At 35.7% G+C, this 64,468-nt stretch overlaps 3 protein-coding genes, 1 non-coding gene and 1 pseudogene across 8 annotated transcripts; 4 read left to right on the top strand and 1 right to left on the bottom strand.

Annotated features, from left to right (window-relative positions):
- The first annotated feature begins 7,140 nt into the window (after positions 1–7,140).
- LOC124914110 lies at positions 7,141–11,317 on the top strand. Of its 3 annotated transcripts, XM_047454591.1 has the most exons (17): positions 7,144–7,366; positions 7,435–7,552; positions 7,635–7,825; positions 7,913–8,020; positions 8,319–8,383; positions 8,650–8,755; positions 8,924–9,007; positions 9,437–9,583; positions 9,659–9,855; positions 9,937–9,970; positions 10,053–10,137; positions 10,205–10,272; positions 10,348–10,461; positions 10,574–10,609; positions 10,695–10,781; positions 10,879–10,970; positions 11,072–11,317. In XM_047454591.1, the coding sequence occupies exons 1-17, from the start codon at positions 7,232–7,234 to the stop codon at positions 11,181–11,183; spliced, it is 1,779 nt and encodes a 592-aa protein (XP_047310547.1). In that variant the 5' UTR covers positions 7,144–7,231; the 3' UTR covers positions 11,184–11,317. The 3 variants fall into 3 exon arrangements, 2 of the variants coding, with proteins under 2 accessions (XP_047310548.1, XP_047310547.1); XM_047454592.1 differs by lacking the exon at positions 8,924–9,007 and having other exon boundaries at positions 7,142–7,366; XR_007096801.1 differs by lacking the exons at positions 10,574–10,609; positions 10,695–10,781; positions 10,879–10,970; positions 11,072–11,317 and having other exon boundaries at positions 7,141–7,366; positions 10,042–10,137.
- A 6,109-nt stretch (positions 11,318–17,426) lies between these two features.
- On the bottom strand, positions 17,427–17,498 carry TRNAW-CCA. The gene has a single exon. It is a non-coding gene; the product is annotated as a tRNA-Trp (tRNA).
- Positions 17,499–40,213: 22,715 nt separating this feature from the next.
- On the top strand, positions 40,214–43,629 carry LOC124915027 (annotated as a pseudogene).
- Positions 43,630–45,436: 1,807 nt separating this feature from the next.
- Positions 45,437–46,928, top strand: LOC124915101 (ribonuclease 3-like protein 3). Of its 3 annotated transcripts, none has more exons than XM_047455758.1 (4): positions 45,437–45,576; positions 45,751–46,139; positions 46,225–46,371; positions 46,559–46,928. In XM_047455758.1, the coding sequence occupies exons 1-4, from the start codon at positions 45,474–45,476 to the stop codon at positions 46,814–46,816; spliced, it is 897 nt and encodes a 298-aa protein (XP_047311714.1). In that variant the 5' UTR covers positions 45,437–45,473; the 3' UTR covers positions 46,817–46,928. The 3 variants fall into 3 exon arrangements, with proteins under 3 accessions (XP_047311714.1, XP_047311713.1, XP_047311715.1); XM_047455757.1 differs by having other exon boundaries at positions 45,706–46,139; XM_047455759.1 differs by having other exon boundaries at positions 45,446–45,576; positions 45,722–46,139.
- Positions 46,929–48,337: 1,409 nt separating this feature from the next.
- On the top strand, positions 48,338–49,493 carry LOC124915210 (40S ribosomal protein S24-1). Its single transcript, XM_047455887.1, has 5 exons — positions 48,338–48,475; positions 48,780–48,821; positions 48,900–49,070; positions 49,141–49,227; positions 49,308–49,493. The coding sequence occupies exons 1-5, from the start codon at positions 48,404–48,406 to the stop codon at positions 49,347–49,349; spliced, it is 414 nt and encodes a 137-aa protein (XP_047311843.1). The 5' UTR covers positions 48,338–48,403; the 3' UTR covers positions 49,350–49,493.
- Positions 49,494–64,468: the final 14,975 nt, after the last annotated feature.

Here is a 64,468-nt window from a genome sequence, read left to right as displayed (position 1 = left end):
GCACATTGGTTAATACTTTAAACAAGATAGGAGATGCCTTAAAATGATTGCAGACAAACTTTAGGCTAAAATTGGTTTTATAAAATTAGTTGCATGTCCTTTCTTAAAATGTTTTTCATTTTCACTTTCATGTATATGACTTAAACCTTAATTTAAAATGTTTCTTAAATATTAGTTATGTTAAATGAACATGGGAGTCATAAATTAATTATAAAAAAATATTTAAGTTTACCTTTAGAAGATATTGCTCACTCCCACTCCTCTTTTAGCATTCGTAATTGTCACTATTTTCCTTGTTACACCACTTTATATTGGTCTCCTACTGTTTGTTTCTCAATTTAAAAGAAAAAAATATCGTTAAAATGACTTCAAATTTTTTGATCAATTTTATAAATAATATGACTAAATACAAAGAAAAGTTCACACGTTAAAATAAGAAAAATAAAAGGGAAAAATAAAAATTATTTAAACAACCTTAGCCTGTGTGGCCAGTCATTTTTAGTGATTTATATGAGTTCTTTCATACCATTAATAATCAGTATAATGTGTGCAAAATCACAAGTAGAATGAAAAAAAGGATAACCATAATTAATTTTACTTTCAAACAAGCTAAATATTTACATTATTATAAAAATATAGGTAATTATTTTTTCAGGAAGATAAAATTGAGTGAATCGATGAAGAAAAGAGGAGGATAAATCATTCTGGAATATGACAGCCAAAGAGTGAAAGTTGATTAAATTGCCGTTATTTTTATATAAGGAAGTTTATGATGTATTAGATGAAAATACATGGTGGTCTTTACACATCCTTTAAATCAAGTTGCAACCAATGATTAATCAAATAAACTACCAAGTATGTGTTTTCTTACAAAAAGTTTATCATTTTCTCATATATTTTTTTTTCTTCCATAAATAAGTTGATTCTTAATAAATTCGACGAAAAAAATAAATAAATAAATAAACTAATTTGTTAATGATACAATCAACTATTGAATTATGAAGTAATTAGTAAATTGATAAAAATTCATCTAATCGTATTAACTAAGAATTTGAAAAGGAGTCTGAAGATTGATTTATTGAATTGACATAACTACTTCAAGATCTAATAATTTATGTTAAAGAACTTTATTTTTGTTATACTGAACAATTGTGACAAATATTCTTCATGAAAAAACATAATGGATGAAGATTTAGAGAGTCCTTAACTATTTTAATTTTGAAATATCCGAGAACCACTTTGATAAATGAAAAGAGAAATGAAAAATACAATGACAAACAAAGTAGAAAGATAAATAGAAAGAAAGAAATCTAAATCTATTTGTTTCCTAGTTGTGTTTATTTTTTGGATAGCATTACTTTAATAAATGAAAAAGGTATTAAAAAATGCAACAATGACTAGCAAAATATACAGTTATGCAATTGACTGAATAAAACAAATGGAAATCAAGAAATCTTAACCTATTTGAAACAGAAAACAAGTTAATGAAACCAAAATAAAGTTAGGCAAGTCATTCTTACCAATTTTCTCAATCAACACTTGAGTTTAAATATGAGACTTTTAGCCTAGAATTAACTTGATTCTATGTGTATATATAGAAGCTTTAATTTTAATTATTGGAGCACTTCACAATCAAGTTTTTATTCATATTCATTTTTTATGCTTTATCAAACACTTATATATATTTTCGGTCCAAATCTCATAAGAAATGCAACAAAAGAGAATATGAGAATGCTTAAGAAAAGACTCTTTCATTTAGTTTCCACAATGTTTATTAAACTTTGTATATTGTATAATGTTGCAAAATTGTTATTTTGGTAATTAAGATGCATATATCAACTAAAATAATTGAAAGTTAACAAAAGAAGAAACATTCTAACAAGTCTATAATAAAATATCTTATTTTTGTTTTTCCAGATTTAGGTATGAAAAAGAATAAACTAGTATATTGTTCAAAAGAAACAACATTTCAGGAGGCATGAAAAAAATAAGGTTATTTGAGAATGAAGGAACTCAACATGGAGTCTGAGAGTATCAATGGTCTTGGTCAAATAAAGACACTGAAATCACATTTTGAAGCAAAACAATGAAAAAATCAATGAACAGGGTAACAATTTGGTTGGTACTTTAAACAAAATAGGAGATGCCCTTAGAAGGATTGCAGACAAACTAATGACTTGGTTGCAACCAAGATTTTATCATTTTCATTAATTTTTTTTTAAAGAGATTGTTTGCTTCAAAATGTGATTTCAGTGAGTGTGTTCTGACTTTGACAAAGACCATTGATCAACTCAGACATCATGCTGAATTATTCACTCACATTCTCAAATAAATCAAATTTGGTGTTGAATTTAAAATATAAAGTCTTTGTAGCCTAGTTGGTTAAAGAGTTGTACTTGTTTTGATAGATTGCAAGTTCGAAACATACCTCTAGCATTTTTAATTTTATTTTTAACCGTTTTAAATTTAAAAACGGGTCAATCCACAATCCGACCCAAGTATCCAAATTAACCACAACTCTCGACCCGGCAATCCAGACACTTTAAAAATTAAGCATCATTATATATATATATAGATATGTAAGACCAAACTCCAAACAAGGTAAAAGTCTCACTAAAGTGAAAAAGAAATCATTTGAACTTAATATAAACAACATGTTTTGGAAAGATAACAATGAAAAATGCTCTAAACAATGTGAAAAGAGACAATGCATATCATTCAAATACATTCCAAATAACTTACAAGTAATTAAGAAGGCAATGTGGAATTTGTTTTGAAATGGATGGGTGGTAACGATAGCACGAGAAAGAGCCAAATCCACAAGGGAATGAAACTTTGGTCATCCAATTCCCCAAAAGCCACGTTCAAGTTCTTAGTCCTAGTAGCTCTGACCACTGCCCCATAATATTTTATTGGGATAAAAAGGAAAGAACCAAACGTCCCTTCAAGTTCTTCAATTTCTGGATGAAAAGTAACGATTTCAATGACATTTTCAAAAACGTTTGGACCGAACAAATTCTGGATACAAAATATACCAAGTCAGCCAAAAGTTGCCCATCTCAAAACCAAACTCCAAAAACTTGACAGGAAACGGTATAGTAACATCTCTTGCCGAGTCATTGAAGCCAAGTCAAAGATGGAAGCCATCAAGAACAGCCACCTTTGCCACAACGGCGCGAGACAAGGGTACGATGACGAAAAAGAGGCCCTCATAGAATTCCGCAATCTCAGCTTCTACGAGAAAATCTTCGCTTGCCAGAATCAAGGCAAAATTGGCTCTCGCTCGACGACAAGAACTTCAACCTAATCATGTTAAAGAGATAGTTGAGGACTCTCAATCAAATCAAGTTGAAGTGATTGCTGATTAAATAGAGAGGAAGATACTCAAGTTAATCAAGAGGAAGAAGAGATTTCAATGTTGATATAGAGGAATCCAAAGTTGCTGAGAATTCTAAAGTTGAAGAAAATAAGGACAATGATCTCGAAATTCAAGTTGAGAACAACAAGGTGAAGAATAATTCTTTCTATCAAATCAGAACGGGTTCATATAAAGGAAAAAATCAAAATAAAAATAGGCATTATTCATCAAACTCTCTAGTTAAGGACAAGGGAAGAGGAAGGACAATGGAAGAGGAAGGACAAGGGAAGAGAAAGACAACATATTGAAACATCAAGTTGGTATGGAAATAAAACTCCTAATTGGGATAATTATATTTTGATACAATTTGTAATCTTTGTTTGTAATCTCTGTTTTCGTATGTTTGATTACTACTAATCAGGTTCTTTAGGGTCGTTTAATTGTTATCTCTTAAAGAATATTTAATTTGACCTATAACCTAGAGTCCAAGACGCCTCATTGTCTTTTTTTCTCTAAATATTAAAACTTCATTAATAAACAAGATTGACCAACAAACTTGAAAAAGAAAGACTAAACACTATAAAGATTTGAGGATATGAGCAACAGACGACCAACCAAAGATTTAGAGTATTATTCGGATTAATAAAGTTCTATATGACAAATCCGATCCAACTAAATAGATTTTTCATTTCACAAATTAACCATTAATGTTTTTAATAGTTTAAAATTGTGTCTAACGGGATTTGAATCATGGTCTCTATTATATAGTATTAACACTTCAACTATTAGACCACTTAAAATTTTATATTTATTATTTTGTGTATGCATATATAATTTATATGACTAACAATTAAAAATAATACTTTTATATATATATATATATATATATATATATATATAATATTTGTATTTTAAAAATATTTATTAAATATTTATTACTTTAATATATTTAAATTAAATTTTTATTTTTAAAATTTATTAGTTTTTTCACTAAGGCTTTTATATATATATATATATATATATATATATATATATATATATATATATATATATATATATTTCTCGGAAAACCAATCACCAATTTCAATCACAGTTTCACACGCTTCATATCATTTAGCAAATCAACCACTAATCTCAATTGACCTCTAATCTCATGACATCACGATCTTTTGTAACCGATTTTTTATCTCTCGACAAACCACATCTCAATCACACTTTAACACGTCTATTATCCCTAAGAAAACAAACCACCAATCTCAATTGACATTTAGCATTGTGACCTCACACTTTAGTCAATCAAATATTTGATTCATATTTTTTAATCACTTTCAATTGTTATCGGCCTAATATCCCTCGGCAAACCACATCTCAATCACACTTGGTAAAAGAGTTGTATTTGTTTTGTTAGGTTGCAAGTTCGAAACATATATATAACATTTTTATTTTATTTTTAACTCTTTTAAGTTTATGGGCGGGTCAACCCACAATCCGACTTAATCATCCATTTACTTTCACACATATATCCAAATTAATCACAACTCTCGACTTGGAAATCCGGACACTTTAAAGTTAAGCATTATTATATATATATATATATATATATATATATATATATATTATTTAGTTAAAAAGTTTAACTTATATCGTTTAGAATGTCTCACGTTCATCAAATTTGGTGTTAAATTTAAAATATAAAATCTTATTAGTCAAGTTATTTAAATGGTTTAACTTGTTTTTGTTAGGTTGCAAGTTCAAAACATACATATAGTATTTTTAATTTTATTTTTAACTGTTTTTTTATGGCGGATTAACCCACAATCCGACACAAATATATATTTACTCTCACATATATATCCAAATTAACCAAAACTCTCGACCTGACAATCCAGATACTTCTTTGAAATTAAGCATTATTATATATATAGATAAGGAGATACATATATAACATTAATTTACAAATAAAATAAATAACATCTAAAAAATTAAATCTAGATGTTACATAAAATAAATTTGCAAATATTAAGATTCTGATGAAACTAATCCTCACTCACGATTTCCTTAGGGTAACTTCAAGGACGAATTCATTTGAATTCAATAACAATGAGTGATGAAAGAGAACATGTTAAAAAAACTAATTAAGCGGTGTCAGAAAAATTTCTACCCAAAATTCTGAGCGGTAGTAAAATTTATCTTTGCCCGATGGTTGGTAACCAACGTAAAAAAAGTTATGCTAAATTATAACTGATCATATATAAATATGGTTAAACTAGCGAGAAATCCATTAAAATGATTGCAAGATACATATTAAAAGGACATTCAAATTAAAAATTAATTCCAAAAATTCCTTAAAAGAAAAATAAAAAAGAACTCTAGTTTCGACAACATCTTCTTCTTTGCTGTAAAGAATGTGATGAATATAGAATCGAGAAATGATCACAAATACGATTGGAGGATATGAGCAACAGACGACCAACCAAAGATTTAGAGTATTATTCAGATTAATAAAGTTCTATATGACACATCCGATCCAACTAAATAGATTGTTGTACTGAATAAAACACAATATCAACTCAAATATGAATAACAAAACACTCTCCGATGCTAAAATGGCCACCAAAAAAGTCACGAGTGTTTTTAAAATTGGCAACAAATTAAGTATGTAGCCCCGCAAACACACTTAATCATTTAACCAGGCGCTGAACTTGTTGTCTGACGGGTTCGAACCCAAGACCTTAGGGTTAGTATTCACCTCTTATTAAAAATGGGACAACGAATTAAGTATGTAGTCCGCAAACACACTTAACCATTTAACTAGGCGTACAACTTGCCGCCTGACGGACTCGAACCTAGGAACTTAGGGTTAGTATTCACCTCTTATTGTCGCTAGGCTAGAAGTAAAACTACTAAAGATATTTGGGGAGATATAACTTCAGATGAAAATGCACTCATTCAATTCTGGAGAGGAATAGAAGGGAATAAAGAAAATAGAAAATTATGTCAGATATGGGATATTTCGTTTGAGAAAATCACAAGTAGAATCAAAGTAAAAACGCCATATGCGCTAATTGATTGTTGTTGTTGTCTATAATTCAATTATTGTTTCATTATTAAATCTAGAAATTGTCTAGATCTGATCTTAAACTTTCGTATTTTTTTTTCCTCTTTTGGCTTATTTTAATGAAATGGTACTAAACTATCTTTCTAATAAAAAGGAAGGAGAAGAAGTCACTAGTAGTAAGATGACTTTTCAACTTATAAAAAAAATAGAAAAAGAAAATTATAATCCCAACTAACTATTTGTCTTTTAAGTTCTTAATTTATTTGTTTAGAAATTTATTTAAAAGAATGTTTAATTAGTTTCATTATTTAGGTTATTTATTATATATGGTACATTTTTTAAAATGACACCAACAAGATTGAGAGAAATTTTCGGTAAAAAATATGATTGAATCTAACAGCTTAAAATTTCTGAATAAAAAATTATATTTGTACAGTAGAGTAATGATAAATATCGAAAATTTGATGTCATAAATAATGTCGGAAATGATGAATCAACACGTGATTAAACTGAAAAATAAAATTTCTAAACTCTTATTAGATTTAAGTTTAATCACGTTATAACATCATTATCACATGATTTGTGCTGATATCCTTATTTTCTATAATAAAAATGCATATATTTACTATTATAATAAAAATATTGCTAATTTTAGAGATAGTAATTGAATATGATATCCATTCCACTAACTTCCTAATTCAAGATTTTTCTATTCTTTGTTCTTATTCCCACCAAAATCTGTCTCGTCATCAGATAAGAGTTCGTATCTCTGGGCGTTAACGTGTTCAATTCTCAGAGTCTTTCTAGTTCTAAAGATGCTGCTCCATCCGCGTATCTACACCACCAATGGCGCCATCCAAATCCAGTACCACCCATGTAAGATTCCAACGTTTAGTCGACGACGCCGGAAACTGTTTGTGGAAGCACAATCCTCTCCATCAAGAACCCAGGTAATGGATTTCTCCCATTTCCCCTCCCTATCTCTCTTTCTCTGATACTCAAAAATGGAGTCTTGCAGAGGATAATGGAAAGCATTTCCTCGACTGGGGAGGCTGGTGGTGCTGGGGGATCATACTCCTATAATGCATTGAAAAGATTGGATCAGTTATGGTCTAGTATTTACTCTGATCAACGCGGTAGGTAAATTATAGCAGTGATTATGTGATGATAATGACGATGTTATGTATAGATGATAAGTATAGTACCTTAAATATGCAGTTGAGAAAGAAGCTACCAAAGAAATTGTTTCAACTGTTCCTGGTTTATTTACTGAATCTGATCTGGCTGATAAAGTATCTGAAACATTTGATGTGATTGTTTGTGGTGGTACTTTGGGAATCTTTGTGGCTACTGCTCTCAGTTGCAAAGGCCTTCGTGTTTGTATTGTCGAAAGGAATATACTAAAGGGGGTATACTGTATACACCATTGATCTCTGTAATGGTTTCATCATTGATTTTTAGCTCACAACACTTAATTTGGATTATAATTTGATCAGAGGGAGCAAGAATGGAACATTTCTAGGAAAGAACTGCAGGAACTAGTTGAAGTTGGCATTTTAGATGAAGATGATATAGAACTCGCTATTGCTTCCAAATTTAATCCTGTAAGTTTCTTCCATTGAATTGCAACAACCATACTTTTTTGTTTTTATACTCAAAGGTCTTGTATCTGTTCTTTCAAAATAAATTGACAGTTTCTGAAATTGACTGACGATGAACTGAATATCATAGTTGGGCTTACATTTTTTTGGGTTTTCACTAGTTTTTTCTACTTTAAACCTTTTAGAAGGGGATGGGGATGGAGTTGAACTAATCTTCTATTGGAGTGTAAATATAGCCAGTAGTCGTTAAAGAGACATAATCTTTTAGGTTGTTGAAATCACTTGATTTGTTTCTTTGCAGAACAGATGTGGGTTTGATGGAAAGGGTGAGATTTGGGTTGAAGATATCCTTAATCTTGGTGTATCGTGAGTACCATTTTTTTCTTCTTAATCTTCAAAAACACATTCTTGATTCCCTTATCATCGTGTGACCATAGGTAGCTTTGCTTGGGCGAGGTTTCTTATTCTTTCATAAACATTTCGACAATGTTTTGTTTTTTGAAATGATAAAGTTATTTTTCGTTCATTCATAACTAACGTGAATGTCGCATGAATCATGGTGAAACATCTAGATAAAACATATGACCAGAGTGAATAGTTTTTGATTGAATGGTTTTATGTTGGTATTCTAGGCCTGTGAAGCTCATTGAAATTGTCAAAAAGCGTTTTAGTTTACTTGGAGGAGTTGTTATAGAGGATTGCAGTGTATCGAGCTTATGCATATACAAGGACTCAGCGGTAAGAATACTAACATCTCTAGCAGTGGAAATGTACATAAGTTTTTTAGTTAAAACACTTCAACATATGGGTTTTGTGTGAATATGGTTAAGTCTTTTATTGAAGTGAATCAATTACTTTACGCTTCAGGTCTGTTCTGATTTAACCACAAAAAAATGAAAATGATAGGTGTTGAAACTAGCTGATGGGAAGATTTTGTCATCACGTCTCATCATTGATGCAATGGGAAATTTCTCTCCGATAGTAAAACAGGTAAAATTATGGTTATAATCAGAGTTTATTTTTAAAAAAACTCAGTTCAAATTATAAAATACAAACTATACATCACAAACTTCATCAGTTTAATGTAAAAGTATCAGAACTAACCTAATCAGCTACATTGCTACATGTGTCGTGGATAACATTTGATCCGATCCAATCCCCATTCTTGTCTTTGCGAAGTGTCTAGAAATTAGTTCCAAACATATTACGTAGATCATTGCTCAAAAAGTGTATCTGTAAATCTTCGAGTAAAGTCTCTTCTCTCGTTTGTCTTTCTAATGACCTAATTTTGTAGGTCATGAAATCTCTTAGGACTCTTGTTCTCCATACAATTATTGAATTTTCTCGGAATGACATAACTGTATGAACAATCACAAAATAGCATTATGTAATGTTGGTTTGTTGTTAACTAATTAACAGATTAGAAATGGAAGAAAGCCAGATGGTGTTTGCCTTGTCGTTGGTTCGTGTTCTAGAGGATTCCAAGACAACTCTACTAGTGACGTCATATTCAGTAGTCCTTCAGCTAAAAATGTCGCCCAATCCAAAGTACATTACTTCTGGGAGGTAACTGCCATTTTTTGTTGTTTTTTTGTGGATTAAGATGTCAATATTTTGAATTTCTTTTGGGTTAATTCGCAGGCGTTTCCTTCTGGTTCGGGTCCTTTGGATCGAACTACTTATATGTTCACTTATGTTGATCCACAACCTGGATCCCCTAAACTAGAAGATTTATTAGAAGATTATTGGGATCTCATGCCTAATTATCAAGGAGTCCCTTTTGAGAATATGGAGATTTTGAGAGTTATTTTCGGCATTTTCCCTACTTATCGTGACAGGTGATTTCCTTTTCTTTTGAGAATATCGTTGTTTTCTCGTGTTTTTGGATCTGACACATTTTTTTTGTGTTGAATTGACAGTCCATTGCCAGCAGCTTTTGACCGTGTTCTTCAGGTTCTTATTGCAGTAGAACATTACACAAGTTCGTAGGAATTCATAAGTCATTTATCACATGGCATATATAGTCTTTTTGCAGTTTGGTGATGCTAGTGGCATTCAATCTCCCGTTTCGTTTGGTGGTTTCGGGAGCCTTACAAGGCATCTTGGAAGATTATCAACCGGTATGAACTAATTTCGCTCAACACTCTTTAATTTATTTTTTCTCATTAATATGATGTTTTAATGAAGGCATATATGAAGCAATGAAGGATGATTTACTGGATTCTCAAAGCTTGTCATTGCTGAACCCGTACATGGTTGGTTTTCTATGAATATGATAGTATTATCCATTTATAGGAACTTTCAGTTAACCAAAAATGGTAATTTGTCAGCCCAATTTAAGTGCGTCGTGGTTATTTCAAAGGGCAATGTCAGCAAAAAAGAACGTTAATGTTTCTCCAGACTTCATCAATGAACTTCTTTATGCCAATTTTCAGAGCATGGAGGTTCGAGAAACCCATAAAGCCCTTGAACGATTATTAAAGTTTTGATATTTGCCCACAAACTCTAATTTTCATATATTTTTGTTTTGTCATTCTTCATTGATTGAATCATTAGAGGTTGGGAGATGCTGTTCTAAGGCCATTTCTTCAGGTTAATCTAGTAATTATATCCGTCTTTGATCTGTGGTTTATACTACGATTTGTTGGTTAGTTAAATACAGTTAAAAATCATGCAGGATGTTATACAGTTTGGGCCACTTGTGAAGACCTTAGGCCTTGTGATGATAACTAAACCTCAAATAATTCCATCAATCTTCAAGCAGGTTATATAATATAAACATTCTACGAAAAGAAGTGAAAAACTATCGTTGTGGATTCGTGTTATATATCATTGGCCTCGGTTCCCTTGTTGTTTTTAAGGTTGGAATTCCGGTGCTTGTTGATTGGTCTGGACATTTCTTCATGTTGGGTTACTATACTTTTCTTTCTACGTTCCTTGATCCGACTATAAGGTACAAATAATATTCCTCATTATTGAAAAAGATTCATATTTCATTTGATTTTTGCAGTATTGATGAGATTTTGAAAAACTATATATATACTTTTGAAATAGGCCACTGGTTGATACATTTCCTGCTAGAATGAAGTTTAAATGGAAGCGAAAACTTGAAGCTTGGAAATATGGATCTGGTTTAGACTACAGTTTGAGTCAAAACGACAAGTGAAGTTATCCGACCAATTTATAGATATTGGAGTTTGATTCTATTACAAAGTTTGGAGTGAGTTGGATTTATTTAAATTAAGTTATAGTATATATATATATATAAAGTGATGCTTAATTTTAGATTCACTCGATTATAATTCGAATCTTTTTTGTAATACAATATGAATCGGGTTCTAATATAAATCAACCTCACTTAAGAATATGGGTATAAGTTATTATCAAAAGATCATTTATTTAATTATTTTTATTATTTAATAAAAATATATTTAAAAAGTTTTTGAATACTTATTAACTATGAATGTAAAAAAAAAATTATTTTTAATTATATTTTATATTTTTTTAATAAATAATTATATATATATATTAATTATTTTATTTGTATTAATTATTTTATATTTTTTGATATATTTAAATAAAAATATATTATTTTATTTGTATTAACTATTTTATAATATTCATCTCATTTTTTTATTTAGGTTAAAATATTCTCTTACTTATTTTCTTAATTTAACATTTTTAAATCTTAAACTTTTTCTTCAGTTAATTATTTTATATATACATTAATAATTATATTTGTATTAACTATTTTATAATATATAATTATATATGGAAGGGATATGTCATGAAAAATAAAAAAATAAAAAATAAAAAATTGTTTTTACAGAGGTAAGAGGTCCATATGGCATTGAGCTGTCTAAGGGGGTGAGTATGGGCTCTTCCCAAAGTCGGTCATCATGAAATGGTTGAGTGCAAAATTTATTAAGGATACATAGAGTACAAAGTTGTATAATAATGATCATGGGATGGGATGAAATGGTTGGTTGATTGATTGATTGATTGAAGTTGCCAATAATAATGAGATGATTTTGTTAATATTAGATGAGTGTTAATTTTTAATTGTTAGTGATATTAATTACATATTAATATATAAAATTATATAAAAAAAATTAAATTGTGTAATGATTAATGGTTCCTAATGCAAAGATCGAGGATTCGGATCTCAACAATGGATAAATACGTGAATAAAGATTATTGATTAACCAAAATTTGGGTAAAATGTTTGATTGAGAAAAAAATAGTTATGTTGTTGGCTGAAGTGAGATTGTAAGAGTAATTATATATTCATATATAAAATTATAAGAATAAATCAGTAATCTTAAATAGTGTAATTGTTAATGGTTTATAATGCATAATAAAGATCTAGATTTAAATCTTCGTTAGGTGCAAATTTATAATAATTATAAAATTTAATATAAAAGAGTAACGATAGATAAATATGTGAAAGAAGATTGTTGGTTGACCGAAATATAGATAAAAATGAGATAAAGAATATGTTGTTTAGTGAGATGGTAAGATGTTGATAAATTCCCCCTATTTGGAAATATTAGTAAACGTGTTCTCAAAGAAATGAGGAGATGTTGTGTGATAATGATAATTAAATATATGAATAAGATTAATTGTTAACTGAATTGAAGAGTCACGAATAAGTGGTTAAAAGATAATGAGATTAAAAGGCCATGAGATGGTTAAGTGTGATATGTTGGTTGGTCGAAATGAGATGATAAGAGGTCGGTTAACTATGATTTCCCGATGTGGCGTTACAGTTGGTATCAGAGTCGACTCGGTGGTAAGAACAAAGTGTCACATGAGAGCATCCCTTGAATCCCCGCGGGAACAAAGTGTCATATGGGTCACTTCTAATGTCATAACTATGCAGAGCCGAACCCGAGGTTTGGGTTGCCCTAGCTTCGATAGAAAAAGTTCGATATACTTTTTGTTGTCCTAAGTCTAGTTTTAAAAATTGATAAAAAAAAAAAAACAATTCATTTTTTATGAAATTTGAACCCATAACCACATTGAAACTTTAAATACATATCTTGAACCACCAAGCTACAACTATTTATGTTTAAATTTACAATAAATATAAATAAATATTTTGATATTTTTAACAAATGGGCTGCCCTGAGAAGTGGGCTGCCCTAGCCCGAGGGCTTGCCGGGCTTACCCCAGGGCCGACCCTGTAACTATGAGAGTCTAGGACTCCGAATGAGAACGGCGAGTGACTAATACGAGAACAACATGTGACTAAGAGTGAGGCTAATAAAGTATAAATACTTTCATATGTACTTTTGAGTTTGAATTGTGGTGGTCCAATGGTTTGTGTGATGGTAATTGTAATCTATTTTCTTATAGGTAACGGTACCCGAATTTGGGGCGTTACAAGAGAAGATTATTAGGTGATAATTGATAGTTATTGAATAAGATTGTTAGTGGACAGAAATGAGGAGTCACAGAATTAGTAATGAAAAATCGATTAAAAATAAAATAAATAAAAATAGTTAAATATGTGAATAAGATTGTTAGTTTTCTGAAGTGAGTCACGAGATTAGTAAATGAAACATATTGAGAATAAAGAGACAATAAAGTTAGGAGAGGTGATCACTAATATGAATGCTCAAAATAAGATATTAATTAGTAACCTAGAATGTAAAAGTGAGGATTGTACCATGATTGTATATGATATTTTGTGTGTATCTTTATTATAGCATTTAAATATAAGAACTTATGTATATTATTTTTTACACATTCTAGGTTACACATGAATTGTTTCAAGTAAATGTTTGTAAAATAGTTCGGTTAAGTGTTATATATTCGATTTTCGTAAAAAAAAATGTTTAAATGAATTTTCACTCCAAAACATTTAAATTGAAGTTTGGTTGAAGAAATAAAGATCCTGAAAACATTTTAAATATGTTTTTAATATATATATCATATTTACATTTATAGAAAAACATGATCTATTTACTTTTCCATGATAGTAATAAAAAAAAAGTAATCATTTGAATTCCACGACAACACATCATCATTGTTCAACTCATTAAACCTTGATAATAAGTTGGTCCATTTACCTCCAATATCTCCACCTTGGAAAACGATGTCGTTTAAACTAGTGAGTGTTATTCAAAAAATCCCCCATTCAATGAAGAAATATTTTGTCAACACTACCATCTCCATTAATTACTTGTCTTTTCAAAATTCAATGGATTTCCTGTTTGTTAAGAGATAAATTAAATATAACCCTTTAAAGATTTTTTTTTTTTTAAATTGATATTTTTCCAAAACTCAACTCCCAACTCCGTAAATATGATTAACCATCTTGCAAGATTTTGAATTTTGTCGATAAAATATGTTTCTTTTGCTCTGATTTGTGAGTTGTAATGAATACATATTAAATGAGATAAAATATTATTGTTGACTAAAGAACCCATAATTTGCTCAACATACTCCAATTATTATATATTAGTTTAGAGGGAGGATAGGGAGCACGACTTTGAGGAGCGACTCGTACAGCGAAAGTGACCTCGCTGTTATACAAAAGAGACCTCGTTCCTTATGTATAACAACGAGGTCTCTTTTGTATAACATCGAGGTCACTTTCGTATAACTGCGAGGTCACTTTCGTTGTACGAGTCGCTCCTCCAAAGTCGTGCTCCCAATCATTTTTCATTAGTTTATCCAAGAAAGAAAACAAATGATTTATTTATTAATTGAAAAGAGTTGTAACAAACATAAGGTATTAAAAACACCAATTTTATATTTAAGGCAAATGGGTCCTTTGCTAATGTAGTAATGCAAATGGTGGTTGTGTAAACTAATGAGTATTCACTGTGCCCATTTAAAACATTGGGTCCATGGTAGTGAAACCTGCTAAATTTAATTATTTTATATTAAAAAAATGGTTTTTGGTTATATTTTTTTTTATTAAACAAGTATAATTTTGAATAGCCAAAAACAAAATGTAACCAACATGCAATATCATCCCAAAAATCTCAAATGATAGATTAAAAACAAGAAAACTGCTTGGATTCAACACATGCAGAAGTTTGTCAAACTAGCATATATGAAGAACCTTCTCTATACAAATTACATTATAACTATATGTTACTTATAATAATGTGAAACTAATACATTTATATTACATAAAACTTTACCATATATTGAATGATAGAAAGTGAAAATCATCTCTTGTTATGAAGTGGGTTAGATCCAGATGGAACTTTACGCATCTCTGAACTTAAACCCTCTTCAAGCGGCGGAGTGTGGAACTCATGTGGACGGAATGGTGACGTATGTTCATCTCCGGCGCCGGCGCCGGCGAGAGGGAAGTCTCTTGTTCTAATGGAGTGAACAGAGAGTAGGAGGAAGAAGAAGAAAAGAAGAAATAAATGGTGGAAACGGGTGGTCATACTGTGTGTGACAGAGAGCTAGGAGAAGAATGGAATAATTATAATATGGTGAGGCATTTCAATACTTTATATTATAACTTGCAGATTCAATTGAGTCATTATTATTATTATTATGTTGTATCTCACTCATCATCAATTCACCATTATTATTATTGTTGGATGTTATTACTAATATTGAAGAAAGACATAACAAAAATAGGGATGGATCATTAATTCTTTATTATTGTTTTTTATATAACCTTCTAAATAATATTATTAGAAGAAATACAAGTTTTGTACAATAGATATTAGTAAAGAAATCTGGGTTTCTTAACAAGTTCTACATAGTTGCAATTGTGGAAAGTAATTCATAAAAACTTGTAAAATGTGAAAAAAAATTGGTCTCATATTTGAGGATGTTTTCAATAAAAATAAATGTTGCTAAATTTATAGGGATGTATAAGTAAATGTAAAGTGGGGGATTTCTCTAATATAAATACGATAGTCTCAAAATTAAATGATGTTTTTTAACTATAAGTAAATGTCGCTAAATTTGTAGGGAGGTATTAGTTAAGAAAAATATGTTACAATCTTTTATTGATATAGAAGCAATGTTTCTATAAAAAAAAATTTGTTAGCAAAACTTGTAGAACATGTGGTTAACAACTATGAACGTTTAGATGCTAAAGCTATATATTTAACTAATGAATTAATTAAAATATCATCTACACGAATATACTATTAAAAATTTGTTCATTTAGCTTTTCACAATTGACAGGTATATTAGTGTTTTTTTGGTTGTAAATTTGGTTAGTTTTTTTTAGGATATACGGGTCAAATTTGTTCCATGTAGCTTATTACTTAACACCAAAATTGTTAATATAAATGTATCAAAATAGTTAAGGAAAATGAATAAAAGATAAGTTAGTGATAAATATCAATTTTCTGTTCTCCCTGTATTTTTTCACATAAAGGAATGATACACCCTATCTATGTTATGTCAACATTTTAAAATTTCTAAATTTGGAAAAAGTCCATAAAGATTTCAACTTTAAAAGGGGTTTCAAAGAAGATTGTCTATTATCAATTCATTGGAGCTTAAATGAAAAAAACATATTTAAAATAAAAGGTTATGTTCAATATTTCCAAAAATTTATGGTAGCACAATGATTTACTAACCTTCTAAAATTGGATCTGAGTAATCATTTGTTTTTTTAATAAATTTAAATTCGGTACTATTATATCTATTTAAAAAATAATAATTATCTATAAATAGTCAAAAATGGGATTTAGGCAAAAACACTATAAAAAAACAAGTTAGATTAAGGCCCCAAAAGAACATCCTCAATATGACTGCTATGGTTGATATGTCTTAGCATAATGACTTGTTGAATTTACTAATATTTTTGTTTGATATTTAATAATTTATATTTAACATTTTTGTAAATTAATTTTAATTAATTTTATTATTAATCAACTAAACTAGTTACAAAATATTACAATAATATTAATAATTTCCAACAATTATTTTATTAATTAAATACTGAAAGATCGAGTTCATAAGATTATCATGTTACCGGTGTTTCGTCCATTATGGTGTACAGTCAATCCTATAGCAAATCACATCCTTATATACTATGTAATTATATTTTTTATTTGGAATGTACAAAATGGAAATGAGAATTTTTTTTATAAAACTTTGATTTGGAGTAATTTAAATAACATCTTATATATTTTAAAAATTATTTAAATAAATACTGAAGTTGAAGTCTCGTTGAAAATAAAACTTGAGAAAAACGATTAACTTCTATAACCACTCTACTTATTTTTTTGAATTTTTTTATAGGAAGAATCATAATAATAACATTATAATTGATATTTTATCAGTTTTTCGAAACAAATTTTAAAAATCGTCATAATAATAACATTATGAGTTTCATAATGAATCGGAGAAATCGAATACGTCAAACACGCTACCATTGCGCCACAAATCCCATTTAAATAAAATATTAAAAATATGAACCTGACGTGAATCGAACACGCAACCTTCTGATCTGGAGTCAGACGCGCTACCATTGCGTCACAGATCCAATTGTTTTTAATTAGTATTATCCACTTAAATATAGAACTGTTTAAGAGGATCAAATTGGATTTTAACTTGAAAAGAAATATTGACATGACATTTTTTTTTTCATACAAATTGATACCAAAATTATAGGCTATATTTGAAGGATTGGAAATGAAATTACAATTATAATTATAATTGGAATTAAAATGGCAATTCTAATTCCACGAGAATTGACATTTTACAATTCAAGTCTTATGTGAAATTGACATTTTGCGATATCAAAGAGAATGAGAGGAGGAGAGAGGGGAGCCCAAGGGTCGCAGGCGGGGAAGGTAGTTGAAAAGTCACGACCTACTATGCAATGGAGTCGGGTGGATGAACGTTTCTCTAAAGGATCAAATGATGATGGGGAAGGCTGGTTCCTCGTTGGTAGAGGAGGTCGAGTGGTTCGGCTGGTCGATGGTCGCCCGTAGGTGTCGGTGGGAGTCTATTCAACGCTAGATGATGGCAGGTAGGTGGGGGGAGACAACGGGTCTCGTCGGCGATCAGTCTTCAAGATGATCTCCATGTATCCGCTAAGGTTGAATCGTGATGCCAAGCTCGGGAAATCACGTTTAACAGGCGCTTATACAGTCGGAAGCAAGTAGCGAGTGGAAATCAATAGGCATTCAGTTTCTCTATCCAAGGGCAGCAACAGAAGTGGTCCGTCGGTCTGGGGGAGTGACAAACGTAGGTCGTCGATGGGGGATGCACCAGTCATAGGGGGAAATCAGCCAATCAGGAGGTCGGTTCTCCTTCTTATGCAGACAAGGTGAAAAACGTAAGACGTGTGTGTTGGTCGGATTGGTCCAAGATGATGATTACATGTACAAAATATTTCAAGTTTGTTACGTTGATGGATAAATTGAATGTGGTGGCAATCTTTGAGATCAAAAATTCTAAGCGGAGGAGGATCGAGGTGGGATTGGGTCACTTAAAAGTTTTAAGGTATTATTTGTCATTGTCGTCATGGACGAGGAAGTGCCTGGATCTGGCCCATTAGGCGGAAAATTTTGGTCCGAGTTTAACTCACGGGGGAAGGTATATTGCTTTATGGATTGATTGTCGAACGGTGTTTATTATGCCTCATACTAAGAATTTAATTCCATTGGTTGAAGAAGGAATTTGAAGACTTGAAAATGGTATTAATAATGATAGTATTAGAAACACTACGTTTAATTACTTGGCTGATCAAGAACCTAAAGTTGAGCTTGAGCGGGATCACTCAAAAAGGCTAACCATGCAAAATGAAAGATCAAATGGCACTTGGATTCAGTTATCTGGGTTACCCTCGGTCTGTTGGAGCACTGAGTGTCTGATAAATGTTGGTGAAGTGCTAGGTGGTTATAGGGAGATGGATGAAAATACTAAACTAAAATGCGAGGTCGAATGTGAAAGAATTTGTGTTAGTCCAACGGAACGGATGTCGAGTTCTATTACCCTTAAACATGGTATGGTGGTGTATAAGGTTGCGGTGTGGCCCGAATGACCTCTAATTATGTCAACAATGTCGACTTCCATCTTATACACGGACCATGTGGAGCAAGAAGTGCCTTCCCTGAATCCTCCTTCTAGGGGCTATGAAGAGAACAATATTTTGGGCTCACCAGTACAACCAATTAGTGTGTGTTAGGATCTAGGTCGCCGCTGGTGGACCGGGGGTTGGACCGGTTAGCGGTTCTCACTCGTAGGGTGGTGGTTAATCCGGTTAGAGATTAATACCGGGGTTTCAATACTACACAACCTGTCACAAACCCTTGAACTAGGTTCAAGCGCGGAAGAGGTTTGCTTTCAGGTTGAAGCGGTACACTTGTATGATAGGCACGGTCGGTTTCGGATGATGAAGATTTGGAGATGGTGGGTCGGTTTCGGTAATCTGGATATTCGGTGTGGTTAAGTTAGTCGGTTATGTAGTGAAGCCAGCAGAAAGTAAATAACACAACAGATTTTATGGATGTTCGGAGATAAAACTCCTACGTCACCACTTCCTCTCGAAACCGCGAGAAGGATATTCACTAAGGAATACAAATACAAGCCGATCGAGACTTATTCTCTGCTCGATAACACTCTTACAATTTACACCGAAATTGTAGAACACACTTTAACTTTCAACACTTAGGCTTTCTAGAATATCACACTGTTATCACTTGTAGTAAATGCTCTTAGCTCTTGTTATCCCAATGTATGTCCCACGTTTACTCTTCTGCAACTGCCTCCTTTTATAGGTGAAATATGCCAACGGTCATATTTCAAAGCCTTGAATCTGATTGGCTGATCAGAGATGCAGTGATTCAGTGTCTCAGAGTTTCAGACCTGCGGTCGTCTCAGACCTGCCGGTCTGTTCTTCCGGTTTGCAAGACAGACCTGCTGGGTTTGTCTTTTACTCAATGTAGGCACTGTCTGTTTGGACAGTTGTCTGTACTTGGAAGATTTCCTTTCTGGCTTATCCCGAAGTAGAAGGATTCGGTAGTACTGTTTTCTGCAGCCTACAGTCTTTCCTCAGACTTGCATGGATATGGAAGTATTCAGTCTGTTTCTTTGGTATCATTCTCAACAGATACCCGAAATGTCTTCTTGTACTGGTCGGCCTCTTGACTTGGCCGAGTGTCTTTTGGTAGTGAGGTAACCGGTTATTCTTGTCTTGTGGATAATCGGCTGTTTGATGGATCCGGTTTAGAGCTTTGGCCAATTCTTCCTTTGTGCGGTCATGTTCCGAATACTCTTGATTGGTTTGGTAACTTGACCGGTTCGGTTTCTTCAGTTGGTTCTCTTGTTCATCCGGTCCGGTTCTTTGTTCCTGCATGGGAAGTTTGTTTAAGTTAGGTTTATTCGAACCGGTCTGAATTTATCTAACAATTTCTCCCTTTTTGATTATTTTATTTAAAATTATCAAAACTATGTAAGTTTGCAACCGTAGGCCGGTTGTTTTATTTGGCCGGTTTTTGAAAAAGACTTAGACAGTTTTCGAAAAATTTTTAGAGAGAAGTTTTGGAAGAGTCTTTATCTTTTATCTAACAATTTCTCCCTTTTTGATTATTTTATTTAAAATTATCAAAACTAAGTAGAAATGCAAAATAAGGCCGGATTCAAAAATAACTTTATATATATTTATAGAAGACCGGAAAAGACAAAGCATAATACTAAGGCAAATAAGAAAAGGAAGGATAGTCCCTATTCAGAATCTGTGAAATCATAGGCACTCTTCTTTTTCGTCGGTTGCGGTTGCCTGGTCTGTTGGGAGGATCGTTGTCTTTTCGATCGGGACCGCAGCTGTTCTTCGACTTCGTCCTCGACTTGGTCGTCTTGCTGCGAAGTACCCGTAGAGACCGGTACGGAGATTTTATTGAGCATCTCGGCTATCCGAACTTTCTTAGGAGCCACCCTCTTTCTTTTTGTCGGTGCTGAAGCTGAGGCGGCCGCCTTCTTCTTCTTCTCGTTTGCCTTTGCAAATTCGGCCAGGTTCCGTTTTTGCTCTTCCAATCGTGCGGCATCCTCCGCAGCCTAACTGGCCACTTTCTCGGCATACCCTGGGTATAAGGCCTCGGCTCTTCTTATTCTTTCGGCTTCCAAATCTGCTTCGGTCAGTTGAGACGATCGCGGCGCCCCTTTATTCTTGCTAGCTTCGGCGTCCAGCGCATCCTGGACCCTTTTAGCCACTAGAGCATCAGCCTCTATAGCCGCGGCATCTGCGTTCTCCTTAGCCTTTAGAATTTCGGCCATTTGTTCGGTAAGGGCCTTTACTTCGGTCACGATATCTTCGTTTTTCTTTTCCAGTACCGAGACCCGGTCGATTGTCTGGTCGACCCGATCGAAATCCTTCTTTAAGTCTGAGGTCATAGCCTCCAGAGCTGCGGTTCGTTGAACACAATTTTCGCGCTCACCGGCCTCTTCCCACAGCCCGGTGCTGAGTTCTGCTAGGCGTGCTTGATGTTGATCCAGAAGATGTTTTGTCACATCGGTGAACTGCAGGGCCGAATCAAATATGTTATTGCATCTATCCTTGAGCGGTTGAAACTTGGACACTTCGTGTACTTGTACGCGGTCATCGATCCGCTCTGAAATGAATGTTTCAAGCTGCTGAAGTCGGTCCTCAACCCGCTCCGAAACTGCTGCTTCAAACTTTTGAAGTCGGTCATCAATCCATTCTTGAGGAGGGACTGAAGCAGTGACTTCCGGTGGTGGAGGAGGCGTTGATTGCTCGGTGGGGTCAGGATCGGCTCTTTCATCGAGATTTAACTGTGCATCCTCTTCATTTGGAGGTTCTAGTTGTGCCGCATCCTCTGAGTTTGGCACCTCAATTTCCAGGTTTGGAACCGCATCTTCTAAGTTTGGAACCTCAACTTCCAATGTCGGTATCGATTCCTCAACTTTCCTTGAAGGTGTTTGACTGTTAACTGGAAATTCTTCGATTACCGGAGCAGTATAGACCGGTACTTGCTTTTGGTTGCATATTGCTTCCAGCCGCTCTATTTCTTGACGTATTTCCAGTTTGCCCTTTTCAAGCTTTGATAAAACTTTCGGCGCTACGGTACACACCGATCCCCCCTCGGCATACTCTTCCTTAATTTTCCGGATGCGCCTTTTTAGTTTCCGAAGATGGCTTCTCGGTATCAGGAGTCAAGTTCGGCATTGTACCTCCTGAATTGTGTTGGATTTTGTGAGGCGTAAGATCATGTCCTCTACCTCCTCCAATCTGTTGATGCAATCCTGTTGCGGGAAGGCCGGTAGGATGTCTTTATATTTTGTGTTGAAGCGGTATTCATGCCACTCCAAATATAGGTCTATAACGTCCTCGTCTCGCTTGTTTATGCCCTGAAAGATTTTCTAGGCTAATCTTTCGGCCTCGGCCTCGTCGGCCTCTTCCTTGTTGTGGCCTTCATCATTGTCTCCTTCATCAACCCCGTCTTCACCCTCGGTGGTTTCAGGATTAGCGCTTTGTTCGGCATCGTTCTGACTCCGAGCCGAATGATCTTCGTCATTGACCGTTCTATCATCGGTCCTCTCCGTTTCGGTTTCCTCAGGGGCCCACTCCTCATCTTCTGTTTGTTGTGGTGGGTCCATGAAGGTTATCTTTTCTTTCCTCTTACCTCCGGTCTTTGTTTTTGCCGAGGCATCTTTCTTTGCGGCCTTCTTCTTTCGGCCATCTGTGGAACTGGAGGCCGGCTGCGTTCTTGGAAGAAATTGTCTCGATCGAATGAGGCAACGGTTTGCTAACGCAACACCGGGACCGACGTTGAGTTTTAAGTGGATGAATATCTTACCGAGGGGCACGGCATATCCCCATGACCGAGTTGAATCCGGTTTCACCATGTCCATGAGGTTGCCGAACACTGATCTTGCCCAGTTAACCTCTTTTCCTTCCAACAGACCGATTATCATCTTGATTTTGTCTTTGGTGAGGTTGCTGAAGTTTCCTCCCCTTGCCAGTATCGCCCTGGCGAAAACGTCACATGCCGGGATGTATTCCGGCTTCAGCATATTTTTACTTCCGGATGTTGTGATCGGCTCAGTGGTTGCCGATAAAAAGTGGCACGCTGTCTCAAAGGTGTCATTGTCTATTTCTGTCTTTGCATCCTGGCCAGTTGTTGGGAGACGCAAGCTTTCGGCCACCAATGCTTCGGTGATCTCGATTTGGGAACCGCACACCGTCGCGATGATCTTGTCGTAGGCGATGGTTGCGGTGTTGAAGAACTCTTCGACCGCCTCTTTGTAGAGGACGTGGGGACCACCTAGGAAATATCCCAGACCGGTTTTAATCAGTCGGTCAATAACATCCTTTGCTTCGGTCGTCCCATTCTGCCGGATCTCCTCGAAATCCACTTGAGAGTATAGTTTGAACTATGCCGAATCACGACCCATGTTGAAAGAGTTTGAGAATGATAAAGAGCCGCTTCAAAGAGTTTAGAAAACTTAGAGAGATAAAGTGAATTCGCGTGAGAATGAAAGAAATGACCGAAGGCCCCCTTTTATAGTCACGGTTTGGAAGCCCAACCGTCCCATCATGAAAGGGCGGGAATTTTTTCCTCCAAGATGAAAGCGCGCCAAACTATGGGCGGTTAAGTGTGAAAAGGTGGGCGGCAACTTTGGGCGGGAGATTTCCCTCCAAAACCCTTAGCCTATGTCATGGATGACGCATTCTTTCCTTTGAGACCGAATGAATGATCGGTTTCTAAGTCTAATCAGACATTTTGATTAACAGTTTTAATCAGATTTTATGAAACCGGATAAGAACGAGTTTATTTTCGGTTACTTAGATAAATGCGCAAAGAGTAGAGAGAAACGGTCATTGAAACTAAAACGATATTTTATTCAAGAGACCGATACGAAAGATTACATAGAGAAAACCGATAGAATGATACGAAAGATAAGCACTTAAAAAGTAAGCACCATTCTGGAAAACTTCTCTTCCACCGCATCTGCGTCAAGGATGTTTGAGTGGGAAGCAGGTGTACCCGGTCCAAACTCTGGACGGTACTTGAGGATCAACTTGCTGATGTGAGGTGCATAACCGAGACCTTTCTTGGTCAGCACCATGTTCTTCAAGTTTTGAAAGAGGACCGCTGACCAATTGATGGCCGTTTTGTGGTAGATGTGGGTCATGATGTTATAGGTGTTCTGTGAATACCGCTGATTTGGGGATTGACACAGAATGGACCAAGTGACAATCTCAAGAAGGAGCTGAGCATTACGACAGAGACGGGTTTTTAACCCGTAGGTTTCCAACGGATCAAGGGTTGCAGAGCAGAGTAGTCCATAGTAGAATGCATCAAGTCCCTCCATAGTCGGGAAATCAGAGAACCCTTCTTTGGGCAGATTGAAAAGGATGGAAAATTCGGCTTCATCAAGCCAGGAGGTGTGGTCCCTTACCGTAGAGACAATGTAGTCGCCCCTTATGCAGGCACTTCTGAAGAATGCATTAACATCCTCAATCAGTACAGGACCGGATTCTTCAAGGAAAGTTTGAAGGCCGGTATCAATAAGGCATTCAAACATGTTTTTCTTTGGATGGTCATAGTCCCATTCTGCCATACATGAGTTGAAATCGACGCTTAGAAAGTTTCCCAAAGTTCGGCTCGGCATGATTATAGTGTTGAGAGAGAGGAATACAAATGATTTTGTACTTTTGAATGTGATATAATGAGAGGGGGATGGCTCCTTATATAGGATCGGTTTTGGAGGGAAGAATCTGAGCATTGATGGTCAGTTTTGTTTTATTAAGGAAAGGAATCTTTACCTTTTCAAGGCGCATGGGGAAGGAGCAAATTGCAGGGCCCAAGGTAAATGTTAGTTGGGAAGTAACCGGTTCGGTTGGATATTAAATGTACGGGTGGTTGGGAGTTATCTCATTAATTTGGGATTATCTCATTAAATGCATTTAACACATAACGATATTGATTAGATAGAAACCGAAAATGATAGAGACAAAACCGAAAATGTCATACAGAAACGATGAGGAACATATGAAATCAAGAAAACATTAATAAGGCCGAAATAGTCATGAAGGAAGCCGATATGATCAAAGTAGAGTTGGTTAAGAATGCATCCGGTACATGCTGCAAAACGACCGGATGCAGGAAGGAGTGACTTAGCGGCTGCGGGGACTGAAATCTTGAGGAGGGTTGAAGTTCCTCCTCCTCCACTCTCTTTCAGACCGATTATAGAATGAGTCGATGACTTCTCTGGTGAACACCTGACCATGGTTCAAACCTTCGCCGGGACAGGTTGGGACTCCAAGCTCCTTAAAAAGTCGGCTTATCTGGGGAACGAAAGCCACTGACCGGGTGCCGATTATCCAAATAAGGACGTCAAACAGTACCCTAGACCAGTTGACTGGCGTTCTGGTGATGATGGCCGCCATCATGTTGAATGTTGCCGCGCAGTATGTGTTGGTGACATCTTTTCCAAGGATGCCCCTTCCTATTATATCATTGAGGAGTTGATACTCAGCCCTCAAGAGAGATTTAGAGCCATGGTCGTCAACAGGCTCGTCCGACCGGGCAAGGGAGAGAGAAACCTCAGCCTTAATATCAGCCGGAGGATTTAGGTCTGTTAGCCCTTGTTTGGGCAGATCGAAGCACCGAGCGAAGTCCTGCTCGGTGAAGTCAAAGAGAATACCCCCAACCTTAGATTGGATGTGGGTATCAAAGTGGGGTGTTCCCCGGTATACCCTGGCGTTATAGTAAAATTCCAACACTGATTCAGGGTAGATTGTTTGCCTGGCATCCAGAAAATGCTGGAGGCCGGTATCTTCTAGTTGTTTGATCATCCGATACACCTCATAATGATCGGTATCGGAGCAAGATTCAAAGTCGACTTGGAGAATGTTTGTGAAGAGAGACATTTTTGCCTTAGTGAAAGAGAGAGTGTTTTGTTTGTGAGTGTTTTGGTGAGTGAGTGCTTCCTTTAAATACAGGTTTTGGGGCTAACCTATTATCCGGGCAATAAATGAGATGATATGTATTAACCGCAGGATAGGAGTCTTTGCATAAAATAGGCAGTTTTGCAGATCTAGGTGTCGGTCATAGGCCTGGACTGTGAAAGATATCAAAAGATCTTCACGTCTTTTTAGGCGCGACCAGGTTTACTCTGAAAAGGCAATGATGCAGAACAGATACCTTTAACCTCTGATAACTATTCCTCTTCTGTTTGAAATTCAAATAATCTGGGGTAGCGTGCTTCCGAACCGGTCAGGTATCAGTTGTTCATCCCGATACGGTTATTTGATGCAAGCACCAAGTAGCCGGTCGGTTTACTTTATCTGATGAACTGGGCGGTTCTTCCGCATACACCCTGAAGATTCGAAGTTCAACATCTTAGAAAGAATTACCGGTTTGTCTGTCTGAACCGATTTCCCTTTAAGTGTCCTTTGTAAGGATTTGGCTAATATCGGTTAAGCCGAGAGTAAGTCTAAATTGAGAAAACTTAGCTTCCTGCAGCGGCTTCGTGAAGATATCGGCTACTTGTTGATCGGTCGGTACGTATTCCAGCCGGATATGCTTCAGCGTGACATGCTCTCGGATGAAGTGATGTCTGATGTCGATGTGCTTGGTTCTGGAATGGAGAACCGGATTGTAGGTGATCGCAATGGCACTTGTGTTGTCACAGAAGATCGGTGACTCTTCGGCTATAATACCGAAGTCCTTCAGCTGTTGTTGGATCCAGAGGAGTTGAGAACAGCAACTTCCGGCCGCCAAGTATTCAGCCTCCGCGGTTGATGTAGCCACCGATGTCTGTTTCTTGTTGTGCCATGAAACCAGTCGGTCACCTAGGAACTGACATGTTCCACTGGTGCTTTTCCTATCGATCTTACACCCTGCATAATCTGCGTCTGAGTAGCTTGTTAGATTAAAGGATGAGTCTTTTGGGTACCACAGACCGACGTCAAGAGTGCCTTTCAGATACTTCAGTATCCTCTTTGCGGCTGTGTAGTGGGATTGCTTTGGATTTGCTTGGAATCTCCCACACACACCAACTGCAAACAGGATGTCCGGTCTACTTGCTGTCAGGTACAGCAGGGAACCGATCATGCCTCGGTATGCAATCTGATCTACCGATTGACCTTCATCATCTCTATCCAATTTAACGGATGAGCTCATTGGAGTAGCCGCCGAGGAGCAGGTGTCCATACCGAATTTCTTTAGCAGCTCCTTGGTATATTTCGGTTGACTGATGAATGTCCCCTCCTTGAGTTGTTTAACCTGAAGACCTAGGAAGAAGTTTAATTCTCCCATCATACTCATTTCAAATTTGTCAGTCATCATTTTTGAGAACTTGTCACAAAGCTTCGGATCGGTGGAACCGAAAATAATATCATCTACATAAATTTGAACAAGTAGGATATGTTCCTTCTTTTCAAACTTAAACAAAGTTTTATCCACCGAACCGATGGTGAAATCATGCTCTAATAGAAATGCGGTTAGCGTATCATACCAGGCTCTGGTACTTGCTTTAGACCGTATAAAGCTTTGTTCAGCCGGTATACATGGTTTGGAAATGCAGCATTTTTGAAACCGGATGGCTGTTCAACGTACACTTCTTCACGTAGATCACCGTTCAGAAATGCACTTTTAACATCCATTTGAAAAACCTTAAAGTTTTTGAAAGCAGCAAATGCAAGAAAAATCCTAATGGCTTCAATTCTGGCTACAGGAGCAAATGATTCTTCAAAATCAATGCCTTCTTCCTGTTTGTAGCCTTGAGCCACTAATCTGGCTTTGTTCCTCGTGACCAAACCGTCCTCATTGAGTTTGTTTCTGAATACCCATCTTGTTCCTATGACCGATTGATCTTTCGGTCTGGGAACTAAGTACCAGACTTTACTACTCTCAAACTGGTTTAGTTCTTCTTGCATTCCCAAGATCCAATCCGGATCTGACAATGCTTCATCTATTCTTTTCGGTTCAATCTGGGATATGAAAGCTGAGTTAAAATATCCTTCCAGAAGTTGACTCCTAGTTCGAACAGGTTCTGAAGGGTCACCTATAATTTGCTCAGGAGGATGTTTACTATTTCTTCTGAGATTCAGTTCAGGAGTGTCTACCAGGTTGCCGTTTGTTTGATCAAGGCTAGACTTGTCGGTAAGCTGAACGAGATTGTCAGACCGACCGACTCCCTCGGATTGGATCGAGGTGTCAGCTTCCTGTTGTGGAACAGCTTGATCCGGCTGGGTATCAATGTTGCCCATTAGGTCATGGACAAACCGCCTGAAGACCGGAGTCTCATCTTCACTATCAGAATGGATATAATTATTTTCCAATCTGTTGTGTAGATCAAAGCATGAAGCAGTATTGCTTTCAACCGATTCATCGAAAACAACGTGAATTGTTTCCTCCATGGTTGCAGTTCTATTATTATATACTCTATATGCTTTACTTACTGCCGAGTATCCAAGCATGATACCGGTATCGGTCTTTGCATCAAAAGCTGTGAGTTGGGTTTTACCATTTATATGAATATAACATTTACAACCGAAAATTCTGAGGTACTTGAGTTTAGGAACTCTGTTAAAATAGACCTCGTACGGTGTTTTGTTGTGAAATCTGTTTATCAAAGATCGGTTTTGTGTATGGCATGCAGTGTTGATAGCTTCAGCCCAAAATTTCTGAGCAATGCCGGAATCGGCTATCATAGACCGTGCGGCTTCCTTGAGAGTCCGGTTTCTTCTCTCGGCCAGGCCATTTTGTTGAGGAGTCCTAGCACTAGACAACTCGTGTCTAATGCCGGATTCATCAAGATATGCAGTTAATGTACTGTTAGTAAATTCGGTACCTCGATCACTTCGAATGCTATTGATACGAGTTGATTTTTCATTTTGCAGCCGCTTAAGAAGTGTGATCAGGTTTGGTACAGTTTCACGTTTAGATGGTAGAAATATTACCCATGTATATCTGGAATAATCATCAATAACTACCATGGTGTAGAGCATACCTCCTAGGCTAATGACCTGAATCTGTCCAAATAAATCCATGTGAAGAAGATCTAGGCATCGGCTTGATTGAATATTTCCATTACTCTTAAAAGATGACCTAGTTTGTTTACCCATCTGGCATGCTGAACAGACCTTATCCTGGTTAAATACTATATCAGGAATACCTTCAACTAGCTTTTTACCGCGAATGTAGTTTAAGATTTTCATGTTTAGATGGTTTAGTCTCTTGTGCCATAGTCAGGTTTGATCGGTCTTAGCTATCATGCATATAGGATATTCTACTCTTGTTTTCCAGTCTACCTTATAAATGTTACCTATCCTATTTCCGGTTAGTAGTACGATGCCTTGAGAGTCCTTAACTAAGCATGCATGTTTAAGGAATTCTACCGTGTATCCGGCATCACACATCTGACTAATACTAAGTAGATTAAAGCGTAGGTTTTCAACTAGAAGTACATTATCAATAGTTAGATTTCCATGGACAATCTTACCCTTGCCCACAGTTTTACCCTTTGAGTTGTCACCGAAGGTAATTAGAGCGCCGGTTACTGATCTGATGTCTATTAGCAAATTGCTATTTCCGGTCATGTGCCTGGAGCAACCGCTGTCCAAGAACCATTCGGAATTTCCTAGCCGTTTCTTTGGATCCTGCAAAATGTACATATTTACAACTGTTTGGTACCCACATTTACTTGGGTCCACATGCGATTAGTCCCTTAGGTATCCAAACCTTGATGAACCGGACAGTCTTCTTTGCTAGGGTTTTAACTGTCCTTTTGGCACTCGGTCTCGTGTATTTCGTTTTTCCTTCAGATGTCCTAAATGATGGTGGTCTTTGGTTCGGTAATCTATAGTTTGACCTACGTGGTTCAGGAAAGTCTTTCTTATATTTGAGAATTTCGGCTTTTCTCTTCTCAAGGTCAAGCCATGAATCGGTTGGGCCAACATAATCGTATTTTAGCTTCTCTTCCCTATAATATGCGGTTTCCTCTTCTTCGGCTGTCCAGGTGCTCTTAAGGAATTTTATAAAGGGGAGGTTTCCTTTTGTAAGCCTTGCTTTCTCTATGGATTTTCGGTCTTTGGAGCTATTCCCTGTGTATCCTAGACCACGCTTATAACGAGGATGCCTATAGTGTTTGTTCATATCCTTTACTATATCGCTAGATCTCTTATATGCGGCCATCGTATATTGAAATCGGGCATTCTCTTCCTTGGTTAGTTCTATAGTCGGTTCACTAGGTTGTTCGATTTTAGGATCTAACTCGGTTTCTAGGGTGTGGGCATCATCAGGTTGTATGACTTCCGGTTCGGTTATGATAGGTGCTTCTGGTTCTATTGGGATAGGTGCTATGGGATCGGTCTTGATGTTGAGGTGTTTAGGTAACATGGTCAATAGGTTCTTATATTCTTCTACCATGTCATTTAATGCTTCATATAGCTCGTCTTTAGTAAATTCATCATAGGGAGAGTCAAATACCTGTTCCTCATTGGCCATGAGGCACGTGAGTTCATCGTCACTGTCACTGCGAGCCCATAGACTTCCTCCATCGTCGGCTATCAGTGCTTTCGGTACCTCACTTCCTTCACCGGCTTGTTGATAGTTGTTTCTGTCATTTTGATAGTCCGGTTTCTGGGTATCCCTCCTTGGTTTCCTGCATTCCCACTTAAAATGTCCCATACAGTTACAGTTATAGCATCTTATATTGGATTTATCACCATAATAGTTGTTTGTCGGTTGGCTCCTTTTCATGAACCTCCCAAACTTCTGTGCGAGCATGGCCATGGCGTCCTCAGTAAACTGTTCGGCTGTTCTGATAGGTGCAGGTGCAGGAACCGGTATCGGTGCGGGTGTAGGTACAGGAGCAGGTACAACCGGTTTTGTAGATGTGATTAGTGCCCTGGTTGACGTTGAGGCCGAGACTTCCTCTTCGGTTCTGGATTTCATTTCGAATTCGTATGCCTTTAGATCTTCAAATACATCGTATAGTTTCATCTTACGTAGGCTCTTTGACTCCCTCATTACCATTGTCTTTATATCCCAGGCACTTGGAAGAGATCTCAAAGCCTTCATAACTACTTCTTTGCTCTCATACTTCTTGCCCAGAGTTGCTAATTCATCTAACACACCAGTGAACCGGTCACTGTATTCCTTCATAGTTTCTCCTAGTTTCATTTTGATGCTTTCGAACTTCTGTGTGGCCATCATTATTTTGTTCTCCCTTGTTCTTTCATTTCCTTCAAAGATCTGGATGACCGTGTTCCATGTCTCCTTCGCAGTTTTGCAATCTCTGATCTTGCAATAAGTGTTTCTGTCTACGCTGTTGGAGATCCGGTTTCTTGCATGGTTGTCCAGATTGTTCCTTCTCCTATCTTCAGCCGTCCATTCTTTTCTATCTTTATCAATGAATATCGGTCCTTCGGTTAGAATGGATTCCATTTCATCATCCAAGGTGACTAGGTGCAGGTGCATGCGTGCCTTCCAGTTGGCAAAGTCAATTCCTTCTAGCATTGGAGGCCTATCCTGATACATGTTTGCTTGAGTATTGAAACTAACTGCTCTGATACCAATTGTTAGGATCTAGGTCGCCGCTGGTGGACCGGGGGTTGGACCGGTTAGCGGTTCTCACTCGTAGGGTGGTGGTTAATCCGGTTAGAGATTAACACCGGGGTTTCAATACTACACAACCTGTCACAAACCCTTGAACTAGGTTCAAGCGCGGAAGAGGTTTGCTTTCAGGTTGAAGCGGTACACTTGTATGATAGGCACGGTCGGTTTCGGATGATGAAGATTTGGAGATGGTGGGTCGGTTTCGGTAATCTGGATATTCGGTGTGGTTAAGTTAGTCGGTTATGTAGTGAAGCCAGCAGAAAGTAAATAACACAACAGATTTTATGGATGTTCGGAGATAAAACTCCTACGTCACCCCTTCCTCTCGAAACCGCGAGAAGGATATTCACTAAGGAATACAAATACAAGCCGATCGAGACTTATTCTCTGCTCGATAACACTCTTACAATTTACACCGAAATTGTAGAACACACTTTAAATTTCAACACTTAGGCTTTCTAGAATATCACACTGTTATCACTTGTAGTAAATGCTCTTAGCTCTTGTTATCCCAATGTATGTCCCACGTTTACTCTTCTGCAACTGCCTCCTTTTATAGGTGAAATATGCCAACGGTCATATTTCAAAGCCTTGAATCTGATTGGCTGATCAGAGATGCAGTGATTCAGTGTCTCAGAGTTTCAGACCTGCGGTCGTCTCAGACCTGCCGGTCTGTTCTTCCGGTTTGCAAGACAGACCTGCTGGGTTTGTCTTTTACTCAATGTAGGCACTGTCTGTTTGGACAGTTGTCTGTATTTGGAAGATTTCCTTTCTGGCTTATCCCGAAGTAGAAGGATTCGGTAGTACTGTTTTCTGCAGCCTACGGTCTTTCCTCAGACTTGCATGGATATGGAAGTATTCAGTCTGTTTCTTTGGTATCATTCTCAACAGATACCCGAAATGTCTTCTTGTACTGGTCGGCCTCTTGACTTGGCCGAGTGTCTTTTGGTAGTGAGGTAACCGGTTATTCTTGTCTTGTGGATAATCGGCTGTTTGATGGATCCGGTTTAGAGCTTTAGCCAATTCTTCCTTTGTGTGGTCATGTTCCGAATACTCTTGATTGGTTTGGTAACTTGACCGGTTCGGTTTCTTCAGTTGGTTCTCTTGTTCATCCGGTCCGGTTCCTTGTTCCTGCATGGGAAGTTTGTTTAAGTTAGGTTTATTCGAACCGGTCTGAATTTATCTAACAGTGTGGATAAGTGTTTGGATGAGGTGGACAATTTTGGTGAGAGTACGGTAGATGTGGTTGATATTAACCAAGAAAATGAATCTATAGAGTCAACAGGTATAGATGATCCTCTCGAGATGACGTTTTTTGTTGAACCGAGTAGCGTAATGGAGAAGGACAGACGTGATTGCGAGAACGAGGTTTAGTCATCGAGTTTGACTGTTGAGTTGATATCCGAAACATCACCTCCATCTTATAATTCGGAATCTAAGTTATGTGTGACACCTTAAGAGTCTCCTCTAGTCAATATTCCGATTAATATGCCTCATGTAGCTATGTACGAAGCTCCAAGGGAAGTTCTCACCCATCCTATTCTAGGGTGTGGGGCTAATTGTGAGCCAAGTGACGCGAAAAATGGTGAGTTAATGCCACACATGGAAAATGCGGCTCAAATAAACCCCATCAAATTTGTGTATCCCAGTTATGCGAGTGATTCACCTATCAAGGTGCATGAGTTATCGGAGGAATAGACTGTTGAGTTAGATGTTGAATATGACGTTGATGAGGAGTTATGTGAGAATTTTTCCACTCATAACATGATGTTGAACAAAAACAAATCTTCTGATAGAGAGATTTTAATTAAAGAGTCTGAAGTGTATCCCGATATTCACGAACTCCCCACAATGACACTTATTAAGAAGTGTTAGCTGAAAAAGATTGGTGATTTACCCCCTGGATTCCTGTCTTCAGAAAACGAATCTCGAAGCCGAATCGAATATACTCCGGGTAAGTCTGTTTTGATGATTGGTAAAATTTTAGCTTGGAATGTTTGTGGGATTAATGACAGAGAGAAGCGTTGTATTCTGAAATCGCTTGTGGGTTCTACTAGAAGTGGTATTTATTGTTTTTGTGAGACAAAGATTCGACAGATGGATCAATAGATTGTTAGAAAGTTGTGTAATTGGCGATTGTGTGGATGGGTGGCACTTGACTTTATTGGGGCATCATGTGGGATTCTAATTACTTGGAATGATGATGAATTCGAGAAGATGAATGTTGATATTGTAAGATTCTCAATTAGTGTGCATCTTAGAAACTGGGGAGATAACTTTCGTTGGGTGTTGTCCGCGGTTTACGGGCCAGTGAGCCAAGATATAAAAGCGGAGTTTTTTAACGAGTTGTCAAAAGTGTCTAGTTTATGAGATTTTCCGATCATATTTGCTGGAGATGTGAATTAGGTGAGGGATCCTTCTGAAAGAAAGGGTGCTAGAAGATTGACTAGCCAAATATTAGAGTTTTCTAATATGATCGAGGACCTGGAGCTTGTAGATCTTCCCCTTGAAGGAGGTCGATTTATATTCAGAAGAGGCAATGGTAGTGGTGGGTTGTCTCAGTCTCGCATTGACAGGTTTTTGGTTAGTGAGTCAATCTTTCGGGGGGTGGCTAATATTTTTCAAAAGGTTCTTCTGTGGAGTTGTTCGGACCATCGACCTATTCTATTAGAGCGTAGGGTTGTGCAGTTGCATTGCTTCCCTTTCAGGTTCGAGAATAAGTGGTTGAGTATAGTCAAATTTTTGCCGCGTGTGCAAGAATGGTGGAGGACTCAAGCTCCTTTGTGTTTTGCTTCATCGAAACTGCTTATGAATTTGAAGAATTTACACAAGCAAATAAAAAGTTGGTATGTGGGTGAACCTGCTACTTTTTGTGCAAAGGTCGATGAATTATGTAAGAAGATTAATATTATCGATGAAGTGGAAGAGGTTCGTGAGCTTTTGGCTGAAGAGGTTAGCTCTCGTATTTTCCTAGTTTCTAATCTTCTAGAATTGTGTAAAGAAGAAGAGATTGGGGCCAGACAACGGAGCAGGGCTACTTGGCTAAGATATGGGGATAAAAACACAAAGTTCTTTCATTGTGTCTCGAAGACGCAAGCTAGGAATAATGCTATTAATTCTATTTCGGTGGAGGGTGTTGTACATGATGGTGAGCCCGCGATTTCAAATAGCATCTTTGAATTTTATAAAGAATTATTCAAAGAATCACATATGGCTAGACCAAAGTTGGATGGAGTGAATTTTAATACTATTAATGTAGAGCAAAAAAGCTTATTGGAAGCTCGTTTCACGGAGGAAGAAGTGGAGGCAGTAGTTATGGGTTGTCGCAGCGATAAAGCACCAAGAAGTGACAGTTTTACTTTGGAATTCTTCAAAAAAAGCTTGGCCTTTTCTCAAGATTGATATCATGGCAGCGGTCGAGCATTTTTATCAATTTTCTTCATTCGATAAGAGTTGGAATTCATCCCTAATCTGCCTGATTCGCAAAACTTCCAGGACTATCAATGTGAAAATTTTTAGACCTATTAGTCTTGTTTCCTCTTTCTACAAGATTGTGTCTAAGTGTTTGGCTGACAGATTACGCAGGGTTCTTGAGTCAGTGATCTCAACTAATCAGATGACTTTTATTAAAGGTCGCCAAATTTTTGATGCGTCTCTCATTGCAAATGAATGCATTGATTCGGCAAATTTCAAGAGAGATAAATGTGATTTCATGAAACTTGATATTGAAAAAGCATACGATCATGTGAATTTGGAGTTTTTATATGATATAATGGGTAGAATGGGTATGGGGGAGAAGTGGATCGATTGGATCAAATTATGTGTGTCGACAGCCAAATTCTCTATAATTGTGAATGGAAGTCCAAAAGAATTTTTTGAAAGCTCAAGGGGGATTAGGCAGGGTGATCCTTTGTCCCCATTCTTGTTCGTCATTGTTATGGAAGCTTTTTCAAGAATGATGGTTTTCGCTGAGAATGCTAACCTCATTAGAGGTGTGGATTGTGGGGTGAGGAGGTCTTCGTTTGTTATTTCTCACTTGCTTTTCGCGGATGATACCTTATGCATGATTCAAGCTACCCGTCGAAACTTTAAGCATCTTCACGACATTCTTTAGTTGTTTGGAGCTTGTTCTGGATTACGGGTTAACCTCAGTAAGTCTGAGATTTTTTTCTCAAACTTAGTATCCAACCGTAGGAAAATGGCTCTTGCGAGTATCTTGGGCTTCGAAGTGGAGTCTTTTCCTTCAACTTATCTTGGGATGCCTTTAGGTTCTAAAACCCGCTCCAAAGCTTCCTAGGATTCGACAATTGCGAAAATGGAAAGAAAGTTATCAATCTGGAAGAGCAAGATGATTTCAAAAGGTGGACGTCTTATTCTCATCAAAAGTGCTCTAGCATCTATGCCCACATACATGATGTCCTTATTCCTTATGCCTAAAAGTGTGGCTACGAAGATGGAAAGAATTATTTGTAAATTTTTTGGGGATCCTCTGAGTCATCCTTCTGTCATTTGGTTAGGTGGGATAAAGTGAAGAAGTTTAAAGATCAAGGGGGTTTGGGTATACGGGACTTGATTTCGTTTAACAAAGTTCTTTTATCAAAATGGTGTAGCAGATATTCCTTAGAACCTACCTCTTTGTGGGCTACTATGATCAAGTACAAGTATGAGAATGATTGGTCTGGTTGGTTCACCAAACCTATTAACTATGTAGTGGGATGCGGTATTTGGAGTGGCATCTCGGTGATATGGAAGACTTTTCGTGAACAATGCAGATTTTCGGTAGGCGATGACTCTTCAATTAGTTTTTGGGATGACGTTTGGTGTAGTGCTAAAAGCCTTTACTCTTTGTTTCCAACTCTTGCCTCAATCACTATTTGTAGAGATGCTACAGTTAAGGACATGTTTGATATGAGCTCTAATGGTTTTTCTATGAGAATCAGGTATATGAGAAGACTTAATGCTGATGAGTTATCTTTACATGATAAAGTGTTGAACTTGGTGGGGCGCAAAGAGGTGAATCCGTCTTCGCATGATATTATGCGTTGGCAAGATATTAATACCTTTAAGGCTAGTTATTTCTACTCCTTAATTGTTGAGAATGCACCTTACAATTTTATTTGGGAGAAGTTATGGTAGTCTAAACTCCCATCGAAGATCTCTTTCTTTGGATGGAGTGTCATGCACGGAGGGATTTTAACGGATGATAAATGCATGAAAAAATGGTGTATTATGGCGAGTCTTTGTCGAATGTGTCATAAAGAGGTGGAGTCAGCGCCTCACTTGTTCTTACATTGTGATGGAGTGTTGGCGATTTGGAGACTTTTATGGAATATGACTGGTATTCAGTGGGTTATGCCAAAATCTATTGTTAGTTGTTGGGAAGTTTGGATAGAGACAGTGAGTTCGGTTGGGATGACTCGTTGGACCACTATCCCACTTATCTTTTGGTGGACCATTTGGCTTGAAAGAAACCGAAGAACGTTTAGTAATCGTAGCCGACCAATGCGTCTAATTCATAATTCTATTATTATGACAATCGGGGAGGTTTCTTTGGGAAAACCAGTTGATGCGGTCGGGGAACTCATTGATCTTATTGAAGATCTCCGTGCTCGTTAAAATTTGTTTTTTTGTCATACCCTTTGGTCATTTGTGAACATATTTATGTCACGTTGTTTATTTGTTTTTATTTTTGTTTTTCTATCTTTCTTTTCTTGTTATGTTTTTGTCGTTATGCTTAAACGACTCTCATTTATATAATTTGCATGGACCTTTTTTAAAAAAAAAAAATCAATTCTTATGTTTGAAATAACTTTAGAATTATAATTCAATTTTAATTTTTTTTTTAAAATATATAATAAAAACAATATGAATATATATTATCAATACTAATAAGATATTTATTTTACACAACTTATTATGATAACTTAAGTATCAAAGAGTTTTTGCTTATAGATCAATCTCATGAGACAAAGAGATAAGAAAGAGAAATTATTTTATTTTTTCAACAAATGAGGTGATAACATTTTATTTTTCTCTTATTCCCGGTTATTTTGATGCTACTCATACATGCATAGATAAATTATTTATTTTTTCAACAAATGAGGTGATAACATGTTATTTCTCTTTTATTCCCGGTTATTTTTTATGTTACTCATACATGCAGCATCTCACTCATAAAATGATACTTATATACAAAAATAAAGTATCACTCTCCTCATTTGTTGATTTTTTTTCTTTTTGAACATGTGGCGTTGTCTTAGTGGATATATGCTGCTTGTATAGGTAATATCGAACTAACCCTTATTCCCTCTCCAAATTCCCTCCTCAATCATTTCTTATTTTAATTATTGTATTTCAATTTCAGATAATTCGAGTAATATGAATAGACTATATATCCTATTATAAAATATCGATTTTGTTATATAAAAGTTTATATTCAATTTTATATTTGATTATGTTTTCTTGGTTCGAATTAAATAGGTACAATAATACAAATGGTTCCAATAAATTTAAAAGATACCCATAATAATATGAACTACAAATGATCTTATGATAGACTAGCATGTATCCCGTGCATTTGTACGAGTAATAATATAAAAAACCGTGAAAAAAATATTACGGTAAAATTTTTATGGACGGGTCAACCCACAATTCGACCCAAGTATCTATTTACTCTCACATATATCCAAATTAACCACAACTCTCAACCCGGCAATCCGGACACTTTAAAAATTAAGCATCATTATATATATATATATATATATATATATATATATATTAGTTAGTTAAAAAATTGAACTTATATTGTTAAAATGTCACACATTTATCAAATTTTGGCTTGAATTTAAAATATAAATTGTTATTAGCCTAGTTGGTTAAAAGGTTGTATTTGTTTTGTTAAGTTGCAAGTTCGAACCATACCTATAATATTTTTAATTTTATTTTTAACCGTTTTAAATTTATGGTCGGGTCAACCCACAATCCGACTCAAGTATCCATTTACTCTCACATATATCCAAATTAACCAAAGCTCTCGACCCGTCAATCCGGACATTTTAAAATTTAAGCATCATTATATATATATATATATTAGTTAGTTAAAAAGTTGAACTTATATCGTTAAAATGTCACGCGTTTATCAAATTTTAGGTTGAATTTAAAATATAAAGTGTTATTACCCTAGTTGGTTAAAAGGTTGTACTTGTTTTGTTAGGTTGCAAGTTCAAACCATACCTATAGCATTTTTAATTTTATTTTTAACCGTTTTAAGTTTAAGGGCGGGTCGACCCAAGTATCCATTTACTCTCACATATATCCAAATTAACCACAGCTCTCGACCCGTCAATCCGGACATTTTAAAAATTAAGCATCATTATATATATATATTTATATATATATATATATATATATATTAGTTAGTTAAAAAGTTGAACTTATATCGTTAAAATGTCACGCGTTTATCAAATTTTAGGTTGAATTTAAAATATAAAGTGTTATTACCCTAGTTGGTTAAAAGGTTGTACTTGTTTTATTAGGTTGCAAGTTCAAACCATACCTATAGCATTTTTAATTTTATTTTTAACCGTTTTAAGTTTATGGGCGGGTCGACCCAAGTATCCATTTACTCTCACATATATCCAAATTAACCACAGCTCTCGACCCGGCAATTCGGACACTTTAAAAATTAAGCATCATTATATATATATATATATATTAGTTAGTTAAAAAATTGAACTTATATTGTTAAAATGTCACGCGTTTATCAAATTTTGGTTTGAATTTAAAATATAAAGTGTTATTAGCCTAGTTGGTTAAAAGGTTGTACTTATTTTTGTTAGGTTGCAAGTTCGAACCATACCTATAGCATTTTTAATTTTATTTTTAACCGTTTTATGTTTATGGGCGGGTCGACCCAAGTATCCATTCTCATCCCGGCAATCTGAACACTTTAAAAATTAAGCATCATTATATAATATAGATATATGAAAAATGATTGGGATAAGAGATTGAGAAAGAGATTGAGTGAAAAAATAAAATAATCTCACTTATTTATTTCTTCACATTTATTCCACTTATTCTCTCTTTCATTCCACTCATAAATGGATATTAATATATATATTTTTTTTTAATATGATCAACTAAAATTTATTTATTATTATTTTTATTTTTGAAAACTTATGCAATATTATATAAATCATAATCGTTTAATTATAACACAAAAATAATAAAAAAAAAATACATAATATTTACATTGTCGGTAATATTTCAACGAGATTAAACATTTAAGAGATTAAACATTTAAGAGAAACTATAAAAATATATTTAAAAAAATAATCACAACAAACAAACATAACTTAAAATATTTTATATTATTAAATATTAATAATCACTCAACCTAAATAACCATTTTATTAATTTTCTATCAATTTGATTTATTTACTTTTTCTAATAATAAAAATACAAAATGAAACAATGTTTAATAAGTTATTTGAATAAATAGACATAAGATATAAATAAATAGTAATGATTTAATCTAAAATAATTAACATAAAAAATGAGACCTTTAATAATTGTTTGACTAAATCAATGGTGACGGCTATAAATAAATATATTGAATAAATAGAAAGCAAAGAGGATTATTCCCTCGCCGGAGAAAAAGTCTGAATATACTGATGACGGTATCGCCGGTGTGGGTCCATTGCCGGCAATCTCAAACTTTCTCCATAACTGTCAAATGGAACAAAAAGGTTTCCTTTTTCTCTCTCTCTCTCTAACCAATCAACGGGTTTTTGACGTCTTCAATTGAATAGCTTCGGTCAACTCATCTTCTTCTTATGTTCTTAATCTCTGCAATTTGCAAAATTTGCAATTGATTTGATCTCTAGCTTTCTAGATTTGATCATATGTTCTATTCAGAGCTGAAGCTGAGGCTAGTGTTAGGGTTTCTCTTCCTGACCGCCTCATCTCTATGTTTAACAGCCGAATCGAAATGTTCAAAGGGATGCAACTTAGCTTTGGGTTCTTACTATCTTTGGACCGGAACCAATTTCACTTTCATCTCCCAACTCACCAACACAGATATACCCAATATTCTTAGCTACAATCCGCAGATCCCCAACCAGGATAGTCTCATCGCCGGTACCAGAATCGTCATTCCCTTCTCATGCGACTGTCTCCATAACGGAGACTTCCTTGGCCACGTCTTCTCCTACGTTGTGAAATCCAGCGATACTTACAGTCGAATTTCCGGATTATACTACTCAAACTTGACCACAATTGAACAGCTACAGCGGTTCAACAGTTATGACCCCAACAATATACCCGACACCGGTGTGACTATCAACGTTACTGTTAATTGTTCCTGCGGTGACAGTTCGGTGTCTAAGGATTATGGGTTGTTCATAACGTACCCTCTCTTACCTGTAGACACGTTGGATTCCATTGCGTTGGCTAGTAATTTGAGCAGAAATGTATTGCAGGCTTATAATCCTAATGCCAATTTCAGTGCAGGCACTGGTGTGGTTTATATCCCTGGCAAAGGTGTGTTTCTTCATAACCAAATCATATCTTTTCAATTGTGTTTAATTGAGATAGTTATAATGATTGATAAGAGGATGGATGAATGATTGAATGATGGGTTATTCAAGATTAAACACAAATAACTCAAACTGAATAAGGCCTGAGTGTGTTTGTTTGTTCCACATTAGAAAGAAAAACAAGAATATATTGAAGCCCATCTACATAGTTCATAAGATCAGTATACCATTAGTTACTACTTTCAAGTGATGTATTCTTCTTTACAGATCAAACAGGAACCTATCCGCCATTGAAGTCCGCCAGCAAGTAAGGTTCAGTTGTTTATCGTTTTTATGTCAACTGCTTTCGAATGGAGTTTTAACTTGTTCAATGTATTGACATTTGCAGATCAGGTTGGTTCTATCCGTTCAATTTTTATTAATCAGATGCTGTGGAGAAGAAGACAGGAAGTTTCACATATCTTAAAACCATTTTTTGTAAACCAGGGCTATCAGGTGGAGCGATCGTCGGTGTAGCTGTAGGCGTAGCAGCAGCGGTTATAATCTTGTTGGCAGTCGTATTCTACATTTTGAAACAGCGGAAGAAGAGAGTTGGTGACAAGTTATTACTATCCTCCTTTGATGAAATACCTCTTCAACCAACAAGTAGGATTTGTTTTTTAAATCTTCTGTTTGATAAGTGAACCCGGGCCCTGATTAAGTATTCTGGCTGTTTTTCGCAGCTCCAGGAAGTGCAACACACAAAGAATCTAACTCGGCTGTTTCTCCTGGCCTGATGGGCTTAACTGTGGAGAAATCTGTCGAGTTTACTTATGAGGAGCTTGCAAGTGCAACTGATGACTTCAGTCTTGCAAATAAGATTGGTCAAGGTGGATTCGGGGCTGTTTACTATGCGGAGCTGCGATCCGAGGTTTGTTCTAGTTTATAATATTTTCGATGAATCTATATTACACAAGATCCTGAGAAATTTCTATGCAGAAAGCAGCAATCAAGAAGATGGATATGCAAGCTACTAAAGAATTCCTGGCCGAACTTAAAGTCTTGACTCGTGTTCATCATTTGAACCTGGTATTCAACCGTTCACGACCTCAGCCATTGTTCGTTATTTGTTGATAATGTAATTAAGACTATTGCAGGTGCGTTTGATTGGATATTGCGTTCAAGGTTCATTATTTCTTGTTTATGAATACATCGAAAATGGTAATTTAAGCCAGCATCTGCGTAGATCAGGTGAGAATTGTATGTTGGTGGGTTAGTTTATGTAAACGAATAAAATTGAAATGTTTTAATAGGATTTGTTTTTTTAGGTAGTAGGGATCCTCTTTCTTGGTCTACCCGAGTGCAAATTGCCCTTGATTCGGCAAGAGGACTTGAGTATATCCACGAGCATACTGTTCCTGTCTATATTCATCGTGATATCAAGTCCGCAAATATTTTGATCGATAAAAATTTCCACGCAAAGGTTCTAGAGATTTGATTTTTTTTTCTTCTCTTTATTGTTACACAACTCATGCCGGTTTCCCTTTTCAGGTTGCGGATTTTGGCTTAGCAAAGCTGACTGATGTTGGGAGCAGCACAACTGCAACGAAAGTTGTGGGAACGTTTGGTTACATGCCACCCGAGTAAGAAGCTTTTCATTTTTTATACTTTTAATATCGCGTTTGAGATAACTAAAAAAATTGTATGGTGAAAATTTTCAGATATGCTCAATATGGTGACGCGTCGCCTAAAGTCGATGTATATGCTTTTGGGGTTGTCCTTTACGAGCTCATTTCAGCCAAGGAAGCGGTTATAAGGACTGATAATTCCTCGTCTGAATCCAAGGGTCTTGTTGCTTTGGTAAGTTAAGCTTTTCTTATGCCCATTTGAAAACACTTCCAGACGAGAAACTGTCAATCTATGTGACTAATTTCTGTTTCCAAACGCGTTTCCATCCTCTTTACCAGTTTGATGAGGTCCTCAGTCAGCCTGAGCCGAAACCAGATCTTCCAAAACTGATTGACCCTAGGCTTGGGGATGACTACCCTCTTGACTCAGTTTGTAAGGTGAAAATAAATTAAATGCTCGAGGTTCTTTGGTTAGTTTGTTCAATTGTAACCGTAACTTGATTAACAGATGGCTCAGCTGGCTAAAGCTTGCACGCAAGAGAATCCTCAGTTAAGGCCTAGCATGCGATCTATTGTTGTGGCATTAATGACCCTTTCGTCCTCCACTGAAGATTGGGACATTGGATCGTTCTACGATAATCAAGCTTTTGTCAATTTAATGTCGGGAAGGTAACAAATTACGCCAAATGGGGAGCCAAATACGGGTTGTTGTACATGTGTGAGATTTTGAATGTATATATATCGATCTATTGATTATGATATTGGGTCGGGTAGACTTGATTTGTCATGTTGTTGGTTAATAATGTTCATGTAACTTTGTTTCATTGTAATAGTAATAGTAATAGTGTACACGAACCATAGATCTTTTAGGTTACAAACTACAAATGATCAATTTATGTCTACACTAATAATTCACAGTTTGTCATTTGGGATCAGGTATAGACTAATAACTTTATTTTGGGAAATTTGAGCAGCGCTTGTGACCCTTTTTTTTTTTAATGACAATTGTACCTTTGCGTAACGAAACTCCAGTAACCGGATTTTTTTATTTTTTCAAATTTTTTTTCCATCTCGCAGTTGCGTGACGCAACTGGGGTTGCGTGACGCGATTGCGTGACGCAACTGGGGTTGCGTGACGCAACTGGAGCATTTTCGTTCAAAAAATTTCATAATTAAAATTTTTTAAAAAATAAAAAATTGCGTCACGCAACCTGAGGATACGTGACGTAATAGGGACATTTTCGTCAGAAAAAAAAGGGGTCACCAGCGCTATTTAAATTAGTGACCCTCACTTTCCGCATTTAGGCCTCTTTTTACGGTCCTTGAAATAATCATCACCAACAGTAAGTGTAGCAGGAACCCAAACTTTTGGCTGATTTAAAGATTGGTAAATTATGCAAATATTAGTAAAACATTTGTATCACAATTATTTTTGAAAATTCAAAATATTTAGATGTGATTTAATTAGATAGAATTTTTTATAAATAAAAATTTGATAAAAAATAAATAAATTTTAATAAAACTATGTCAAACTAAAATATTTAATCAACCTTTTCTAATCAACATAATTAATTTGTATTTTTTTATATATAAAATGAAGAAATAAATTAAATAAGAAGCTACAGAGCCAATTCCAATAAACGGTCCCATTGGCGTGCATCTAGTAGGAATTGAACCTACGAATTCGCCAATTATGAGATGGGCGCTTTAACCATTCAGCCATGGATGCTTAGCGGGATCTTCGTACATGGTGAATAACCAAATTCTAATTGAAATCAAATCAACTTAATTTAGGTTTTTGTAAAAAATTATTATTATATAGATGTGTTTTTACTTCAATTTTGTTTAATTAGTTATAAAATTAGTTTAAAAAATGTCACATTATAAATGATTAGATATATAAGACTCCATATCCAAACAATTATCAATCCGAACATATATGTTATATCTAATCCGCTTGATCTATGGTCATGATGTAGGATTTTTGTGAATTTTGATTGAATATAACTAGGATCGTAAACTAGCCGACTTAAGCTAAGTTGAATAGTTCCATACTCGAGTTCGACTCGTTTAACATATATTCGGATTCAAACTTTTATATTAGAGTTAGAACTCAACTCGGCTGACATGTATTTAGTTAGGTAAACAAGTTGTTCGAGCTTGACTCGTTTACGACCTAGAAAACTGATTCACATAATGCGGAAGAGGATTATTGTTTTTGGTTATTAAATATTAATATATTAAACGATGTTTTAAACAAGTATTTAAATGAACATGTTCACGTGCTCATAAATAAGTCTATAAACTAACATTTTCACGAGTTTTAAACGAATATGTTCGCGAACCCATTAACAAACATTTATACGAAACGAACATGTTCGTGACTCGACGAGTCGAATATCTAAAAACTCTATCTTAACTCCTTTAAATTTTAATATTTTTAAATGAATTCGAATTTGACTCGTTAAGACTAAAGAACGAGTTTGAACGGTCTTTTTTTATCGACTTTTTATTTACATCCTTACCGAAGTATTAAATTCAGATTTAAATTTATCTAATAAAAAATATTTATATATATTTATTAAATAATTTAATTTTTTATATATAGAATAATAATATTTAATATAAATAAAAATGTAATTTTGATTACCCTATTACAAAATGATAGTCTCTGTCTCGAGTCTCGACGGACCTGGGAGGAGTTGCGGTAGCAATTGACGGCGAAGCTTGACTTCGGAGACTGTATCCATGCGTGTGTGAGAGAGAGACTTTGCAATCAATGGCGGGATCCTCGTGGCTGCAGTCATTCCTCTCTCCCGCAGTGAGAAGATGTTTCCCCTCTCAATACATCAAACCCTTAACCGAACACCTCCGCCGTCACGGTTAGTCTTTCTCTCTAGCACCAGAACGCATACAAAACTATCCAAATCTGTCTACAATGTAGTTTATACGCATCTTCTATAATCTAGTTTCAATAAAGGGAGATACTTTGATTAATTCCAGTTCAATAGTGTATTTTGTTCATAGAGAAGGAACTTATCCACAACTATCAACAGGCCTTCTTGGTGGTGGTCTTATGATGAAGGTTCTTGTAGAAGAAGAACAAGATGATAATGAATTGAAAACTAGTACATCATTCCCATGTCTTTCTGAAGTGGAAGATATCATTGGATACAAGTTTAACAACCAGTTATTACTACAAGAAGCCTTTACACATGTTTCTTGCAATAAGAATCTGTCATATGAACGACTTGAATACGTGGGTGACTCTGTTTTGAATCTTTTAATCTCCAAGCAACAGTTCTTCGTATACCCAAATCTTCAACCTGGAATTCTTAGTCATTTACGTGCAGCTAATATTGATACAGAAAAGCTTGCTCGTGCTGCTGTTAAACACAAATTGCATAGATATTTGCAGCATAATCACCCCGCTTTAAGTAAACAAGTAAGTGAGTAAATGGTTCAATACTGACTGATTTCATTATATATATTATTGTGAATCAAACTGATGCGACTCTTTATGAGAGCAGATTGGAGCTTTCATGAGTGATCTGTCAAGGTTTCCTTTGCATTCACATGGATTGATTGATGCTCCTAAGGTTCTTGCTGATATTGTTGAATCAACAATAGGAGCAACTTTTATTGACAGCAATTCGTCGATGGACATCACCTGGAAGGTGGGTTCTCTTCTTGTTTATAAGTGGAATATCTATATGGTGCAAATTGAGGGATTTCAGTACACATCCATTTTCCTCTTATTATAAGTTTACAACTTGTCTTGGGTAACTAAACTGAAAACTAATGGTGTATCTATATGGTGCAATTTGAACAATGATAAAAGATTGTTTTGTTTGTTTATGACAGGTAGCGAAAACCTTACTGCAGCCAATGATAACTCGAGAAACACTGCAAGATCATCCGATGAAGAAGCTCCATGAGACTTGCCAGAAGAGAGGAATGAAAATAAGATTGCAAGATCTATGGGTAAAAGAAGGCGCTTATCAAATCATAGTAGATGGACATTTGAAAGGAAGAGGTGAGTGTCGTGCCAAGAAGGAAATCGCACTTAATAGAGCAGCACATAATGCCTATAACCAGATAGTTAGAAATTTGGGTTCATAAATGAAAATTTAACTTAATCCTTGTGGCTAATTATTGCTTATACAGTTAATAATTTGAGATTTATCTTCATTATTTGAATCAAATCTACATTTATATTTGAATTTCTAGACTATTTGGCTTTTTTTTTTCTTTCTTCCACTTTGAGTAACAACTTAAACTCTCTCATACCACAAAAAGAATTTTTCAAATTTAATGTAATATATTCAAATTGAAACATACACATTATAAGGGGTGATCTTTGAAATATTGATATTTCAAATTCATTCAAACTTATATAATTTTATTTCATTTTGTGTGATTATATATACTTAAAATTAGTTTAAATAAATTGAATATGAATTATTTGATCTATAGAATCCAATATTTAAATAGTTATTAAACCAACCAATATTTGATAATTTTCATCCAACATATTTAGGGCTAACAATTTTAGACACGACACGAAAACACGATCCGGACCAAACACGAAAATATCAGGTTAGGGTCATGTATTTTTTTGTTCATGTCAAAATTAGGTGAACCTGATTAATAAACATGTCAAAATTGGGTTGACCTGACATGACCCAAAATTGACCCAATTACCCGTTTATAAGTTTCTTTTGTTGAGTTTTGTGTTATTCTTTTTATTCACTCACTCATTTTTCTTTTGTAAAATTTTTTATAAGTAAATTTGTGATTTAACTTCATTTTTATTTTATATGGATGTCATTTTAATTTGAAATAGAGATATGTGAATTAATTATATCCATTTTGTTCGAGTTGAGTTATGTAAATCGGATCAAACGGGTCAAGTTCATGTCAAACACAAATAAACAATTCAGGTTAAAGATTTTTGACCCAAATTATTAAACAAGTCAGATTTAAGTTATAATCGTTGAACTCGTTAACCTGTCAACCCGAACCCGCCAACCTGAAATTTACTTAAATTGTTACCCCTAATTAAATTTAAGGTCTGAATACAATTCAATATATAATGATTAAAGATTAAAACTAATAATAATTTGTCATATATATATATTTTTTAAAATTATTCTGTTTGAAATATTTTTTCTCTGTTTAAACTATAACGGATTAAGAATGAGAATGAATAGAAAAATTGTGTTCTCCCTCCATTCCGAACAATATATTATATTATCGATAAATTTATTTATTTTTGTTATTTGAACGTTATAAAATTTATATTACACTTGACAATGTATTTTTATTTTTTATTTTATTTTATAAGAGTTTTATATTTTTTATAAAATAATTTTTTAATATATTATAATATATAAAAAGATAATTTAAATATTATTTTTTTTAAAAAATATAGAAAATGTATTATAATATATAAAAAGATTATTTAAATATTATTTTTTTATAAGGGTTTATAAATGATAACTTAAAAATAATTGTATAAAGAAAAAAATATAAATATATAAAAAGGAAGAAAATGTAAACCATGGTCGGGGCGGGGCGGGGCGGGCCGGGCAATAAACCCATATATATTTAAACAGGGAAAATAAGCTTCTTCCACTACCGTATGCTATAAACTTTAGGGTTTCTGCCTCTTTGCAGCTGAAAATCGCCAGATTGAAGAACTAAACCATGGCGGAAAAGGCAGTCACAATTCGAACCAGGAAGTTCATGACCAACAGACTTCTTTCCCGGAAGCAATTCGTATGACTCTCTTCTTTATGTTTAGTTGCACTGCATCCTGCATGCATTTGGGGTCACTAAATTGTTTTTTTAGTTCGTTTTTCTGAAGATATGTATGTTTATAGTTTGTTTATTAAAGAAATCAACAGTTTACACTCCCTTTGATCGTCTGTAATTGGGCGTAGAGGAAACAATCTACCTTCATTCACATTGTAGGTTTCTGAGAGATGAAAAAAATGTTATTAGAGTAGGATGATAAGATAAACTAAAACATTGTTTTAGTTTCTTGTCACTAATCATCAAGTTTGTTCTGTTTTTGGTTCAGATCATTGATGTTCTTCATCCAGGAAGAGCAAACGTTTCCAAGGTAGAATTTTTGTACAGACTGTAATAAATTGAATCTATGACTGTTTTTCTTAATGACTTTTACTTATTATGTTTGAAGGCGGAACTGAAGGAGAAGCTAGCAAGAATGTATGATGTAAAGGATACAAATGCTATTTTTGTTTTCAAGTTCAGAACCCATTTTGGAGGTGGGAAATCAACTGGCTTTGGTTTGATATATGATTCACTCGAGAATGCAAAGAAGTTTGAGCCGAAATACAGGCTTATCAGGGTAAAGTTCTTTAGACATCTATGAGCCAATTGAGAGATAATCTAAATATGATTGAATTTGGTAATGGCAGAATGGGCTGGCCACCAAGGTTGAGAAGTCTAGGAAGCAGATGAAAGAAAGGAAGAACAGAACAAAGAAGATCAGAGGTGTTAAGAAGGTATAAATGTAGACTAATTAATTCTTTCACATTCAAATTTCTAATATTTTTATAACTTTTGTTCTCTCTGAACAATGCAGACCAAGGCTGGTGATGCCGCCAAAGCTGGAAAGAAGAAATGAGACTATGTCTTCTTTTGGGTGTTTTTCATTGTTGGCTAACTATGAGGTCATCATGTTTGTTATTTTTTTTTCATTTGAAGTAAGTTAATTCACTTGAACCTTTTTTGCAATTATCAATGATAGTACTGAGATTCTCTTCTTAAATGTTTACAAGGCTGATAGGTCAAGTATTTATGTGAGAAGAGTTTGATCAAAGATCAAACATAAAGTATTTTTAATTAATTGGAAATTGAGATGATTATAAAAATGTTTGTTTATGGAGGATCTTTGAAAAAAAATCTTTGCTTTGAAGAGATATCAACTATTACAATGGTGCTTATCTCAAATTTCCATTCAGGAACATGCTCTTATGTTAAAATGATTCATCCACTAATGAGCTACGAATTACAGATGATAATAGCTCATTATGGATGAAGAGTTTGACAACCAATTTCCTACCAGTTTAGGATATTGACTATAATGGGGATGATTCTCTTAGTTATTGATTTTAACTCACTTTAATGTATCAGATTGTTAATGAAATAAGATTATATGTAACCAAGTTGAAAAGGGTTATGTTGACATTTGAAAACAAAATGATCATTGACAAGGATGTTGTTGAAAAAACATAAGGTATCAGTTTGGTGTGAATATGAATAATTACTAGAAGCCTACTTTAATAGTTAGTTTTGATAACTTGTGGTAAATTTGGTTGGTGGATATGAATAGTTACAAGAGCCCTAACTTAAGTTAGTTAACTGTAACTTCTTCAACTGATTTAGATTTGCAACATAGTTTTATGTTTAACAGTAGCAACATTGTTTTTTGCTCTATAAGTTTCCTTCCCCACTCTTAATGATTTGTTTATGGCTTTTGTTTCGACGGTTTTGTTTCAAACTTGTCTCGTTTATGATGATATTTTGTCTCCATTACATTTTGCTTCTTAATGAGCGTAGATGAGTTGATTATTAGGTCTGTCCATAATGATATTTTCATCACCCCCTTAGGGTAGAATGGTGAGTTTCTCAAAGATTGTTTTTGAGGAGCTGTTGACAAATTGATTTCCTAAAGTAAGTGATTGATTCCTTCGCCATCAATCGATTTACCAGTTGCATGTCTAAGAATCGATCAATCATTCTTTTGTATTCATCGATTATCTTTAGAATGTTTTGGTAAAGAATTGTTTTTCTTGAAAATGGTCCGATGAACACGAGACATTCTCTTATCCATTATCCATAAAATTCTTTTAAATATTTGAAGTCTTATTTGTTCATCCATTTGCATTACCCACTGATAGTGTAAGTTGAAGTTTGAGTTTCATCGGTTAGGTTTAAGTTTTAGAACCATTCAATTAGGGTTGACCAAATGAAGGAGTATTTACTCTTTTTTAATAAAGTTTTTTGTGTTGTTTGATCTTATATTTAATATTGGTTTGTTTATTTCTCTATACATTTTTCATACTGAAAAAAGACAAAATTATTTTTATTTTTTACTTTTGATAATTTTTAAAAGTGATTTCAATTGTGATGATAATCATTTTAAAATTCTAATCTTTAAATAATTATTTGTAAAATATAATTACATTATTGTATTTGAGCAATATAAATTCTCTCATGAATACATATGCACATTCATATTAATTAGAAATGTTTCATTGCATATGCTCATGGGGCATGGGATTGGGGTCACTAGTTTTTGTTGAAGAAATGTATGTTATATAATTTTTTATGACATTTGTTTAGACACTCAATAAAATAATGTAATCAAATCTATTTTAGTGTTAGCTACTTAAATAGAATTATCTTTATGCAAGCCAAAACAAGGAGGAGCAATCATATCTTCCATTGGATCTCATGGAGGACATTTTATTCTTTCATTTTAATTTCTTAAAATAAATTAATGTGATATCAAATTACTTGTGATAAACTCTATAAACATTTTAGGTTTTATAGAGTTCAATTCATTATAATTCTACAAATTTGGTTGAATGGTTGTTGTAAAACTGTAATGTAAATAATTATATAATTAGAAGTTTTTTTTTTATAAAAAAAATCATCTTAATATTTATGACTGTCATTTTTAATCTTTTAAAAATCTCTCTTATCACTTAGAACACCTTAATAAATATTTTTTTTAGTAAATATACATTAATAACTATATAAAGTATGAACCAGAAAATACTCAAAACTATTTTAAAGGTTAGATTTAGAACACATCAAAATCCAATTCATTGACTTTTTGGTGTAACATCATTTTTGTTTGTTTGTTTCTTGGTTATTTTTAATAAATAAATTTGTAATACTAACAAACTTGGAACCAATGCTTAATTAGTTAGTGGTAAAGCAGATAAGTGGACCTTTATGATCATTTGTAACTGTTATTTAGAAATTTCCGAGGTTGGATATAAGTTTGAGTTTGAAAAAACATGTCAACCAATTTCTGATGAGATAATTAGAAAAAGAATCTTTTCAAATAAATTTATCCATAATTTTTCATATAAACCTTTTAGAATCTAGATAGAGCTCCACAATTTTGTTTTCAAATGGACCCGCTTGGTAAAAGCATAGGTCCTTCTAGACAATATATGTCTCATTTGAATCTATCAATCCTCATGATGTAGTGTCCATATATGTCCCCAAAATGCAATGTAACATCACCATTATTTTCTATTATAGTCCTATCCGTTGGCATACCTCGATCTGCATTAATTAAGCTTAAACTAGTTAATTTCAAGTTTTAAGTACATTATTCATTTATATCTAATTATTATCTCGGTCTTCAATTGCAATCGCCATAAAATCTATCAAATTTATTGACTTAGAAGAAAATACCTAACGAGTTTGAGTCTCATATTTCATTATATTATTTCTTATGTATTTTGTTTGGATCGGTGCTATCAATAGAGACTAGGGTCTGACTATTGTTAACAACTTATGATAAATTCTTCGATAGTACTCCTATGAGGAATTAATATATGTTTTTATTCTTTACAAATCTTCTAAACTCTTGAAACAGATTCAAGTGCGGAAGTGTTCGTCGGATTTGAAGTTTTGAACAACCGAATGTAAATGGAAGAAAGTAAAGAACATATGGAGTTTTATGGATGTTCGAAGATAAAATTCCTATGTCACCCCTTCTTCCACAACCAGAAGAATATCCACTAAATATTTTGAATCGAATACAACTTACTGAGCTAGCTAACTCTCTGTTGAACAGAACAAGCTATGTTCAACTTACAATATTCTCACAGCTAGATAGTAATTGAATTTCTCTCTTGATCTTGAAGGATGTAAGAATTCAGTAAGAGCAAGAGTAAAATTGTGGATTAGGTAATAAAGAGTTAGTGTTTTGGAGTGCCGGGAGCTCTTCCGTTGTCTTGAGCATCTATTTGTCGTAGAAGGACACCAACGGTCGAATCTTCTTAATGGACACGTGACAGGTGTCCGTTGGAAGGCCGCCCATAGTACAAAGAACATCAGACTCTGAGAAAATGGATTGTGGCCGTACTGAACTGGTAGTGCGTCGAATATCCTCTAATATTATCTTGTACAAGACAGGCAATTGAAGGGATATTTGCGTACGTGGCGTTCGTTTATTTGATATAATTAGCTGGCTTGTCAGACTACACAGAAGTGAGTGGAGCAGGAGTAGCAGACAACTAGTTGATCGTGGTTAGACGTATGCTTTCTTCAGACGACTTCTAAAGTAAGGCATTAGACGTGCTCCTTTACACCTTGTCTAAAGGAGTTAGACGTTCTCGTCTAACTACGTATCCCTTTAGACCTCGTCTAAAGGTGTTAGACGGCCTCGTCTAACTACGCTTCCCTTTAGACGTCGTCTAATTACGCTTCCCTTTAGACCTCGTCTAAAGGAGTTAGACGACCTCGTCTAACTACGTTTCCCTTTAGACCTCATCTAAAGGAGTTAGACGGCCTCGTCTAACTACGTTTCCCTTTAGACCTCGTCTAAAGGAGTTAAACATCATTGTCTAACTACGCTTCCCTTTAAACCTCGTCTAAAGGAGTTAGACGTCATCGTCTAACTATGTTTCCCTTTAGACCTCGTCTAAAGGGGTTAGACGGACTCGTCTAACTACGTTTCCATTTAGACCTCGTCTAAAGGAGTTAGACAACCTCATCTAACTACTCTTCCCTTTAGGCCTCGTCTAAAGGAGTTAGAAGACCTCGTCTAACTACGTTTCCCTTTAGACCTCGTCTAAAGGAGTTAGACGTCCTCGTCTAACTACGCTTCATTTTAGACCTCGTTTAAAGGAGTTAAATGTCCTCGTCTAAAGGAGTTAGATGTCATCGTCTAACTACGCTTCCCTTTAGACCTCGTCTAAAGGAGTTAGACTACCACGTCTAACTGCGCTTCCCTTTAGACATTGTCTAAAGGAATTATACGTCCTTGTCTAACTATGCATCCCTTTAGACCTCGTCTAAAAGAGTTAGACTACCACGTCTAACTACGCTTGACGTCTAAGATAGCCTACTTTATACCACATTTAAAGTAGCATAGTTTTATATATGCACCTGCATAAAACAAATAGACAACTTAGATTTATTCATCGCTAAGTTTTAACAAAGATCATCAAAATCAGGTCAGTATAAAATAAGCTTATTCTCTAGTTTATTTTAATCAAAATAATTTGACCCAACAATTTTCTCCTTTTTGATGATGTTAAAACTTAGTTAAAAAATTAAGACAGATAAACACAATAAATTGACAACAAAAGATCATATATTTATATATTTGCAAAAGATCTAGGGAGGATAAACAATTTAAACGAAAATTGCCCAAAGACTACAAAAAGGTTGGGTTTCCTATCCCTTTCTACCCTTGATTCCTCTTGTGCCTTAGGCCGCTTCTTTTCCCCATTTTTAACATCATCGGAATCCTAATAAGCCCTTTCAGCTCTTAGGAGCACCCAATTTATTCTTTTCAGCTTCAGTCTTCCTACCCTAAGAACATAGTCGAGAACTCTTTGGTTGTTTAGGACTTTAGAGGATTTGAAGTGGACACCATGTTCAATGTCTGTGAGGAGACAACAGAGGAGCATGATGAGAGGAGCAGTATACCCATATCGTTTCTTTGGAGAAGAGATCATCTTCTCCAAGTTATTGAAAAGAATCTTCAACCAGTTGATGGCTACATCCCTGGTAATAGCCACCATAATTTCAAAAACTTTGTTGCAGTAGATGTAGGAGGATCCCTTGGCTAGAAGGGACTTAGAGATGATGTCGTTGAGTAGGGCGAACTCAACTTTTAGGCATGAGCTCTTCCCGTGGGTTTCAACGGGAAAGCTATGCCCTTCGAAGGATTGGTCTGAGAAGGCGAGTTTCATCTCAGACAGAGTTTCATCGGAGAAGGAAGGGAACTCAGATATCCCTTCCGATGGAAGTTTGAAGAAAAGGGAGAATGTTTCCTCACTGAAACATATGCTTTTACCATGAATAGATGCACATATGAACTTGTTGTTGAAGAAACTTGCAGACTCGAAGAATTCACAAACCACCTTCTCGTGAAAGATGCAATGAACACCGAGAAACTTCTTCAGCCTAGAAGTTTCAAGAGATTTAAACATAGTGACCATTTCTGGGATCACTTGAGAAGAGATAGATGCAAAGTCTATTTGGAGAGAGTTTTTAGTGAGATTCTATTCGATATATTGCTTGAGAACTAGGGATTTAGATTACTAAGAGACGCAAGAGAATTTCTTAGAAAGATAAGGAGAAGATGCAAAATCACAAGAGGGATAATAAATTTCCTTGGATAGGAACATTACTTTTATAAATAGAAACTGACGCATAACTATTAAACATCATCGAGTAGATTAACCGTCAAAAATATAGAAATATGTTCCCAAGAGTCTCATCATTTAAAAATACAGCATTTAAATATGATCATAAAAGTTTATCATTAATAATAAGGCGTGAAGTAGAGGGTCGTCAGAAATGTTAGTCATATTTTTAACATTGAAAGACGTGTCTTCAAGTTATTAGAAAAATAACTATTCAGTTTTTGGTGGGAAGTGTACTTAGACAGCTCATGTAGCGGTGGACAGCTATCTCACTCGTTTGAAGATGAGAATTCTAAAGATATATGTAGTTAGACGACCTCGTCTAACTCCTTGCGTCTAATTTGGGTTGACGTCTATTTAGACATGGGCGTCTAACTGCGCTCGTTTCACAGACGTCTAACAGATGTTTGTTTAATATATAGACGCCTAGCCAACCTAAAAGCGCAAGTTTCTTAAATAAGTATACATCTAAGTAGGTTTTTTCTTTAGACGACTAATCTATTAGACCGAGTGAGACCTCCGTCTACACACGTCTGTCTAGTTACTTTTAAACAACAAATTCCCCCTTAATTTGTGCATGCTCAGTTCAAATAAATTAGTCAAAATATACAAGTCCTAAAATATTTCTAAAGTGAGAAAACTTAGTCTCGGGTAGTGACTTTGTGAATACGTTTGCAACTTGTTGATCTGTTGGGACATATTCAAGGCGAATATGCTTTTGACTAACGTGCTCTCGGATGAAATGATGTCTTATTTCGATATGCTTTGTTCGAGAGTGTAGCACTGGGTTATAGGTTATTGCAATTTCACTTTTGTTGTCGCAGAAAATCGGAGACTCTTCTAACTCAATTCCATAATCCCTTAGTTGTTGTTGAACCCACAAAAGCTGAGAGTAGCAACTCACTACTGCAAGATATTCGGCTTCAGCTATAGACGTGGAAACCGACGTTTGTTTCTTGTTGAACTAGGAGATCAAACGATCACCAAGAAACCGGCAAGTTCCACTGGTGCTTTTTTGATCAATCTTGCACCCTGCATAAGCTGCATCTGAATAACTAGTTAGATTGAAACTGGAATCATTCAGATACCACAATCCCACAATTTGAGTTCTCTTTAAATATTTCAAAATACGCTTTGTAGCCACATAATTTGATTGTTTAGGATTAGCCTGTAATCTTCTACGGACACCGATAGAAAACAGAATGTCTGGCCGGCTGACAGTAAGATAGAGCAAAGTTCCGATGATTACTCTATAGATAGTGATGTCTACACTTTGTCCATCTTTATTTTTGTCTAGCTTGCTGGAAGAACTCATTGGAATGGTTGCAGACGAGCAACTTTCCATTCCAAACTTCTTTAACAGCTCCCTGATGTATTTGGATTGGTTGATGAAAGTTCATTTTTCAAGTTGACGAACTTGAAGACCGATGAAGAAAGTTAATTCTTCCATCATGCTCATCTCAAATTTATCCTACATTAGCTTGACAAATTTCTTACATAATTTGGGGTTAGTTGACTAAAATATGATATCATCAACATAGACTTGAACAAGTAAAATATGAGAATATTTAACCAATCTAAACAGAGTTTTATCAACTGTGCCGATGACAAAGTCATGTTAAAAAAAAATTAGTTAAAGTGTCATACCAAGCTCTTGGAGCTTGTTTTAAACCATATAAAACTTTGTCAAGTTTAAAAACATGATTTGGTAAAGAGTGATCTAGAAAAGCAGGAGGTTGTTCAACATATACATCTTCATTTAAAGTACCATTTAAAAACGCACTTTTCACATCCATTTGAACAACTTTAAAATTCTTAAAAGATGCATAAGTTAGGAAGATTCTGATTGCCTCAAGTCTAGCTACAGGTGCAAATGACTCCTCAAAGTCAATTCCTTCCTCCTGTCTATATCCTTGGGATACCAACCGGGCTTTGTTTCTCACAACTAAGTCATCTACACTGAGCTTGTTTCAAAAAACCTATCTTGTTCCAATGACCGATTGATCAGTCGGCCTTGGAGTTAGATGCCACACTTTATTTCTCTCAAATTATTTTAGCTCCTCTTGCATTGTGTTGGAAAAAATTAAGTGAAGAGTTAATTAACTTAGAAGAAATTGTTTGGAAAAACTAAGTAAAGAGTTAATTAACAGAAAAATGCTAAATATTAATCAATTGAGTTTTGATGATGTTTAGATATAAATAAAGCTAAGTTGTCTAATTGTTTCTATGCAAGTGCATCAGATCTGGCTAACTTAGACGTGGTCTAAGCAGGCTAATTAGACGTGTTGCTAGTTAGACGTGCAAGTCTAACAAATACGTAGTTAGACGTGTCAATCTAATAGATACATAGTTTGACGTGCCAGTCTAACAGATACATAGTTAGACGTGTCAGTCTAACAGATACGTAGTTAGACGTGCCAGTCTAATAGATACGTAGTTAGACGTGCCAGTCTAACAGATACGTAGTTAGACGTGTCAGTCTAACAGGTACGTATTTAGACGTGTCAGTCTAACAAGTACGTAGTTAGACGTTCCAGTCTAACAAATACGTAGTTAGATGTGCTAGTCTAAGTCCTTTAGATTAGTCTGAAGTGATATATAGTTAGACACTGCAGTCTAACTCCATTAGACGTGGTAGTCTAATGGAATGCAAAGTTAGACGTTGCAGTCTAACTCCAAGACTTGGTGGTCTAATGGAACTCGCTATTAGACGTTGACGTCTAACTCCTTTAGACTTGACAGTCTGATGGAGCACGTCTAATACCTCGCTTTAGCAGCCGTTTGAAGTTAGCATACGTCTACCCACGATCAACTAGCTGTACGCTACTCCTGCTCCACTCTTTCTTACAGTCCAGTACGCCAACTATTTATATCAAATGAATGAACGCCACATACGCGAATATTCCTCCCACTAATTGTTCTTACAGGATAGTTCCAGAAGGATATCCGGCGCACTACCGTTCAGTACGACCATGTTCCATGAGCACAAAGTCTGTTGTACTCTTATACTATAGAGGCTTTTTAATGGACGCTTGCCACGTGTCCATGAAGAAGATTCGACCGTTGGTGTCCTTCTACTACAAATAGATGCTCAAGGACAACTGTCGAATCACCGATTACTCTGCTCATTTTCTACAACCTTATTCATTGCTCTTGCACTTACTGATTGTACATCATTTTCCAAGTTCAAGAGAGAATCAAAAACACTGTCTAGCTGAGAGATATTATTGATCATATTATAAGTTGAACAGAGTTTGTTCTGTTCAACAGAATGTTAACTATTCAGTAAACTATATTTGATTCAAAGAAGTTTAGTGAAATTCTTCCGGTTGTTGGAAAAAGGGGTGACGTAGGAGAGTTTGCTCCGAACATCCATAAACAACTTGTTGTGTTCTTTCCTTCTATCTTTCATTATTCATTGGTTCAAAGCTTCAAACCCAAACAAACAGTTCCGCACTTGAAATCGTTTCAAGAGTTATTGAAGGTTTACGAAGAATAGAAAGTGATATTAATCCCTAACAGGATTTCTATCAACTCATTTATCCAAAGTTGCTAATAATAGTTAGACCCCGTCTCTATTGATTGCACCGATCTTATCAATTGGTATCAGAACCCTGTTTTCTATTCTCAAAGCAACAAGAACCTGAATCATGTCGAAAGATGCTAGCTCCTCCAAGATTCTTATGTTTTCGAAAGAAAACTACATGGTGTGGAAGAAGAGAGTTCGTGCCCATATTTCTTCCTTGCACGATGACATGTGGAGTGTTGTTATGAAGGACCCATCAAGATCGAAAAAGAAAAATCTGAATGGACAAGTGAAGATAAGAGGAAGAACAACCTCGACAACTTGGCCATGGACATCTTGTACAGATCCCTTGACAACGGCATGTTCAACTACATCATATCTTGCCAGTCTGCCAAAGAAATTTGGGACATGCTCACTCAACTCTATGAAGGCAACGCGCAAACCAAAGAGAACAAGATAACAGTTGCCACCTAGTAGTTTGACAACTTCAAGATGCGTCCAGGAGAGACGATGACTGAGTTTGATGCAAGATTCAGTCAGATTGTCACCACTCTATCCATTCTTGGCAAGACCTATAGCAACAAAGAAATTTCTATAAAGGTCATGCGAGCCTTGCCTAGGGAGTGGGACATTAAGACTATGACGATGAGGGAGTCCAAAGACCTCAATAAGATGGAGCTCTTCGACTTGCTTGCCGATCTGAAGGCCTATGAGTTTGAGTTGAGCTCGAGGAATGAAGAGGAGCACCCCACATCCGCTATCATTACCAAGGCTTTGGTGTCTTCCGAGGAGTCACCAGTTGCCAACGAAGAAAAGGCGTCTTCCCAGCAGCTCAGCAGCGACGCTATGGCTCTTCTCGTGAAGAAATTCGAGAAATATATGAAGAAGAGCATTCTCTACTCAAGCTCTTCAAATAATACCAATGATGATAAAGCTAAATTGAAATTTAATGTTAAGTGTTTTAACTATGGTATTCTAGGTCATTACAAGTCGGAGTGTAGAAAGCCGAAACCTGATGAGAAGATGAAAGACAATGAAGGCGAGCTAAAGGCCCTCATGGATGTAGACAACAAGGCCAAGTGGATTCAAAGAGACTCAAATTATTCATCATCCAGCGATAGTGATGATGAAGAGGTTGCTTGTTTTATGGAAAGAGAAGAGGAAGATTCTGATGAATCTGAGATGATAAAGGAAAGATGCAAGAAGGAAGATTGAAGCATAATCTTCTGAAGACATGCTCTAGAAGATCAACAGTGGCTCACGCCACTTCAAAGGACTAAGTGCTTTCTTCCTTAAAAATATTTTTGGTCTTTAGGACATCAAAACATTTGTTTATTCTTTTTATACATGCATAAATTGAGGGAGAAATTTATTGTGTAAATAAAGATGCACGCAGACGAAAGTTTTAATCGGTCTACTAGACGAGGAAGTCTAAAAGAAAAGCAAGTACTTAGATGTATACTTACTTACACAATCTATTGTGAAATGTCTTGGTGTAAAACCTACACGGTTAGACGTCGAAGTCTAATAGACGTTCAAACGTTTATAAGATAAAATCAATTGGACGCTCACGTCTAACCAAACACACGTCTAATACATGTTGTTCATGCGTAATTAGACGTCTACGTCTAATAGACGTTTAGACATCTATAAGACACGTGATTAGACGCTTGCGTCTAATAGACTCATGTGTCTAACAGATGCTCAGTCCACATAGATTGTAGAAGTAAGTGAAACGTCTAACTACGTGTGCTATTAGACGCTTCATCTTTAGAACTAATTAAGGACAACTGTCTTTTATGCGCTGTCATCTAATTTTCCCGCTCAAAATATTGAACAAGTCATCTCCTAGTAACTTGAAGACGTGTGTCTCTCAATGTTAAGAAGAATGACTAATGTACCCTCTAAATTAATGATGATTACCTTTGAGAAAAGGCGTTTAACATTAATTGGTGGACCCCTCCTTGTTAAATGTGACGGTTAGGCCATGTGACTGTTGGGATTTTATTTAAGGACATCGTGCATGCGTCTGAAGTCTTTACGCTCACTAATTTCATAAGAACCCTAATTTTCTCTAACTTCTCTCTAAGAAATCGTGTTCATCTTCTTTATCTTTTCTCAAATGGCTAACAAGAAAATTACTCTTGGTCACAACACTCTACAGGTGAATTTCTCTTAAGTTTACACTTTCGATCAACATAATGTGGTTGATATGTTCCGTTCCTTGGAATATTCCGGTCTTGGAAAGTATCTCGGCGGTCCGTTTATATTCTACAAGAAGGAAGTTCGAGAGTTTTTCAAGATGACGATCTTGGTCGGAGAATCCATTACGGCGACTGTAAACAAATCGCCTATATCTTTTAACGAATCTTCCTATGTGGAGTTCTTTGAACTTCCAACGGAGAGTCATACTTTTAATCTTGCATTTCAAGTAGAAACCATCTCGGAGATGAAGACTGTTTTCTCAAACGACGGTTCAGCAATAAGGCTGGACGGGAAGAAGAAGGCTCTAAAGCCGCATTTCATTCTCTTGAATGAAATCGTAGTGAAGGCTCTCCAAGGCAAAGCAGACTCGTTCGCCCTGTATAGCCAGGATCGCTTCAACTACATGACGACCATTTCAAAAGGTATTCAAGTCAACTGGGCTTCTACGCTCTTTTCTAATCTATGTGAGTCGATTTACTCTAAGAACAAAGAGAGTGTGGGCTTCGTAGCCTAACTTAGCCGATTTCTGAAGCATTTGGGTGTTCCTATGGACGAGGGTGAGGCTATTAACCCGAGTTGCATATACACTAATTTCTCCGTGAAGAGAGCTCTTATGAGAATGAATCTCTCAAAGGAGATGGGCTCTGGTTCTTCCATCCAACAGATAGGTGGCCAGTCGGTCACTCAATCTAAAAGACAGGCTAATTCCGTGCTGTCTACGGGGGCAAAACGAACCAAATCCGTAATGGAGTCTGCAACTAGTACGAATAGCTAGAAGAGCTCCTTGAAAAAGGATTCTGGAGTAGTTGACTCTAGGGCAAGAAGAAGTCTTCCTCCTATTGCCGTCGTTCCTATTTTGTCACTTTCTCCATCCACCAACCAGGTGAAGAAACCGGCTAAGTCATCTGGTCCTACTGTAGATCAGAAGAGGGTGTTCAAGGCGTCCAAAGCATCTAGTGCGTCTAAGGCGTCTAAGAAATCCACTAAGGTAACCTCCTCCACTCCTCTGGCCTCTATGCCCATTTGTGATGTTCCTGTGATGGAACAAGCTGCAGGGCCGACTGTTGAGTCAGTCAGTCCAATTATTGAAAATGTCGACAGGGTTTCTTCACTTGTCTTCCCCGAAGTGCCAGCAGCTGTTGAGACTTATAGTATTATTGAAACCACCACTGAAATAGAGCAGGTTATTGCTCCAACGCCTACTGTTGTTGTATTATCTAAGCAGGGTCCCACTCTGCCTAATGTCGAGCCTACTGCTACTATGATTGTTGAAAAATAATCTGTTGTTATAGGGAAGGGGGTTCTATCCGTTCTTCTAGAAGGGGTGTTTTCAAAGCCTCAATCCCCTTTCGAAATTATGAAAGAAACAAGGGGAGTTCCATGCATTACCATCCGAGAACCCTTGCCTTTTTCTATACCTACCGAGGTCCCTGGAAAATAAAAAGTTGTTGCCGCTAAATCTCTGGAGAAGGTGTCTGAATCTAGCTGCATTGTCAACCTTGTGATGGAGCAAGTTGAAATGAAGACTACTGAGAAAATCAACATCTTTGATACTTGGGGTGAACTACAGACTAAAAACTCATTTCGATGAGATGTTCTTAGAGAAGGAGATCTTGAAAGAATGGAAGAATATAATAAAGAAGGAGAAGAGAATATTAAGATGGGCTAAGACTGATGATGTTTCTGAGGCCCTCAATCGAAAGAAACTAGTGGTGGCAAACATCATGGGACATATCCTTCTTCCCATGATCGAAAAGAGAAAAGCCAACTTCAACCCACTTGACAGAGATGCTCGTACAGAGCAGAATGCTTTGAAGAGGTTGAATCTCATCATGCATAGTTATTGCACAACAATTCTTCAACAGGCTCACGGTACAAAGTCTTCCGGGTTTATTTCATGATTCATTTGATGAAGACGAGCAAATGGAAATTTTTAATGTTGATCAATCCGGGTTAGAATAAGATGAACAAGTTGCTGCCCATCTCGTTGAAATGGCAAACATCTCTTTTGAAGAGATGCGTTTAACGGCCCTGAAGACTGCTAAATAGACCCCTATCTTGGGTCAAGCTGAATATATTCTAGAAGAAGAAGAGGTTTCTGTTGAAGCTCTTCTATCCAATATTCAACCTAAGGAGACATCTAGGGTGGCTCCAAATACCATTATTGAAGAAGAACCTCCAGTGGAAGAAGAAGAATCAACAAAGATTGCTGATAAGTCTCTTGAGGGGAAACCATTGAAGGAGGTAGATTTAGAGAAAATTCCCTCTTCTGAGGGGGAACAAGATGATAAAGAAGATTCTTCTAAAGGTATTCCTTTGGAAGAATGCTTCATTTTGGGCTCTCCCATTCCTCGATCATCTCCTATCAAGACAGCGGCAGACATTGCTGACCACGTTAATGAATTACCTCTGCATTTTGAAGATATTTCAGGAGGAATTCACCAAGTATGTGATGATATCCTTAATAAAGAAGACAAATCCAAGGATGCGTCCAAGACCCCCTCTTCTCATTCATAAGATAAAGAACCCGAGTGTTCTTTACAAGTGAATACACATATAAGTCCAATTCGGACTGCTCCGCTTACTCTCAAGCTATGTCCTCAGCTTCTCACTCTTCCGAAGAGGCATTTCCCGGAGACGCAAACTTTTGTTCTACAATGCTGGATGCAATAAATTCCATCAAATAGAATATGGTGGACATGCAGTCCAGATTGGTCAATCTTGTAAAAGGCTTTATGTCAAGCTAGAAAGAGATGTCTTCCTTCCTTGCCATTCAAAAAGAATTGGAGAAGACCATGCACAAAAACACGTACGAAGTCAATATTAAAAATTCTAAGTACAACAAGTTTGAGAAAAGTTTCATTAATCGTCAAACAGAGCAACATGCCGAGATAAAGACTTTCTCCTTGGAACTTCATCAGGTCCTCGTATCTGCAATAGATCTCCTTCAAGCTCAAATGGTGGAAGTTTCCAACTCAACGAGTAGAGTAGAAGTAGAAAGAATGGAGCATGTTGATTCTCTTGCTAGGTCCATTCAAGCTATTAAAGTGGCAGAAGCCAATACCGCTAAAGAAAGAACATGTATTGTAGTTCATGCTGCTGCTGAAGTTGATAATGTTAAAAAAGGGGAAGGTAGCTCTAGAGGAGATAGTTCAAGAGGTGGAGCTGCCAGAGGAGGTGGAAGTAGTGGAGGCCAAAGTGCTATCACTCGATTTGAGGACCTTCTAACGGGCAATCCTCTTCCAGGAGAAGAAGCTGATCCAAACGTGAAAAGGGAAGGAACATAAATTTCTTTCTTTACTTTTCATATTTTAAAACTCATGTTGGGATATTATTTTTTTTAAACTATTTTGACTTCAATCGTATTTGATGAGTGTTTACATTGTTTTATTTAAGATTGAATGGTTTTAACATCATCAAAAAGGGATTTTTTTTGGATTAAATGAACTAAACTGATTTTGATCATTTAGCTTAAATCTTCAAAAAGGGGAAATTGTTGGGAAAAATTAAGTGAAGAGTTAATTAACTTAGAAGAAATTGTTTGGAAAAACTAAGTAAATAGTTAATTAACAGAAAAATGCTAAATATTAATCAATTTAGTTTTGATGA

This window comes from Impatiens glandulifera, chromosome 9, assembly GCF_907164915.1.
Source record: "Impatiens glandulifera chromosome 9, dImpGla2.1, whole genome shotgun sequence".
Lineage (NCBI taxonomy): Eukaryota > Viridiplantae > Streptophyta > Magnoliopsida > Ericales > Balsaminaceae > Impatiens > Impatiens glandulifera.
This window is presented reverse-complemented; position numbering and strand designations above follow the sequence as displayed.

Excerpts from the sequence above, each read along its gene's own strand:
- LOC124914110 (XM_047454591.1), top strand. The coding sequence starts at position 7,232 with ATGCTGCTCCATCCGCGTATCTACACCACCAATGGCGCCATCCAAATC. Across the intron at positions 7,553-7,634 it reads TATTTACTCTGATCAACGCG|TTGAGAAAGAAGCTACCAAA; the intron begins GTAGGTAAATTA and ends TTAAATATGCAG. Across the intron at positions 10,610-10,694 it reads TTCTAAGGCCATTTCTTCAG|GATGTTATACAGTTTGGGCC; the intron begins GTTAATCTAGTA and ends AAAATCATGCAG.
- LOC124915101 (XM_047455757.1), top strand. The coding sequence starts at position 45,474 with ATGGCGGGATCCTCGTGGCTGCAGTCATTCCTCTCTCCCGCAGTGAGA. Across the intron at positions 45,577-45,705 it reads CGAACACCTCCGCCGTCACG|TGTATTTTGTTCATAGAGAA; the intron begins GTTAGTCTTTCT and ends CCAGTTCAATAG. Across the intron at positions 46,140-46,224 it reads ACCCCGCTTTAAGTAAACAA|ATTGGAGCTTTCATGAGTGA; the intron begins GTAAGTGAGTAA and ends TTATGAGAGCAG.
- LOC124915210 (XM_047455887.1), top strand. The coding sequence starts at position 48,404 with ATGGCGGAAAAGGCAGTCACAATTCGAACCAGGAAGTTCATGACCAAC. Across the intron at positions 48,476-48,779 it reads TTCTTTCCCGGAAGCAATTC|ATCATTGATGTTCTTCATCC; the intron begins GTATGACTCTCT and ends TTTTTGGTTCAG. Across the intron at positions 49,228-49,307 it reads AGATCAGAGGTGTTAAGAAG|ACCAAGGCTGGTGATGCCGC; the intron begins GTATAAATGTAG and ends TGAACAATGCAG.